General features: G+C 39.9%; 4 protein-coding genes, 1 non-coding gene and 1 pseudogene across 13 annotated transcripts; 4 read left to right on the plus strand and 2 right to left on the minus strand.

Annotated features, from left to right (window-relative positions):
* The first annotated feature begins 2,769 nt into the window (after positions 1 to 2,769).
* On the plus strand, positions 2,770 to 4,357 carry LOC145781587 (uncharacterized). The gene is made up of 2 exons (XM_082593257.1): positions 2,770 to 2,890; positions 3,441 to 4,357. The coding sequence occupies exons 1-2, from the start codon at positions 2,830 to 2,832 to the stop codon at positions 3,926 to 3,928; spliced, it is 549 nt and encodes a 182-aa protein (XP_082449383.1). The 5' UTR covers positions 2,770 to 2,829; the 3' UTR covers positions 3,929 to 4,357.
* A 1,974-nt stretch (positions 4,358 to 6,331) lies between these two features.
* On the plus strand, positions 6,332 to 28,019 carry LOC145781901 (uncharacterized). Its single transcript, XM_082593588.1, has 12 exons — positions 6,332 to 6,449; positions 7,562 to 7,684; positions 7,851 to 7,873; positions 7,983 to 8,061; positions 14,834 to 14,917; positions 17,108 to 17,367; positions 17,800 to 17,941; positions 18,246 to 18,375; positions 22,781 to 22,951; positions 24,555 to 24,609; positions 24,677 to 24,806; positions 26,629 to 28,019. Exons 1-12 carry the CDS (start codon positions 6,392 to 6,394, stop codon positions 26,703 to 26,705), a joined length of 1,332 nt encoding a protein of 443 aa, XP_082449714.1. The 5' UTR covers positions 6,332 to 6,391; the 3' UTR covers positions 26,706 to 28,019.
* An 83-nt stretch (positions 28,020 to 28,102) lies between these two features.
* On the plus strand, positions 28,103 to 29,744 carry LOC145782290 (RING-type E3 ubiquitin-protein ligase PPIL2 pseudogene; annotated as a pseudogene).
* A 1,777-nt stretch (positions 29,745 to 31,521) lies between these two features.
* Positions 31,522 to 45,216, plus strand: LOC145781899 (regulator of MON1-CCZ1 complex-like). Of its 5 annotated transcripts, none has more exons than XM_082593585.1 (19): positions 31,522 to 31,649; positions 35,984 to 36,145; positions 36,568 to 36,627; positions 37,445 to 37,531; positions 37,897 to 37,968; positions 39,880 to 39,945; positions 40,226 to 40,320; positions 40,538 to 40,624; positions 40,862 to 40,967; positions 41,256 to 41,367; positions 41,435 to 41,485; positions 41,626 to 41,738; positions 41,939 to 42,008; positions 42,086 to 42,192; positions 42,526 to 42,714; positions 42,864 to 43,037; positions 43,500 to 43,553; positions 43,821 to 43,986; positions 45,077 to 45,216. In XM_082593585.1, exons 1-19 carry the CDS (start codon positions 31,554 to 31,556, stop codon positions 45,139 to 45,141), a joined length of 1,932 nt encoding a protein of 643 aa, XP_082449711.1. In that variant the 5' UTR covers positions 31,522 to 31,553; the 3' UTR covers positions 45,142 to 45,216. The 5 variants fall into 5 exon arrangements, 4 of the variants coding, with proteins under 4 accessions (XP_082449711.1, XP_082449710.1, XP_082449712.1 ...); XM_082593584.1 differs by lacking the exon at positions 31,522 to 31,649 and adding an exon at positions 34,697 to 34,994; XM_082593586.1 differs by lacking the exons at positions 31,522 to 31,649; positions 41,256 to 41,367 and adding an exon at positions 34,697 to 34,994 and having other exon boundaries at positions 41,435 to 41,483.
* Positions 45,217 to 45,389: 173 nt separating this feature from the next.
* Positions 45,390 to 58,920, minus strand: LOC145781902 (phospholipid phosphatase 5-like). 5 transcript variants are annotated; one of them, XM_082593594.1, is made up of 7 exons: positions 58,783 to 58,920; positions 50,202 to 50,307; positions 49,793 to 49,901; positions 48,318 to 48,496; positions 47,515 to 47,633; positions 47,062 to 47,232; positions 45,390 to 46,628 (listed from the first exon to the last, which is right to left on the minus strand). In XM_082593594.1, the coding sequence occupies exons 3-7, from the start codon at positions 49,886 to 49,888 to the stop codon at positions 46,444 to 46,446; spliced, it is 750 nt and encodes a 249-aa protein (XP_082449720.1). In that variant the 5' UTR covers positions 49,889 to 49,901; positions 50,202 to 50,307; positions 58,783 to 58,920; the 3' UTR covers positions 45,390 to 46,443. The 5 variants fall into 5 exon arrangements, with proteins under 5 accessions (XP_082449720.1, XP_082449716.1, XP_082449717.1 ...); XM_082593590.1 differs by lacking the exon at positions 50,202 to 50,307 and adding an exon at positions 53,299 to 53,447 and having other exon boundaries at positions 58,783 to 58,871; XM_082593591.1 differs by lacking the exon at positions 50,202 to 50,307 and adding an exon at positions 53,299 to 53,444 and having other exon boundaries at positions 58,783 to 58,816.
* Positions 58,921 to 63,065: 4,145 nt separating this feature from the next.
* Trnai-aau (transfer RNA isoleucine (anticodon AAU)) lies at positions 63,066 to 63,139 on the minus strand. The gene has a single exon. It is a non-coding gene; the product is annotated as a tRNA-Ile (tRNA).
* Positions 63,140 to 63,654: the final 515 nt, after the last annotated feature.

Below are 63,654 nucleotides of genomic sequence, written 5' to 3' on the forward strand. Positions count from 1 at the left end.
GTCAAAATAGTGATTTTGAAAGGTTATTTCAGGAAAGTTATCTTGCCAGTAGCAATAATATCTGCGCTGTGAATTACTATAGATAGAGCACAGACAGCTCCAACTCGGTCGTGTGGTTTGAGCATTGAACATTCTAGTTCTTTGTTTTTAAGCTTCTTTCGTGGCGTTACTCGAAGAAACAGGCGAAAAAGACTATCTATTTTTCGCCATCCTTTTTTTAAAATGACCGGTCCAATTTAGTGGTATAATTTGTTTGGGGCTTTCAATGACCGGCCCTTCGACATATATCCTGTGGTCATTGTATGCAGTGAAGCAAACCCGACTCTGTTGTTTCACGCTTAATGCATTATCGTTCCCGTGAGTTGACCTAATCCGCAGTGTTACCGCGCCATCACCAATATTAACGGCTATTATTTGTTTGCAGGAATATGCCTCACATTGGAAAAGGTGACAAAGCTGTACCTGTTCCTACCGATTTCTTCAAGGTATGCGTGGACCTGATTGTGTTGGTCGATGATGATTGGTTGTGGAATTGATGAGTTAATCGCTAATTACTGTAGAATTGAATGACAAATCTGCAACAATAGCGCTCCACGTTATACGGGTTGACGGGTAGCACAACAATTTAAAGCAGACAATTCAAAGCCGAAAATTCAAAGCCGTTTATTCAAAGCCGTCAATTAAAAGCCGATAATTCAAAGCTGAGATTAACGACAAAAAACAAAACAGAGAAAAGCCGACAATTCAAACCTAAAATAGTTCATAAGAAAACAGTTTCAATTTAATTACATACCAAAAGCCGACAATTCTAACAGAAAATAGTTCGCAAGAAAACTACATGCCAAAGTTGTGAGCAATTCCACGCAGATACTGAGCCGTTGTTCGAGCATTATACTGTTGCACAATGCGAAGGATCCGTTCATTTAGTTGTTCATATTTCCTTTTTCGAGATGGAGGATTGTGGCCTGCCACAAGACGTTCCATTAGGACTTCGTTATGTTTTTGCTTTTTCTTAAGAGCGTTGATGCAGCGAAAGATGGACGGACGAAAGCAACCGACAGTTGATTGGAAACGTCTATGCCACCCTTCAATGCTATTGTTGGTACGATGCTCTCCACGCAAAGTGCGCTGATAAACATTCCAAAGTTCATTTGGGAACACAACAGGTCTTCGATGCCCGTGGCGAGTTGGTCGACCAATCCAAGTGTCCTCAAAGTAATCAGCTACAGGTTGAATTCGGTGATCAAATTCTTCATCTATCACTAGGGCTTGTAATGCGTTCTCAACGTCTTGTTCTGGTACAAAAGCTAGTGCTGCCAGGCTCCGCGCACTCATTGCAAACTTTCCATCATCTTCTTTATAAGCTGCTACCAATCCAAATTGCTGTATTTGACGCCAAACACATTGCTGTAAATGGAAAAAGCAGCCCGTCAGTGAAGTTGCAGGAAAATTGTCTTGAATGGCATTGATTGCAGCCTTCTCAAAGTCTGTCATCCAGGACATTGGATTTATTTGAGGTCGAAGGTTTTTTATAGCCTGCAAAAGTCGACAATAGGTTTGAGCAGCTTTGTTCGGAAGAAGAGCATAGACAAGAGGTACAATTGTGCCTAATTCAATAGCATGGATGGTATATAGCTGTTGAAAGAGATGGCTTGGAGCTGTGCTAAACGTTCCATCAGAGAAATAGCTTTGACTCTGAGAGAGAAGTTCAAGGTTACGCTGGGTACTGAAGATGCATATGCGATCATTTCCAGGCCCAGAATCATAAAGCAGAAACACAGTACCATCATCCAATTTCTTGAATTCTAATGGAATTACCAGTTCTTCAGCATTTGACGGCTCCACAGGAATATTTTGTACTTGCCTTCTGGCTCGCTGAATGCTGCGTTTCAAAACACGTTCCTCAGGAATTTGAGCTGCTGCATTTGGATGCAAATCTGCTGTTGCCGCTGTAATGATTTGCTGAGTTGTAGCGTAAGACGTTGCTGCTTGCAACTTAACCTGGGCACAAACGTCCAAAACCTGCTTACGCTGACCATTTGGAGCGTGGTTATGTTCTCCAACAAATTTCATTGCCTTTTCATTGCAGACATGCATTCTTGCTTTGCACTTATTTTCCTTCCAATACTCTTCACACAACCAGAAGCTTAACCCCTCACCAAGCTTACTATCCCTGTCGTGATTATAGCAGTAGCCGCCATGGCATGCTTTATTCCTTCCTCTTTCCGTTTTCGTGAAAGAAACATCCATACTACTCCTTGTTCGACTTCTGACTAACTTCAGCATTGCAAAACGATGGACTTTTGAGTACAGTACGAGCTCGCACTCTTATCACATCACAATAAGATTAATTAATTATCGTCAACTTTGAACTGCCGGCTTTCAATTGTCGGCTTTCAATCGACCGCTTGGAATTGTCGTCTTTGAATTATCGGCTTTCAATCGACCGCTTTGAATTGTTATCTTTGAATTATCGGCTTTGAATTTACCACTTTGAATTATCGGCTTTGAATAGACGCATAACCGGGTTGACGGTTCTTCGGCAACTTTTCGAAAAGAAATTTTGTGAAAACGTTTGATTTTATTTCAAAATTCAAGCTATTTCTCTCGCCATGCGCTCACCACTTGGTGTGTGGCTTGCTCGTGTGATTGAACATCTGCAAAAAGTGATATAAATGCGCTTGTCTGACTGTATGAAGTTTACAGGTGATATTGCTGGAAAGAGATGGGGAGCAGGAAATCCATGCTTTCATCTTTCCTAACAAAGAAGTTAGTGTCAAGAAGGATGGTAATGAAAGAGAGATTGATTTCGAAAAACTCAAATCGTACATGGTAGACGTGGAGGAGATAGAGAAGCATATGAAGTACGACTTGGAAGACGCGCGTGTTGGTGAGTTTTGACAGATGCGGAACATTTGGTATTTTAGTTTCCGTTAATTTTGTTACAGACTTCCTGTTATGAGTCGGATTTGTTTTGCGCTTACCAGACTCGTATTCGCGGTTGGAATAATATTCTTAAACTCATACGATTAGTTGGACGCAAAACACTTGGCTTCCACTTACGTGTGATGTGGATGTCTGCTCCTGTGCGGTTTTATTGATGCACCAAACGTTTGAAAGGACTTACGGTAATCTTGTACCTCAACACCGCATGAGATTTAAGACCATCATGGAACTACTTAGTAACATGGCGCACAAATCGTTCTTGGCATGTCATAAGGGTTTGTTTTAAATCGTGTCATTCAAACCTGCTGGAACTAAACAGGTGACTCCTTAAACAATCCAGAACCTTCAAGTGCATCCGTCATAGGAACAACTGGTTGTTATGGCGCATCACTGTGATTTATGGCATTAAACCGATTAACCTTAGAGATTAGCCTGTATTTCGTTATTATATTATGAGTACACAATACACATATTGTTGTTTTTCTATTCACAAGGATTCTCGATCTTCCCTGGGGTAGACAGAGACAAGTTGAACGAATGCGAAGATATCTGGCGAACAGAGCCTCAACTTGCACGTCATCAGCGACGATCTCACGATCGCGGAGTCTACAAGCCCGAAGAACCGAGGAGAGGAGGCAGGCGACAGCCATCTAGAGTTTTCTATCGGCACGATAGATGCGGACACTTCGCCAGGGAATGCGTTGCTGACGGCAAGCATTTGGAAAACAGGCGTTTCCGTGACATCCGTTGCTACCGCTGTGGGAAGATTGGACACATAGCCAGGAACTGCTCGTTTGATGAGAAGGCTTGCTACAACTGTCACAGAGAAGGTCATGTGGCCAAGAACTGTCCGGAGAGGAAGTGTTTTCGATGTAAGAAGATGGGTCATCTTGCTCGCCATTGCACTGAAGATATTGAGGACTGTGGAAACTATCGCAGTAAACGTGATAATCATTGTTTTGAGAAACACTGTCGTTGGTAGATGATGCAACGATGGACTAATGAGTCATTTGAGAATTGTTTTAATTAATTGTTTTTGCGGGCAAGAGCAACGTAGGCTGTTTTTCGCTTTCGGCATTCTTTAACTCCGTTTAAATGAGCTAAATCTCTTTCGCGAAGTATTTTATCTTTGAAACACAACTTGTAATAGCCATTTTTGTTGCCCCTCAACCATAAATTTACGGGGGGCGCCGCCCCCCTGAAGTCGTCGCGTATGTGTTTACGGGTAGTAAAACTTGACAGAACAATGAGCTCTTATGATGTAACATTGTCGTACCTTCGAGAAGTTACTGGTCAAAACAAACCTGCTATAAATAGTGGCGTAATATGCATAATCTATATAGCAGTAGATGTAGAGATTATAGTGAGATGATTGTTGATTGAGAGTTGAATTGAAGTTGAAGTAATTGAATACGAGTAGATGAGTGTTGGTGCTATTGGAAGTTGTGATCGAGATTAGAGTTGCATGAGAAGTTGTGAGTGAAGTACGTTAAAGTCGATTATAAGAGTTGGAATCTATTGCTATTCACTGTTACTTTGATTTAATTATTTGTTGGAAAGATTGAGCTATTCGTTAAAGTCCTTCAAGAATCTTCATTTATCATTTCACTAGTAGAACTATCCGACCATTTAATTGACTGTTTTACGTTGATATCTCATTAAACTACGTCATTAATCCTTTCCCAAGTCTCTTGGTGAGAGATAGAAAGAATCGTGGCACTGGCGAACAGAGCATCAATTTGTACGTCATCAATCATCACTGATGTTGAAGTTGAATTGATTAGTGGATTTCTAACGTTGCTTTTCAACATATTTTCTTCAAGTACTAAGAACAAAGTGAGCTCCACTTGTTGATGTTTCATATTCGCTTAACCCTGCCACGTATGATCTTCTGATGCTGTAACTGCCTGCAATCGCAACCTGCTTTGATTTCAGTTGAAGCTCGTTTTGCTGCCCCAAACTCGAAGCTATTGCCTCAAACTTTCTCAGCTGTCGGCTGTGCGCTGCTTTTATATTTTAGCTGGAACTGTTTGCTTCAATTCCAGTTCAACTCCATTTCACCGCCATGTTATTACCTGTACATTTTATTCCATTTTGTCAAAATAATAGTAATGAGCACTTTTCCTATGCAGGTGTTCAGTGATAACTTATTGGTGCTCTTACAGCTGTGATAATCACTTTTTCTATACACAAGTTCAGTGATAACTTATTGGTGCTCTTACAGCTGTAACAATCACTTTTTGAAGGTTTTGTGAATCATGTTTTTATAATAAACTGTTCAGGTTTGCACGCAGTTTTTTTACATGTTTATGTGCCTGAGATTGTCAAATTAGTGTTAATCGCGATTTAGGATATTGAGAGTTAATATTACGATGAAGGTTTATTACTGTGCATGCAAATATGTGTTTTGGTAAGGTTAACGTGTGCATGGCGTCACAGATCAACAATGGTGCCCAGTGCTTACCCTCGTCATTGTGATGTCATATTTGTCATATTTACAACTAGTTTTGATTGTGATGTATTGTGATACTTTTTACGCTTGTTTATTATGTTAATCTTAATTTCATGCTTTATAAACGCTACCGTTCACTTTGATGATCATTACGCCAGATGAGATCTTGACGCCGTTAGTTTATGTTGGAAATTATGTAATCGCTGCTTTTATAAGCCACCGTTGTGCATTGTACTGCCATTGTTATCATACCCAACATTGTTCCTTTGATTCTTAGTGCCTTGATTCTAAAACTATTGTAGGAAAATGTTGCCTCAAAATCTTTTTGGGAGCTATTGACGCAGCAGAACGAAAAAATCAAAACTTTGTGTGATACAAGAAGAGCTTCCAAGGTTTTTATCACATTCCTTGGATGGTAAAGTTGCACATTAAGCTATAATAAATAATTTCATTTCAATATGTTAGTTTATTGGTGGACTTGGCTTTTTGTAAATAATGTAATGTTTTCAATTGCTTCATTATCAACAATACGATACTTTTCTCTTCAGAAATCGATGCAGTATTGTGATACATATCACATCATTAATTTGATATCTCGCCACTCTTGGGCAACTGTTGTTGATTTTAAATGCTCATAAACTTTCCGAGGTTTAATTAACTTTATTTCTTTCACAAGTCCCTGAAGAAGTTAACTATTTAACTGGTTTTGGATTTGTGATTTTCAATGAAGAGCCTGAAACATGTTTTTCAACAGTAGTTTTGCTCTTTGACTAAAAATGTAAATGCAAACCTCTAATAACAATGCTTGGAGGCCGATGTAGATTTGATTTTCAACTTTGGGCCGAATGTATTTTATATCCCGTTGAAATGACATACTGGTCTTTATGGTCTTCGTTGTAAAACATAATTTTGTGTTTTTTTATTCACATTTAGGCGGATACTAGGTGTTATTGTTAATAAACTGACTGTAACCTTAGTTTCCCAAGTAGACTCATGGATGAGAAAAGATTCCTCGACCCTCCCGGCGCCTCTGAAGCAGCAGACAAGTTCGGTGAGTGAGGTGGTTTCATGATATTTCACTTGTTTACGTTTTCCACTGTTGCATGTTGTGGGTATGAAGAGTAAAAATATCGTGTTCAGCTTGTACCCCGGGTTGCGCAAATTTATCTTGAGATGAAAGCTATTCAAATAAATTGGGAGCTATGTTTGGTTGACCACTGGCAAGACTTGATATCAATAGTATGACCTCGGCACCTGGTGCTGAACCAACCAAAAATTGTACAACCTAATTATATGTAATTGATGCCTGCCTAGTCCTCGTGTCAGGGATTCGTAAACGTAAATGCTATTCAACCACCAGACGAGCGAAGGATGCGTTAAGGTGCAAAAGTGTTGCCAGATGTTTTTCAAACTTTGTAGAGGAATTATTATTTTGCACTAGCGGTAACGCAAAACTTGCCTGTAAAAATTATGTCAAAATTAATCTAAAGCAATTTTATATGCTCAGCTTCTCCGCATAGAACTTATAATCTGAAAAGACTACAAGGTTTACCACTTAAACATGAAGCTTTATATTCTTGAAGTATTTTTTGTTAAGTTTTTGTCTTTAAATGCATGGTAGTATGTTTTCTAAACCTGTAAGTTTTATTCAGTTTAAGATTTGTAAGCAAATTCACATTCGCAAGATAACATGATTACAAATCGCTTCAAATCAATTTTATACAACTTTAGACTTGTTTCAAGCGGACAAGCTTAGACCGACCAGTTAATGAATTAAAAAAATACCTTTTCTTAAATCTAAAAAAATATCTGGCAGCACTTACATTTAACACATCCTTCGTTTGTCAGATACCGTAGCCTAGCTGGTCATCCCGTACTTCTATGAACTTCTGTCCCTTCTCTTTGTACTTGCTGTGTTCATACAAACATTTCAAAGTTGATGGCGCAAAAGAAAAGAAGTTTACCGCTGATCAGAATTCATGTAATTGTTTAATCGTGGGCGTTGAGCTAAAAATAGTTGTAAAGTAAATTTGTAGCTCAACTATGAAGTCCCGCCAACCTACATAGAGGTCGTAATCTAACACCTTGTATGGATCATTGCTCCTCTCTTGGGCACACAGGGTTGAGCCCAAGAGCGAACAATAAACATTGTGATGTTGTCAGGGTCTCCCGCTCTTGAGGATGAGAAAACTGAAGCAGTACCAAAGGTCATGTCGACGCCAGAAAGCGATGAGTCTATTCGCAACAGTTCAGGCGCTTCCACCCCACAAAATATGTTTACTGAAGGTGCGCTGATTATTTGTCACCTGGTTGATAATAGTTGTGTCGGTTTCCTAGAGTAATATTTGCCAAATTTTGTAGCAGTTCATCATCATCATCCATTGGGCTCAAGGGAACAGTTTAGCAGTTTATGTGATTTTAAAACCATCTTAGACGCTTTCTTACATTTCAGATGATGACGTCACTGCTGATCAGGTACGTTCTTTCTCTCCGACGTTTTTAAGGTTGTTTAGTTGCAAATAACCGATAAAAGCAATTTGGTTAAAATGTTCATCTTTGTTTGATTGAGATTTTAACATTTTAGTTGAATGAGCCGAAGCTACCGCGGAAGAATCCATCAACAATCGCAAGTTCGTCTGAAGACGTTGCCTCAGAATTGGAAGGTAAGTTATCTCACTGTGTAGATGATTTGGTGGAAAGTGTGACGTGTTCTCCAACATACGTCAGGATATCGTCACACACGTCACCGTGTCGTCACACACGTCACGATGCCGTCACACACTCCACGATGTCGCGGTAATATTGTCGTGAAGAAAACTCTTCCATGGTGGCAGACATGCTTCTCATCACAGCAGCCGCTGAAACGCTGGTGTGACGTACAGTAGGTACGCGCGCTTTGTGCGCGACTATCGGATCACCTGATTGAGTTCGTCTACACGCTCAACCATATATCATGTTGGTCAACTCAAAACTGTGCGAAAGTTGTTGAAATTTTTTGTTGCGTCACGCATCAGTGAATAAGAAAACGAAAGAAATGATGTCAACATGACGTCATATGAGTGGTATCCGCCGAATAACGCTATCCGTATAATTGGATTCGAATCATTTTAAGATCCAAATTTATCGATCAACGTAAGCAAGGTTGTCAAACAAACATCAGACCCACAACTACTCCGTGCATGGAAACACGGCCAGGGAGCCACTGTAACAGTAAAAGAGAGCATCGGCTCCAATCTCGGAGCTGCAAATTTTTAAAAAGTAGCCCCATCTTAATGTTGAAATTAATTCCGCAGGCCTCGAAATTTACGGCGGACACGGCGGTCATGTCCGCCGTCACAACATGTGATGTCCGCGGGAAGTGCCATCTAGATCGGTCATACTTGTCCGCCGAGAAATAACACAGGAACGGGCGATACAAATCGTCATTGCATAGCACGAACAATTGTTGCAAATAAATATTTTCCCGCGCATTCTAGCGCGTATCTAGAAAATGTGAATACTGTATCCCTTAGCTTTCATTCAAGCATGAAAACTTTCGATTTTTACGTTGCTTCAACGATAGGTGACATTGAATCAGCGTAACAAAGGTGAATTCTTCGTTAAGAATCGATGGGAGTACCGGTACTTCTACACTAATCACGCACAACTTAGTTCAAGTCTTACGTCACAATGTCTGGTTTTGATCTCCGAGTAATATTGATAAGGCAAAGTTGGTTACAAAATTAAATTAAATGAGTAGGCTATATTACAGCAAGATGCAGCAAAATTTGTTTAGTTTTGGTATTACAGTAAGAAAGAAAAGGCCCAGAGAAAATTCACTTTCGCTCACATGACACGCAAAAATAAACCTATAGAAAAAAGCGTAGCGAAACTTTGCCCAACAGAAAATAGTAGCGTTGGTGTAGAAGTTTTCCGACTCGTGCCCAGAGCATTGTAACTCAAGAAGCCACACGACCTCGTTCGATGGAAGTTAATCAGATATGCGGCGTATTGAGCAGCTACACGGCGCTTTTAGTCTTCGAGCGGACGTCGTTGGTCTGATGAAAGCCTTTCAGAGTGACTTCGCTGACATTTTAAAAAGCCTTCTAAACTGTAGCTATAGTTCTTAAATGGCGAAGAATTATCAAGATAAAGTGATGAAGCACGACGATCGACGTTAAAACTAGTGTGTCCGCCGTGAGACTTAATTTGTCCGCCGAGATAGCTGCTCAGACCGGACACGTTTTTCCGCCGTCAACAAAAACGAATTTCGAGGCCTGAGTTGTGAAATATTTTGTGACATGATAATTCTTGAAATTAGTCAGTTAGAAATTCTCCCATATTCTTTTTGCCATTAGGGCGGTGTAAACTGAAAAAGTTTCAACTTGATGGGGTACATCCGATTTATGTTTTTTGGTTTAAAATATTCTTGCTTTCATTTTTTTGTTGTTTGGCTGTCTAGCTAATTAGCTTGTTTGTCTGTGTTTCATAAAACTTTTGCTTCCGCGTAGTGAACAATTTCAAGATCTTTTCAAAAGAGTTGATTGTTGGTACAAAACTTTTACTCGCCCCGTTTCAAATATATATAACTTGTTGGGGTTGTAACAACATTTTGCTTGATTTGGACTTATGTATCCGGCCCGCACTACCAAAAAGTGTAGCTAGAATGCTAGCATTAGTATTGTCGCCTTAAAATAAACCACTTTCTGTGGTCGACTAGGCTGGGACATTTTATCTGTTTCTACGTAAATAATAGAAAATATTTCCATTATTGGTTTGTACTACAAGCAGGTAAAAACTAAGGGTTGAATGTAGAAACTAAACTTAACTAAAGAAGTGCTTAACGCTAAGAAGAACTTAGCTAAGCATTGTTTAAGTCCTGGTCGATTTCCTGTTGCAGAAAGTATTCTTAATCTCTTCTTAGTTAAGTTCTGTTTAAGTTTTCAGTCAATAACTTAAGTCTACGTACGTGACGCATTGCGTAAGAATTTCTTACGTCATCGCTGATACATCACCGACACTAGACTTGCAAAGCAGCACCTGCGCATACGAAACTTCTAATTCTGGTCATTTGTATGCTGTAATAACCCTTTCTAATAACAAGAATTAAAAATAATGTATAAAGCGATCCAGTTTTGACATAGTACTGCAAATTACATACTGGTCACTGGGTGCGACAGCCGTTTGCAGTGGTGGATATAAGAATGGGCAAATTGGGAAGTTGCTCAGGGCCCCCCCACTTTGATTTGTGCGCTTTCGAGGCCCCTCCAATTTGATTAGCGCGCTAAAATTTACTGCGGTGAAGTATTTTCCTCTTGTATTTACATAACTGAAGTCTACAATACTTGTGCATTTTTGCAAATTGTAGTTACCCCCTGCAGTGAATTTACATGCCTCATTATTAAATGTGGTCAACTTTGCTGAACCATCATTGTAACCTCTAAAGGTAACGATGATAATAAACCACTTCAATCCCCTGATACCAGTTTTTTATTACCATGAATCTGAGTTTTTTCAAGCATGCATAGTCGCATAAACTCTTGCCAAAGGGTCTATTAACTGAAAGTATTGGTTTATTGGAAGTATTGGTTTATTAACTGCAAGCGAACCGCACGTCCTTGTAAGCTTGTTGCTGAGGAAGATAAAGGAGCAGCATCATCTACTTCTGCTTCTTGATTGTGGTCATCTTGTTCAACAACATGTTCTGGAAGTGGTTGTCCACGTTTAACTGCATAATTGTGCAGACAGAATACTGCTATTATTATTATTACCAAGGAGTTGCTGAAATGTGTCCGCAGTGGAACGCGAAGACACCTGAAGCGTTGCTTCAGGACACCAAATGACTGTTCGATTCGAACACGTGTGTTAATGTGACTCCTGTTGTATCTTCGTTCCCTATCGTTAGCTGGGTTCAGCACTGGCGTCATTATGTAATGCTTACATGCATACCCACTGTCTCCTAACAAGAGACCGTTTATTTCATTGGTTTCGAGTCTGTCCCGTATGACGCTGTTTTCAAAAATTCTGGAGTCATGAGTTGACCCAGGCCATCGCGCAACAACATTCGTAAAAATGCGATCTGCTGTGCAGATTGCCTGCACATTTACAGAAAAGTAACCTTTGCGGTTTCTGAAAACTTCGGCGGTGTCTCCACCTGGTAACTTTATGGGTATGTGCGTGCAATCGCTTGCACCCACAACTAAAGGAAACCCAGCAATAGCAAAAAAAGCTTGCTTGACTTCCGCCAAGTTGGTAGGAAACTTCATAAAATTAGATTTTCTTTTAGCAATACACTTTGAAATCCTGTGAACTGCTCTGCAAACTGTGCTTTGGTGCAATCCCATGAGGTCGCCGTCGGTAGTTTGGAAATTTCCTGTAGTTTTCTCAAAACCATAAAAATTCCAAAGAAAATCAACCAAAAGCGAACGGAGCAACTCTACCAGTATAACAGCAATCCCCCCCATCCCCTCGTATCAGCCTAACGTGTACCATAACTTTAGGCATTGCCAGAAATAATCACAACTTAAGACTGGTCAGTAGCAGTCTTAACTTTTGAACATTTTGATAAGAACTTAAGTATTGCTTAGTCAAAAGTTTAGTTTCTGCATACAGTTTTAAGACATGATTAGTACTTAAGTAGTTCTTATGGCTAAGGACAGCTTAAGTTTAGTTTCTACATTCAACCCTAAGTGAACCAAGTTTAACTCAATAAGACATAAAACTAGAGATGTACCGATGCCAGTATTTTGGCCGAAACTGATATCACTTTTTTAGGCCGATACCGATATTTTGGCCGATACTTTAGTGTTACAAAAAGAAGCAATTTTGGTATTTGCAAGTAATTATATCAAATGCTAAGTTTTACCTTATTTGCATAAAACTATTAAAAAAAGCTTTGAATTGGCATAATTTGTTAAAGATTCAAGAACGCATCAAGCTTAAACCATGTCATGGCAGATTACGACTATGAGCAAAAGAATAAATTTTAAACTTCAATTTGTATTGAAAATACTTGACGTAATGTCTTCCAACCTTATAACATATTTCTTCATTACGTCATGTCTTATAAGAATGAATTGAAAACGAGTCTATCCACTAAAAATGAGAGCAACAGGGCCACGAATCCTCAACCAATCAGTAAAAGGTCTTGTTGTGCCTACTGATCTCTGGAACTGACGTAAACCTTTAAAAATATGGACTTATACTTGATATGGGATTTGACTACATATATTACATAACGATTAATGGATATTTTGTTCACTGAACTTCAAAGTCAAAACGTATTTGTTTACCACAACCAAACCACTTGTGACGATTGAATTTGTTAATTCATTATTCGATAAAATGTTTAGATGATGTCACATCATTACGCCGATTTGAGATATTTCATTCATGACGTCATATGGCAGGCACTTTAACCTACCACTCTGTCCGAATTCATAACGCAATCATGCGTAACGCATATGACATCACTGGTGTTTTTGTCACAATTTTCCTTATAAACTCAACTGATTGCAGTCATTAAGATCCTTCTTGCACTCAGATCAGTTGCAGAAGAAAAAATAGTATTAGCAGAGGGTGGAAATCGAACCCACGCAATCGAAATTACTACTCCTTTTCCCTAACCCATTAGGCCACGCTGGTTGTGGCGATGCATTGTTAACTTTCTTTGTATCAAAATCTTTCGATAAAGACGATCAGAATATCACGTGTTAAGTCACGTGACTGAAATCAGCTGATTTGCGTGTACGTTTTTTTGAAGAGTGTGTTACGTTAAAGTGCCTACCACATCGCATGGATGAAAAACTTTTACAAGTTTTATACTCTGCTGAAAGTAAAAAAGAAACACAAATGATAAATATTGGAGAAATTGAGTCTCCTTCACAACTTAAGAATCGAACAACGCAAAACTGCTGAAACAAAACGTTTTGTTTGAGTGAAAGAATCACTGTAAGCAACCATTGCCAAAAGGTGCGCGCAAGAAGTCATGGGAGTGTGACGTATCAAAAATTTGAACGTGTTGTTATTTTTCTACATCAATGTGACGTTAGGTACTACTTTCAAAAATCTATATCTTTGCTTGTGTAGAAAATCCGCAGCAAACGTCTTTTTTACATGTTTAGTATCGGCCAAATTTTGCCGATACCGATACTCAAAAAATGGCCGATACCAATATATCGGTACATCTCTACATAAAACAAAATGAACTTAAATCGAACATGTTCGCCGCAACACTGACGTAGTCAGAAAAAAACAACTCAACTACACCTGATAAAAAAATGAGGAATTAAAATGTTGAAAAATCAAAAAAAGTGTGAATAATTATTGTCAAAAAACTTTTTAAAAAGTTTTGTGATAGTTAAATTGTTAAAGCGTTGTTTCGGCAACCCCTACTTTGTTCTAACATTTTTTATGCACATGATTAGAAAATACTTAAAACTCGAGTATAGGTCGAGATGTTCGTAAGTGATTTTCACCTCAAAAAGCAGAGGTCGACCTATACGCAGAACGTGTATTTGTAATCTGCAGGTCGCTGCGGAGGCAAGATTTAAATCAGCTGATTGCAGTCACGTGGCTCATGCACGTGATATTGTGTTCAAGTCGAAATAATTCTGATAGAAAGTAAATTAAATCAACGTTTCTCCGTCGGCAGCGAGGCCGGGCGGTTTGAGGGGTTAATGAGGTAGTTATTTCGATGACGGGGGTTCGATTCCCACTCTTGCCATTACTCTTTTTTCTTATGCAATTACCAACCAAAGTTCAAAGCAAGAATCAACTCTCTGGCTGAGTGCTAGAAGAATCATAATGCTGCAGTCAGCTGGTTTGTAGAAAAAATTGTCCTATGTTTAAAGTGTCTACCGTTCAAAACACTGTATCTGCTGGAGCAACCTACAGATTACAAATCGCACACGGGACAAGATTTTGTCTCGGTCCCTCTACATGACTTTTTACTGCTCGCTTTCGATTTCATTTAGCACACAGCGAGAAGTTGGAGAGGTCACATGCTAATTTTGTTGTGATAATTGGCATAATATAAATATTGCCGCTTAGCCGTTTTCAACATTTATGTACATCGGCTGTTAGTGACACCGCGTTGGTTGGGACAGCTTAAGTTGCTCCACTTTGAAATTTTATTCCTGTATGTCAATTGTCAATGCTAATACTTAGATTAGATGAATCACTGGATTGCAGTGCCGTAAATAATCCAGTCGACTTATACACGAGGGAATAAAAATGTCCCCGCTTTTCAGCGAAAAAGTAAGGATCGACCTATACTCGAGTATACGAGTATATACGGTACTTATCCAGATTTTCGATATCTAGGGATTCCAATTGTGCTCAAAAATGCAACTGAACTGTTCAGGGCTTTGTAGCAACAGAATGTTGCTCTTCGCAAATGAAGCAGCATTCCAATGTCGGATGTGCGAGATTGTTGACATGAAATGTAAACTTTAGATGTTCGAGTGGAACAAGTAAGCACTGAAGCAAAGTTATCTGCACTCCAAAGGGACTTGGATAAACTTAGGAAGAAGCTTGATGGTAATTATTTTCGTAATAGTATTGTTTGAACTTTAGGAATGTGGGATGCGAACTCATCCAGCGAGGCAGTATGGAAGATCCATCATTGCTCTCTCCATTTTTCTTCAAAGAAGCCTGGTCTTCCTCCCGAAACATCTGTGTCGACCAGTTGTTTGCAGTGGCTCCTCCACTTCTCCCTATCGTTGGCATTTTCAATATTTAAATTTCTTTTTGTTACGTCATTCTTTATTGTGTCTTCCGATGTTTTTTTTTCTTCTTTCTTTTCTCATTTTTTCCGTCACTACCTCATTCCAAATTCGCTTTTGTTCTTATCCATTCGTTCAACATGCCCAACCATCTCAGACCTTGTCCATGATTTCCAACTTCTGATCAACGAAGCTGATGAACAAGACATCTCTGCGGCTACTTGGGTGGACAATAAATGGAACTCTCAATGGAAGTCAAACACCACCAGACTATCAAGAAGTGTCTTGCCACACATCATACCAACCATCCTCATTTCTGTCGTCTGCGTTCTCCTACTGTCTATCCTCTTCATCGCCCAGCATTCACTTCCATAACACATCACGCTTCTTACACACGCTTTGTGCAACCTTCCTTTTAATCTGCGAGAAAGTATTCTGCAACAAAGTGTGCCATACAGTTCTTTGAACTTTTTTCAACCTGCACGTATCCTTGCTGTCACTGCTCTACTGTGCAATTATCTTTTCCCAGCATATCACTAAGATAGCGGAACTCCGTAACAACTTCTATCTCATCGCATCCCAATGCCACATGCTTCTGGTACGTTTCATCAGCTACAATACCCTCACATCTTCTACATTCAAAACGCATCCCACTCATCAATATTCCATGAATGCCTGAACATCTCTTGTGCACTCAATACTTGCATTTCGAGGGATAAATAACAGAACGAGCCAAGTCACTCAAAAGTAGTTTTGAGAAAATGGCATTTTAAAACTTTAAAATTTTAATTTCAAATTTGGAGTCAAACCACTCTTTTTTACTGTGTGACTATATTTTGGACCTGTGACGGCAAGTCGGCAATGATGACAAAATGAGCTATGTCACATTAGCTCATTTTGTCAATAGAGATGGTATAGATGCAGAAGCGGCACAATGAGCTATGTAGCAATAGCTCGTTGTGTCGTATAGCCCTCTGGACTTAGTTTAAAATGAGCAGTCAGTTCTGAGAAACCTGTTCAGGCTAGAACTTAGCTCTTTCTGTCAGTAAAAATACGGGGCTTGAGAAACACTTTTCAGTATCTAACCACAAAAACTGCAAAAATGGGCTTAGCTCGTTCTGTTATTTAGCCCTCGATTTAATACACTGAATAGAATTGCTCATTACTCTCTTGCCACATATTGCACATGGATCCATTACATTGACTGCATATACCTGTGTTAATAGCTGTGAGATTTTCTCAGTCTACGTAGAATCATAAATAAGCTAGGCTGCGTTGGTCATTGTAAAAGACTCCTATTGTGGCAGCATTGAGGATTTCTCAGCCTGCATAGAATAGATAGGCTGGGCTGTATTTATGGTTGCGAAAGGCTCTAGAGCAGGTAGAATTTGTTATAGGTTAAATGTAATATGCTAAGGTTATGCTTGAGGCCTTACCTTTAAAAAAAACTCATATCTATCAATTCAATTGTATAAGGTTTGCAACATTAAAGACGTCCCCTACGTGCTTATGCGGTTTATAGTGTTCATTTTACAGCAAATATACAGTATCTACAGTAAAAACATAAATTTAATCATTGTGTGAGCATTTTTCTTATTGCCCTAAGTGTTTTTAGTATTCTAAATATTCTAAACTTCCGACTCGCCGCTTTCCAAATGTTCTGGAAGCTACAGCTCAACTCGCTTCAATGCAAGTTGGCGTTTACGAAACTACAATATTTTTATTATAAATGATAAAAGTATTTCATGCTTTAATATAATAGTACATTTGATTAAGGAAGTACTTTTATATAATAAACCAACTAGTTATATTGTTCCTCACTCACTTATCGCAAGATAATGTTACACATTTCTTTTTCTGATTATGTACATTGTCAGATGTTAAAGCGTTGTTTGGTTTCAAGCCGCTTCACAACGGGCTTGTCCGTGATGTAATGTGATTGGAAGTATTGTTGCAGAAAGCACAGTTTTGACTTTGCTAACATGATGTGTTTATTTTTGAAAAGAAATAAACAGCTGGCTGAACGAAGAAAAACGAAAAAATATCAAGCTTGAAAACGAAAATAAAGATCTCCAGCTACAGAATCGTTCAAAAATTGAAAAACTTGAATTAGAAAAATCCGCCATAGAGAAAAGATTACAAACGGCACTCGTCACAATTAAAAATTTGGAACAGGAACTGGAGGATTACCTCATTGATTATTCAAGTCGAGGCAACAGACATCGCGTGGAGGAACCTGGAAAGCCTCGGATCAACGTTGATGTGGTTGGTTCAACTTTGTGTTTCCTGCTTTGTTGTACAAATTTTCTTGAAATAGTTTGGAAGCTGTTGTGTTATATCCTATGCATTAGAATCATAAACCCGGTCATCTTTGCAGCAACTACACTAGGCCAACCGAACAGTGAAGTTGTTTAATAAACAGATGACGCAACATAAAGCACATAAAACGCTGAGTAAGTGTTAATCATACCAAAGGCAAACAAGTGGGAATGCGGCAAAATTCCTAAAACGAATGATAAAACTTAAAAAAACGATGGATACGATAATTGAACTGATGCCAAATTGAGAGAAGAACGCAACTACGTAAAATAAACGTTACTGAACCGAAAATGCACAACAGCAGCTTTTGCTAAAGAGAAAGGTAAGGGTACAAACAAAACTGAAACAAAACCAACTCATGATGACGTTGTATTTCAGCGCGGTGACGTGTTATCTTGTGGTTTCCATTTTGGTCGTTTGATGCCGTTGTGGGTGCAGGAGTACATCGGGAAAGATGAAGAGAACCTTAACCAAGATAAACCTCAACCAAGATTGACCTCGACGACGGAACAATTCAAATGTTTGTAATATTAATACAATGCGGCCTTGACAATATGCGGCAGTGGTAAATTCTTTTTAGCATCTAATCTCGATCCCAAGCACTTTTTCACGTTCGCGTTTTGTTGCTTTTACCATGAGTAAATTAGCCTGAAGTAAACTATTGTGTACTGATGCCACATATGAACTTATGACGAATTACATTGATATTGGATTTCTACAGACTGAAGAAAATCAATGTAAATTGACTATGCATGTACAGCATTAGTCACTAACTGTGCATTCAAATCGAGAACCACCCACGATTCCAGTTTATAAACTTACAGATGATCCTACGTGGCACAACAACTGCTTGACTGATAATGACTACAAAGATTTGAATGCACGAATGTACGAAATCCACCAAATAAAAAATATGTACGAAAAAGGCCATATGGCGCGAAAAGGAAATTACAGGTACAATATTCTCATCATGTTTCGTTTGACATTTCGTAATCTGTTTTTTCCACTAGCGGGTAATTGGCCGTACTAGCTTCACCAGAGCCTCGTTAGCCCACTGAAAACGTGTTCCAGCGTTTCCACATCTGCACCGCGTTGAGGTGAGGTTGGCTTGCCCACAGAGCACAGCCCGGAAGAACTGCGACACTTTTAATTGACGCTATTTTGCACCGAACTGGTTTGAAATAAATTATTATTATTATCCTCATTATCATCCAAATTTGATTTTGTCCCCACTGGTGGGGTTGGCCGATTCTTTTCTTGCAGCGATTGCCTTCATTCCTATTCATCTCATTCTGTTTATCGCACCGTCTTCCTGCAGTCCGACTTCGTATGCCTCATTCTTCACCTGTTCTTTTTGGACTTCTCGTTTCCTCATCCCATCCACTTTTAAAATCAATGTCATTTGAAGAAAACTCCCTTCCTCCCTCCTTAGTACATGTCCATACCATTTACTTCGTTTACTTCTTACTCTGGTTTCCCTGACAAGTTGTTCATTGTTCAATAGTCTCTCTCATCTCAAACATATCCATCAGTTCTTCGATCTTTTTTTCCCTTCTAGTTTTTAATCCACACATTGCTCTCACCTTTGTCCTTTCCATTCTTCTCAGAATAGCCAGTTCAATCTCTCTTATATTCATGTTTCGTCGCCGTACAATATTGTAGACCGCACACAACTCCGATAGACTTTCCCTTTTATTTTTGATGAAAACTTTTTCCCGTATAACATTACCCCACATTCCCTGATCTTTGCCCAACTCAGCCTTGCCGTTCTTGACAGCTTCCATTCATTTGATCACTCTAATCACAGAAGTTGGTCACTGTTTCAATTCCATAACAGAAACTTTATTTGCAATCTGCAACTAAATCTTTTCCTTTGTCACATTTCCCACAAATAAAACAATTTGCCAGTCTTGCTGTTGCTCTCTTCGTATTGACACATCTTGCATGTACCCACTTACTACACACCTTGCATTGCATCGAATTTCTCATCACTCTCTTTCCACATATTGCACATGGATCGACTTTGCTTGTTACAACCTTCTGTCTCACTCACTATCACTTTTGTTTTTTCTAAATTTACCTTCAAAGCCTTTGTCTCAAATGCTTTCCATTTCGCAAACTTTTTTTTCTAGTCCCTCCATACTATCACTGGTCAAAACCAGGTCATTCGCATACAAAATTTCACTCAGCAAGCTCTCACTCATCCCTTCAGTCACAACAATCACAATAGCAAATATAAGAGGTGACAACACTGATCCTTGATTCACCACGACTTTCACAAAATATTCATCTGAGTCAGGGATTCATAGTATAGGGATGACCAACTCGGCTGGATATCTGACAACCGGAGTGTAAAAATGTTGCCAGATATTTTTTAATTTTTAGAAAAAATCTCACTTTGGCATTTATAAAGTAGTAGTTGCCCAAAACTTGTTCGTAAATAAACAGACAAGCTTTAGGCAAGCACTACTCTTAAAAAATGCCAAAAAATTAGTTTTTCCAAATAAAAAATAAATTTGGCAACACTTTTACACTCCGCTTGTCAGATATCCAGCCGAGTTGGTCATCCCTATACTATGAATCCCTGATCTGAGTACTAACTTGAACCAATTTTTGCTTTTGTTCTCGCACCTTCATACATCGACATCACTGACTTTACTAGCACCTCCGGTATCCATCTTTTTTTCATTGCATTTATTATGTAACTTGTGACCAACGTCACTGCATAATCACCTTCAGCGTTTTCTGGTACAAACGTTGGAATTGATTACCACCGCACTGCGCGTCGTAAGCAATTAGCGGCCGTTCTGTATCACGTTTCTCAGTTGCATGCCTTGCATTTCTTTCTTGCTATATATTGCGTTGTTTCTGTACACTCAGTTAAGTAAGTATCAAGAGTTCAATGGATTTTCACTTGCTTGGTTGGCTATAATTATTATCACTACGTTTTGTATGTCGACAGTCTATTTGTCAGTGCGACCTTACTTACTTCATTTTTACTATACTGTATGTCTAAAAATACAACACATCTGATGGACCAACCGCTTTATGCTGTTTTGTTTTCTCCATTGCTTCCACCATTTCGTTTTGAATAACCTTTTCCACAGGCCCCTTCACTGAATAAACCTCTGTGATATTACCCCATACATTTTCCTCATTTGTAATATTTTCGTATGCGCTTTTCATGCCTCTCCTCTGTTTTCCAGACTAAAGTGAAACTTTGCGTCATTTTTCATTAGTTTTATGAACTTGAACACATTGTTTTCGCTTTTCTCCAATTTGTTATGTTTTTCATTGCTCTTGCCACCACCCTTTTTGGATTCTTTTTCAAGCTCTTGTAAGTCTTCCGGTTCTCTTTTGACCTGCTTTTGCATCACTATTTGCATGCTTCACCTCTTCATTCCATCAGCACGTATCTCCACGATTTCTCCTTGCTTTCTTTTATCTTTTTTCTTATTCTTTTATCTTTATCTTTTATCTTTCTTTTTTCTCCTTGCTTTCTTTCTGTACAACAACAGGAAGGACCGGAAAAAATTCAGAAAGTTTTGAATAATTTAACATCGTTTGGTGGCTTTCTGTGCACTTTTAGGCTCAATAATGATAATGTAATGTCATTATTGTAATGTCGAGGTCGGAAAAAGAAAGTGGTTTAGCAGTATGTCTAAAAGAATTGCTCTTCCCAGAAATTGCTGACTAATTTAACGTTTTGATCGCTTTTTGTGCACTTTTAAGCCCAATAACGGTTTTTTTAACCAAGACGCACACCTTATATTTGACCAATATCATCAAATTAAAACTGGATTTTTTTCAGAAATTTTATTGACAATTTTTGATTTAAATCGAGGTTACTTTTTTAATTTATGTTCTTTCACGACTACAAAAGGATTTCAATAATTGATTTGTTGAAGGTTTGTATAGGATAGTGTGGGCTCAAACTAGAATTGCGAAAATCTATCTGAGGTGCATCCACCTTTCCTATACAGTTTATAAGCTACAAATCATACTTGAAATAAGTTAATTTAATTGTTCAGTAGTTAGCAAGCAAGGTGTCACGATTTCTTTCTATCCCTTACCAGGAAAGAGACTTGAAAAGGATTAATGACATAGTTTAATGGGATATAACCGAAAAGCAGTCAATTAAATGGTCGAATAGTTCTACTAGTGAAATGATAATGAAAATTCTTGAAAGACTTTAACGAATGATTCAGCACTTCCAGCAACTAATCAAAGTAATAGTAACAGTGAACAGCAATAGATTCCAACGCTTGCGACTATTAATCGAGTTTAACGTAATCCACTCACAGCTTCTCATACGATTCTAATTTCAATCAGAAATTATATTAGCATCAGCTTTGGTTTACTCATATTCAATAACTTCAACTCTCGATCAACGATAATCTTTGCGTCTATTACCAACTACCACTACTACAATAATAATCATCTCTCATAATAATGTTTACGCAAATTACGCTACTATTTATAGTAGGTTTGATGGTCTAGTAACTTCGAGAAGGTACAATAACGTTACATCATAAGAACTCATTGTTCTGTCAAATTTTACTACTAGAAAACATCTTTATGATGTCACAATACCCAAACCTGGCAAGTCAAGCAAAGAACATTCCCGACTTGCACGTCAACAAAAATGTTGTGGAAATACGTCACATAATAAAGATTTCGCAATTAAAGATCTACTGGTAAACATCCTTATGACGTCATGACAAACAACATTTGGCAATTGTGAAAAACAAAAGAATATTCCAGGTTTGCGTGTTTACAGAATATTCTGGAAATACGTTACATAATAAAGATTTCGCAATCAGAGGTTATTACAAGACAGTAATAGATAATAACACATCGCTCAAGAATTCCACAATCAAAACAGCACGTTCGTCAAGACACAAAGCAGCCCATCGCGAGGCCTTGCACAATGATTGTGATACAAGGTGTTTTTGAAATATTTCATTAGTATCTTGGTTTTTGAGAGGACCTTTAAAATTTTAGTACCAGTTATTTCATTTGCCAAAATACCACAAAGTCTTCAAGATTTGTTTTAACTTTTTGCTCGCAACCAATTCAAACTTAATCAAATTAAGTCCAAACAGAAACTTTGCGGCATGTATAATGAAACTGTTTGGATCAACGCCTGGTGTAAAAAAAGTTATTTTAAAAGTGTAAAATAAATTTAATTTTTTTAAATTCTCCTAGCCACTCTCACAAATAAGCATGAGTGCTTGGGGTGTAGCTTGGTGGAAAAGGGGTATTGCGCTTTTTCATGAAACTCAGCTAAAATCTTGCCAAAAAGTGTCAGATATAGTCATTTCAACATTAAAACAGTTCTATTGATTTGTTGGAGCAGTTTATCAAATCACCGGGAGGAGACATGTTGCAATTTCAACATTTGTCCTCAACACCGTGGATTGAACCACGGAGCATGGTTGACGTTGGAAAACTTAGTTCTTGAATGGGCAAAGGAATGCGACCATGGTCTGTGGATATGCTGCGGCCCCATGTGGATAGGCAATTGCACGTGAGTACAACTACTCGTCACTTGGTGTTGCGTTGTTTGGTAATATTCTGTTATTGTAGTTCCGCTTTGAGCGGTGAGTCTCCTCGTATGTTGCAGTTTTTGCTTGTTGGTTCGCCGCGACAGGAAGATTGGATTGAGCCAGCGTTGGTCGACAAACAATGCGGACATAAAGTACCAGCCATGATAATGTTTGTTCTGTGTTGCCTTCTCTTTTTATACTACAACTAAACTTCATATCCTCAATGCTGAGTACTCGCTACAACAAGTGTAGCGATGTTTTTAGCTTAAAATCTCTTGGAGTGAAATTCAAGTTTACCAATTTAGAGTCAGTGCCTGCTGAACTTGCCAATCACTGAGATAGCTCAGGGCATGGTGGCTAGTCTTATTACGCTATTGCGCACAAAATTACCATCGTGATTTTCATTGAGAATGGGAATTGCTAGGGGAATGTCATGTTCATCCACCGGCGCCGAGTCCCGGGCGGGCGGGCAGGCCGCGCCCGCCGGACATTTCAAGAATTAAAAAAAAAATTTAATGCAATTTTAAGTCCCAAAATATCTGTAACCATCTGCCACCTTCTGATACTAGCCTACTTACCTTATTCACAGAGTTTTGTCGCCATATGATAGGCCCTACTAGACCTACTAATTAAGCGATTAATTTTCGTCAATTATTGCCATTGTTACATTCATGCAACGTCAAACAACGTTGATTCGCCGTTAAACGAGCAAAAGTGGCCCGCCGCGCCGTTTGTCAGTGCTATAAATCAAGTAAATTGCGCAAACCTACGAGGAACTTCATTTGCGGCAAAAGTCTGACCGCAATTTCCACTGCTTTTACATCGTTTTAACATCGTCAGATGTTAAATCGTTGTAAAAACTGTAGCATTGTTCTTCAAAGGAGTAGTTTTCTCTCAAACGACGTTATCAATTAACTCTGTTGCCAAAATGCTCTATTTTGTCGTCTCAATCATGACAGTTGCGTCTGTTACGTCACTGATATTAAACTGTGCACACCTGTTGGTTTGGCCGGATGAAACCGTTGATTGTCATAAGTTGCAATTCAGCTCCTTCGTTATATAACTGTTCTAATTGTAGATTCAATGTAAGCTCGGTTCAATAGCGCAGTTTATCGCTAGATGGCTTCTCGGGAGCTGAACTGCCGTAAAATCGCTTCTGCGTTGCATTACAGCATCTCTTGTGTCTTATCTGTGCGCCCGCTAGGAGCGACTTATCGTATGAACCCACCGATGTATTGTGTGTGTGTTATCGTGTTGTATCAACAATAGTAATGTAATTATGGAACTAGTACAGTATTGCAGTTTTCGTCCCGCAACCCGCACGTGCCAATTACAAAAAAACATGCGGAACTGAATTACCAGGACCAGACGTTGTTGCGTACCAATTATATTTATTACTTGTTTCCAAATCGTGTTAGAGGAGACATAGACTTAAATGTAAAACTAGGCTAGCCCAACAACCCAGCAAAATCGCCCTTTTGAAAAACGCACAAAATAACCTTTATGACGTGGCAGTATGTGTTCGCCCGCCCAGCTATTTTGAAAACTCGGCGCCTATGTTTCATCACAGTAATTTGTTTGCAGGCTCACCATCGGGAAAGGCGCAAATGCTGTTCCTGTTCCTTCACATTATTACAAAGTAAGTGTTGAGCTGATTGTATTCACTGATGATGATTTTGCATCTGTCTGATGGTTGAAGTTTTCAGGTGGTTCTGTTAGAGAAAGACGGCAAGAAGGAAATTCGCGCCTTTCAGTTTCCTAACGAAAAAGTTGAGGTTTCCGAACCTGATTTGAAAGCTTATATGGTCTTTGTCGAGGAAGTGGAGCATTATTTGGGTGAGCACCAAAAATACAGTTCATGTTCAAAGTATTAATTACTAATCTTAAATCATAATATGAGTAAAAATGTGAAATTTTTTTCACGTTATTATTGGTGTCTCTGCTATTTACAACCATTTTATACATTTTTTAACCTACAAAGGTTTACAGTAATCATTATTATAAAGAGCTGTGAAAGTGGAAAAACAGAGTTGTAATGTCATGGTTGCTGGTTACAATACCAACAACATGCTGTTACAACCGCCAATATGGCAACCCTGTTTGCCGTGCAAGATGAGGCCTAGCGTTTGACTTAGTCCAGATGCCATTATAGCGACGTCCACGGTTACAGTGTTAGATCTTAACAGAGACTTAACTAATACAGTACAATATTTTTAACAGAGTTAGGTTCTTGTTTTGTCTACTTGTACTACAGTACTTACATTTGATTCAGTTTCTATTAACGTGACATCATCTAGGCGTCAATGCAGCAACAAGTATTTTGAAATAGCATTATCATTTGTCAGTCGATGATTTCAGTTTTAGCAGTTTTTATCGACTTCTCCTACATGTGCGCTTAAACATGCGACGATATCTCAACATAACTTTTCATGGTGTAGAAGTAACAGTGCAAGAATGAAGCAAAATTGCAGCAAATGGCCTTTTAAGTTTATACATCACGTCAAAAAAGCACATACACAAAACATTAATTTTTATCTTTTTTTAACCTAAGATTTGAAAATATCTCAAAAACTAAAGCGATTCGATAAAAACAGCATCATTTTCGAGTTCAGCGCTCCAGAGATACCTCAAAATCATTACTGCCTCGGGGATATTAGTGTCGGACTCGGTCAAACAATTACGAACAATCTGGAAAGACTCCAATGAAGTTTTATTATTTGAACACGATCGGCTGTTCCGAATATGGTTTTTAAAAGCACTATTTGACTGAAATTAGCCTGGAAACAAATATATTTTTATGCAAGTCAGTTCAATCACAAACAGCCAAAAATCGATTTTGATCAGCTAGCAGCGAGATCATCTTCAGATAATTATTAAGCTTATTTAAATAGAAGATTCTATTATCTGGTTGTTCTTTATTATTCAAATATTCTTTTGGCTGCATCTGCAAATATAATAAAATCTCAGTTTCGCTTAACCAGCGACCACTTGACAGAACTGGTTCGGGTTGCGGTGACCTCCCTGATATTAACCAACTTACAGTTGGCATGGAAACACATATATCGTCTGTGTGACGCGTACTTGCTGCGCCTGGTTGGTTGGGTTCAAGTTCATCTGCGTATTCACACTTCAGCACGTTTTGCGGCATACGAATAGTTTGCTGTTTCCGGCTCAAGCTTGTGCAACTTTGGCTGTTCCTACTATATCGCATTGATATGCAATTATTTTATAGATTTAATCATTATGACGTCATTCTTGTCATTTGTTTGCGCATGACAACTTGACTTCCCTCTGTGTCATTTTTTTCGTTGTCTGCTTTAAATCGAGAGTGGTTATGTTAATCAATCTCTATGGTTCATAATACAGTAGTTCCCGCTTAACCCCATCTCCGGACCGGACGATTTTGGGCTTATTAAGTGGGTGGTCTTAGTAAGCGGGAGATGATTTTCTGCCACTCCCATACCTTCAGTAATTCTAGGCCTGGTAAAACTACAACCACATTTAGCCCCCCCCCCCCCCCCCCCTTGTTACTGAAGGTAATTTATTGGCCAAGCGTTTTCTTTTTCAATGGATCGTTGTTGAAAGGTGAAGTGGTTTTAAAGGACGATGATCCTTTTAATGAAGTTGTTTTAGTACTTATGGTATTTTTATTTTTAAGGGTGTGAAATCTTCCCCAAGGTGGAGCGAGATACACTCTTGATGTCCGACTGGCAACCGACGTTTCATCAAGTTTAACTGTATATTGGATGATATATGTTCATATATTTCTTAAATTTTGTACCATTCCAGTATACTGTATTGGACCCAGAAGTTAATTTAGACTTTCTTGTCTTAGATTCAGTTTTTAAAGTTTTTAAGTAATTAAAGGTTGAATTTCTCAAATTTATAATTGCATTGAAAGAAGGGAAATTAACATTTGAATATTGCGTTTTCAGCAAGTAGGCAGAAAATTTTCGTGGGATGGTAGAAACAGGCAAAATGGCAACATCTTTGTCTGAAAAAGCCAGTATTTTAAAACCATGATTTAAAGCAAGAAAATCTAAACTTTTGAATCGCCATCTGTTAACACTTGTTGAATATTCGATCCAGTGACATCACAAAGTCCTGTCTTGTTTTATTCCCCCGCGACTTTCCATCCTTAGAATGGAATTAGAATTGCTCCTGCAGCGCTCATGCACAGATTGTGTATCGGCCACTACTCTGCGTGTCAAAATTATTTCACCGATTGTTCAACTGATTTTTAAAAAGGCAAAATATTTTCAGCAATCATCTTCAACTACTTTGCTCTTGTGCTTACGCTGTAACAATAAAAGAGGTGGCAGTTTGCAAATGACACCTCATACCTACTGTGATGCAATAATTTTCGCTTTGAAGACAAATATTATTAATAGAGTGAGGAGTTTCACTCTAAGAAGAAACAGCTAATTTTTTAATCATGTTGTGTTCTACAAAACTTTTATTTCCTCTGGACGAAAGCTGGCCGCCCCTGATCTGATGAAACTTTTACAGTAAAATGATGCTTGTGATGTTATGTATAGTTCATCCCCATCAGAACATTATGTTTGTTTATCACACATTAGTTTTCATCCTGGTAATGCAATTAATATACAGAACGTTACTTCAAGATAGATTCAACGTATTGCAAAGCAAAGTGGGTCCATCTGTTTAAAATATTCTCTATTTCAATTTTAATTTAACTTGAAAAAATCCAAAGAGTAAAACAATAAAGCTATTCTTAAAATAACAAGTTGACTTTTTTTGAAGTCATCATGTTTTGTCTTTATTTTCATTCCATACCCCGCCTCCAAGTTATTGCTGTAACAAATTCTGCTTTTCGAAAACTTTGATATGATTTCTTGCTTCACTTGTTACAACGCAATAATGTGATGTATTGTTACGTATGCTGCATTGTCGTCATGCAATTACCTTGGATTTGCACGAATTTATCTTTTAAATCTTTTATACAAAGTGATGATATGCAAGTTAGCTGCGTATTGAAGCTGTGTTCATATATGTGTTTGCCTTAGAATTAGCTTCATTGGAAATGTATTAATCACTTTGCTTTAATTTTTAGGTGAATTTTAAGATTTTGTTTAGTTGATGATTATTTGTTTGATTTGAAATCTTCCAAGATGGGAAAGCGCCAGCATCAGAGCGACAAGATGTACATGACCGGGAAGGAGTGGGCTTCCTTCTATGGAGGACACAAGAAGACTGTGGAAAACTCTGACTTCCGTCGACTCCCATTCTTCTGCTGCAGCATCTCACTGCAGCCTGTGGAGGATCCAATGTGCACGAAGGAAGGACACGTCTTCGATCTCCTCAACATCGTTCCGTGGATGAAGAAGTTTGGAACGAATCCAATCACTGGGAAAAAGATGGATGCGAAGTCCTTGATCAAACTGACCTTCCATAAGAACGCCGATGGGAAGTATCACTGCCCGGTGCTCTTCAAGGTGTTCAATGAGAACACCCACATCGTTGCTATAGCGACCACCGGCAACGTGTTTTCCTTCGACGCGGTTGAACAATTGAACTTCAAAGCGAAGAACTGGAAGGAGCTGCTTACCGACGCGCCGTTCGCGCGCTCTGACGTCATCACGATCCAGGATCCGACCCATCTGGAGAAGTTCAACCTCCAAACCTTCTACCACCTGAAGCATGACCAGAAGCTCCCGGATGCTGACCTCAAAGCGCGCGCCGATCCGCGGTACTTTATCAAAACGTTGAACGCCGAGACCTCGCAGACGCTGGACGAGTTGAAGAAGGAGTACAAAGGCGACGAGATGCTGCGCGCGAAGACGAAGACCGCGGTTAAAGTCGATAAGTTCAACGCATCGAATCACTCGACCGGGATGGTGTCCGCGTCGTTCACGTCCACCGCAAGAACGCCTCAAGTGGAGCACGAGGTCGAGGCCAAAGACGACGACCTGGTCCGCTACGAGCACGTCAAGAAGAAGGGCTACGTCCGCCTCGCCACCAACCTCGGCGACCTGAATCTCGAGCTCCATTGTGACATCGTGCCCAAGACGTGCGAGAATTATATTCAGTTGTGCAAGAAAGGTTATTATGACAGAACAATATTTCACCGCTCGATGCGAAACTTCATGATCCAAGGCGGCGATCCTACCGGAACCGGAAAAGGCGGAGAATCGTTTTGGGGAGCTCCGTTTCAGGATGAATTCCGTTTTAATTTATCCCATTCGGAGAGAGGAATCCTGAGCATGGCCAACTCCGGGAAGGATTCCAACAAATCCCAGTTCTTCATCACCTTCCGCTCGTGCAAGCATCTGGACAGGAAGCACACGGTGTTCGGGAGGTTGGTGGGTGGGATGCCGGTCCTAGGGAGGATGGAGGCCATCGAGACGGATCGAAAGACGGATGCTCCGAAGCAAAGCATAGAGATCGAGAAGGCGACCGTGTTTGTTGATCCTTATGAGGAGGCTGATGAGAAGCTAGCTCAGCTCCGAAGAGAAGAGGAAGAAGTTCAAGAGAAGGAGAAGGTTGAGAAACGGGCCTCCGAAAGAGCCGCCGCAAAGCCGAAGATTTATCGAAGCGGCGTCGGGAAGTATGTCAACAAAAACTCCAGCAAAGATAATTCAGATGGAAGTTCCTCCTCCAAGAAGAGGAAAGTGAAGTCCGGATTTACGTTTGGTAACTTCAGCTCTTGGTAGCAATCTTGATCCTCATCTCCCACCAGCCAGCTCGAAATGCGCTCATTTATGCGACCGCTTGTCCATCACAGGCGGAGGTTTATGACGTCACACGGAGAAACGTTCATCGCAAAATATCATAGACACTGAGCCCAAGATGTCGCTGGCAAGCATTCCGATGACTTTTCCCACGAAATGAACCCAGCGCGTGCAACTTTATTGTGGCGACAATACGTTTGGTTCGTTATAATCCAAATTCTGTGTTGTTCCCATTAGTGGCTTATTATTTTTGAACTTGCCTATACTTTTCGAACCAGCCTTCCAACCAGGGCGGCCTCATTGTGTTGTGTGTCCGGTCGTTTGTGTTGTGTGTGACGTGGCGTTGCAGACGTCACTGATATTGAGACCGAGCCTGCGCATTGTGACGTCTGTAGCAGGGGTTTGTAGAAGTAGGCGATCGCCAACTTGGCTGCGATATCTGACAAGTGATGCCAAAAGTGTTGCCAGATATTTTTTAAGCTTTGAAAAAATATTATTTACATTTTTAAAGTAGTAGTCGCCCAAGTCTTGCCCGTAAACAACTATTCTAAAGCAAGTTTATTATTTTCTTATCAAACTATCATTTTTTTTTGCAAATTTAACCTTATTCTGCGCATAAAATATATTACCTGAATAATAATTACCAACTTCAACACTTACCAGACGAAACTTATACTATTTTAAGTTTCTCAAGGTTTTTTTTTGTCTTAGATGCTTAATAACATACTTTTTAAACCTGTAAGTTTTACTCAATGTAGGTTTTGTAGATGAATTCACATTTTCATTGCAAAGTGACAAAACTACAAATTACTTTAACTCAATCTTGTGTAACTTTAAACTTCAGGTAAGTTTTAAACAGACAAGCTTTAGGCGACCACTACTCTAAAAAAGCCAAAAAAATATTTCTTCCAAAAATTTAAATAATATCTGGCAGTACTTTCGCTTCCACTTGTCCGATATCGCAGCCGAGTTGATCATCCCGTTATTATGAATCATTGTAGGCCTAATGATGCTTTCGCTATCATGGAATCGTGCAATTTGACGTCTTGTATGGAATGTCGGTGCTGCTGATGTAACTGATTGTTGGAGGGGTCGGATACGAGGGGTCGGATATCGTCTTGGCAAGCGGATGTGATGTCATCGATGGTGACGTCATGACGTGGTTATCAGGTGTGTCTCGCGTTTGATTTCGTCTCCACCAATGCCATGACCCGACGCGTATATATCCAGCTTTCCAACGACATCTTCGTTTGCGCGAGATGTCTGAAGCTTTTCAAACGTAAAGCTTTGGTAGAGAGATTGTTTTTGAACCATAGACAAGCAAAACAAAGTAACCTTAGCTGGTTTAACATAATGGATTACACAAACAAAGTATACAACATAATAACTCAAACGTTTTCTACACGTACGTGTGTCCTCGTGTGTCGATCGACCAATTTAAAATGATCTCTCGAGGCAGATCTGATTTTCAGACTAAGATCATGGAAGCCTTAAGAATCAAACGTAACAATCCATCTCTCAACAGGCAGTTATTCGCTTGTGGCTCATCGTTCCTTTTGTGTGTGTTCTAATTGTTTGTCACATGCCTGTAGTTTACACATCATGTAATCTGTTTCCCACCGCATAATTTACTCGTGATCATTCTTGCATCATTTGTTCAGTTTGTGCTTTTCAGTCCGGAGTGTCGTTACAGTTATAGTGCGAAGTCAAATTAATCTTACAATTTTTCATTTATGTATATTGCAGATTTAATTTCTTATGAGGACACACGTACGTGTCGAAAACGTTGGAGTCATTATATATGTTAGGTATTTTGTTTTGCTTTTCAAACATACTCCCTTATTTTAACTCGTCGTATGTTTGCGCCCATTCAGACGTAATTAGTTAAACAATGAGCTCCCACTTTTTGGAACTTGGCAAGAGTCCAGTCCTGTTCGACCCCGTCAGTGGCGTCACAAACGTCTTCTATGACGAAGCGAACATGCAGGTGGGTCATTGTGGAGGCAACGCTGTTGCTTCGAATATTTCATCTTCTTATTCATTGACGTCGATGGGCGTGGAGGGGGTGTGTCGCGACGGCAAACAATCGTCATTCTGTCACTAAATACAACGGTAGCCAGTTGTAAGAGCTTGTAAGACACCGCCAACCAGTCAGAACATGTTTCAGTGACTACCGTCCAATTGTGACCCCTCTAACATTCAGCCAGAGAGTTGATCCTACTTTGAACTTTGTTTGGTAATTACAGAAGGAGAAACAGGGGTGGAAATCGAACCCACGTCATCGAAATGTATTCCCTTGCCTTAGCCCACTAGACCACGCTGGTTACGGCGGAACATTCACTGATTTTACTTTCTATCAGAAATGTTTGCGTTTTTTCTCTGTTTTACTTGTAACTTTCTGATTGGTTGAATCGCTGTTCCTGTGACTTTTGATTGGTCCAATGATTTATTTGTCTTACCAAAAGTTTTTATGTTTAATTACCCACCGAACACAGCGACTTCAATCCATTGTGTTAGTTTTGCGAGGATTATTCAAATAGAATTATTAGGGCTTCGTCATTGTCACAATCAAGGTGCAAATGCCTCGCGATGGCTTGCTTTGTATCTTCAACAAGCGTGTTGTTTTCATTATGGAATTCTGGTGCGATGTGTTATTGTCGGTTATGACCTGAAGTAACCTCTGATGACGAAATCTGTATTATGTAACGTGTTTTCTGGAATCATTTTCCCTACGTGACCTTCTATAGACTTCGGTTGTTTACATTTAAATGCTACGTGACCGAACGATGGTTCTTTATGATGTAATCTTCTCGAAGTTATTGGACTGAACAGCCAACTATAAATAGTGGTGTAGTTTGTGTAATGATTATTCTGAGATTCTGAGATTATTATTATGGGAGTTGTATTATGATGAGTTGGTGATGAGAGTTCATTATTGTAGTAGTAGCAGTTGTTAATAGACGCAAAGATTATTGTTGATCGAGAGTGGAAATATTGAATACGAGTACTGTAAAGCAAAGTTGATGCTAATATAATTTCTGATTGAAATTAGAATCGTATGAGAAGCTGTGAGTGGATCACGTTAAACTCGATCAATAGTCGCAAGCATTGGAATCTATTGCTGTTTACTATTACTTTGATTAATTGTTGGAAGTGGTGAACCATTCGTTGGAGTCCTTCAAGCGTTTTTATATATCATTTCACCAGTAGAACTATCCGTGAATTTAATTGACTGCTTTTCGGTTTGACCCATAAAACTACGTCATTGAATCTTTCCAAGTCTTTTTCCTGGTAAGAGATAGAAAGAAATCGTGACATTCTGGGGGCTCGTCCGGGAAACCGAAAAAGAAAAACCGAAGAACACCGAAAGATTTATTGAAAGAATAATAAATTAATGTCAAGATGGCGGATACTGTCAAACATGAGATGATTGAAGACTTAGGGAGCATGGCTGAACGAATGGGGCTGACTGGTAATGAGAAGTCTCAGTTTGTGATGGAAGAGTATCACAAGATAATGGACCAAAAAGCTCAGCGAGAAGCTGACGAAAGAGAAGATAGAAGAGCTGCTCGTGAAATAAGGAAAGCAGAACTTGAAGCTGAAGAGAAACAAGCGCAGCGCGAAGCAGAAGCTGAAGAAAGAAGAGCGCAATATGAATTGGAAAAGTTAAAACTTGAATTAGAAAGACAAAAGCTGGACATTGGTGAGCGATCTAATTCTACTAATGATAATGCTCGAGATGTTATTGTGGCGCAAGTTAGACGTCCAGATTTGCCATCATTTGTTGAAGAAAAAGATGAGTTGGATAGTTATCTGTTAAGATTTGAAAGATATGCTACAATAGCCAAATTGGAGAAGTCGGCGTGGGCTACCCAGCTAAGCATGTTATTATCGGGACAAGCTCTTGATGTATATTCAAGACTTTCGCAAGAAGAAGCCATGAACTACGACAGATTGAAGTTAGCTCTGTTAAAGCGATACAATTTTACCGAGCATGGATACCGTCAAAGATTCCGTGAGGCAAAGCCTGAAAAACACGAAAGTCCAGGTCAATTTATTGAACGGTTGAGAAACCTTTTATTAAAATGGTTTGAACTTTCGGGGGCCGAACAATCATTGGACGGATTGGCAAACCTTATAGTTAAGGAACAATTTACAGATTCATGTTCAAAAGACCTGTCTGTTTATTTAATGGAGAGAAGTCCAAAGACTCTAGAAGACATAGCCAGTGTGGCAGAACAGTACTTAGTTGCTCATGATGAAAAGTTGTCGACTGAAGAAACGTTGTCATGCGATAACGACGAGGAGCAAACAAATAATTCTAAAGGAGGTGCTGTTCCAAGAGAAGTACGTTGTTTTAATTGTAATGGCTTAGGTCACAAGTCTGTTAACTGCCGGAAGAAGACTAACAGAAATCATCAGGAATCGAGGAAGTGGTGCAATCGTTGCAATAGGCAAGGACACGAAGCGAAGGAATGCAAGGACAAGTCGTTGTCCCGATCCAATCAGTCTAGAAAAGATGAAGACACGGACGTTTATCGATGCGGTTGTGCGTTAATGATTCCTAAACCAACGCTTGACGAGGAGAATCCGGATGAAGATGTTTGCGGAAAAATAATACCTGAAGATCACCTGCCAGTAGTGGATGGAAAAGTTGGAGACAAAAAGGTAAAAGTTTTACGTGATTCTGGTTCTACTGGTATAATAGTGAGGAGAGATTTGGTTAAAGACAGTCAATTAACGGGAAAAACTGGCCATGTGACAAAAATAGATACCACTTCAATCCAAGGACCGTTAGCGATGATATCTATCGAAACTCCGTATTGTAGTGGGACTGTGAAAGCGTTATGTTTACAAAACTCTTTAGTTGATCTGATAATCGGAAATGTTTTTGAGAGAGATTCTGAACTTACTTGTTATTCTTGTGGCAAGAATGGTCACTTTGCTCGAGATTGTTCTGCAGATAATCAGCAACGATCTCACGATGACGGATATTACGAGCGCGATGAACCAAGGAGAAGAGGCAGGCGACGACCATTTGGAGTTTGCTATAAATGCGGTAGACGCGGACATTTCGCCAGGGAGTGCGTTGCTGACGGCGGACATTCGGAAAACAGACGTTGCCGTGACAACCATTGCTACCGATGTGGAGAGATTGGACACATAGCCAGGAGCTGCCCTTTTGATGAAAAGACTTGCTACAACTGTCATAAAGAAGGTCATCTCGCCAAGGACTGTCCGGAGAGGAGGTGTTTCCGATGTAGGAAGATGGGTCATCTCGCTCGCCGATGCACTGAAGATGTTGAGGACGTTGGAGACTTTCGCAGAAAACGTGACTATTGTTTTAAGAAAAGCTATCGTTGGTAGATCATGCAACGATAGACTTATGAGAACTGATTATTGAGTAATTAATTGTTTTATGGTGTGTTTTGTATTGATTGTGTTGTTATATTGTTTGCAACAATATTCTAAGGGGGGGCGTATGTCACAATCAAGGTGCAAATGCCTCGCGATGGCTTGCTTTGTATCTTCAACAAGCGTGTTGTTTTCATTATGGAATTCTGGTGCGATGTGTTATTGTCGGTTATGACCTGAAGTAACCTCTGATGACGAAATCTGTATTATGTAACGTGTTTTCTGGAATCATTTTCCCTACGTGACCTTCTATAGACTTCGGTTGTTTACATTTAAATGCTACGTGACCGAACGATGGTTCTTTATGATGTAATCTTCTCGAAGTTATTGGACTGAACAGCCAACTATAAATAGTGGTGTAGTTTGTGTAATGATTATTCTGAGATTCTGAGATTATTATTATGGGAGTTGTATTATGATGAGTTGGTGATGAGAGTTCATTATTGTAGTAGTAGCAGTTGTTAATAGACGCAAAGATTATTGTTGATCGAGAGTGGAAATATTGAATACGAGTACTGTAAAGCAAAGTTGATGCTAATATAATTTCTGATTGAAATTAGAATCGTATGAGAAGCTGTGAGTGGATCACGTTAAACTCGATCAATAGTCGCAAGCATTGGAATCTATTGCTGTTTACTATTACTTTGATTAATTGTTGGAAGTGGTGAACCATTCGTTGGAGTCCTTCAAGCGTTTTTATATATCATTTCACCAGTAGAACTATCCGTGAATTTAATTGACTGCTTTTCGGTTTGACCCATAAAACTACGTCATTGAATCTTTCCAAGTCTTTTTCCTGGTAAGAGATAGAAAGAAATCGTGACAGTCATCTTCGCAATAAGGTCACGTGGTGGCTTTGTAGCTCATCCCATCATTCCAATGTCATCATGGATCCCATGTTTCTAGGTGTTTGCGGTGAGGTCTGGGGGCGAGACAGGGGTCGTAGTGAAGGGACCAACCGACAGGTGCGAGTTCACTTTTCTTCTCAAGGACCGTGGTCCTCTTGTCTCCGTCAAGTTTTCCCACCAACACAAAGTCCTGGCTCTGCAAAGGAGCGACCGATCCGTGGTAAGGACGTTTCTGAGTCGCTGTACTTGCAAGGAAACGTCGGAAGATCTTAGTTCTTTGTAAGAAAAATTCTTTAAAAAAAAATGTCGCGAAGAAAAAGATACAACTCGGAATCCTATTCATTGAATTTTCCTTCGCCGCTTCCGTTAAACTTTGGAAAGCTTTTGTTGCCATAGTTACATATCACGTGATGGACAGCGCTTGTTCCACCTTAATTCTCAAACAAATGATAGAACCGGCGCCATGTTACTCCCAGGCCGGAACCACGATGATGCGCATTCGCGATGCTCCATTGTAACGCGCTTTATAGGAAGTGCAATATTGTGTCGATCTTTAATTAAAGTGGAAGGTATTGTGACGTCAGTAATGACGTTACCCTGGTCAAGCTTTTTTTACAAACGACTGACGATGATTTTGTTCAGGAATTCTCCAACTTCGAGCACGGAGCAACCGACCCCATCGAATACTCGCAAACCTGCAAGGTACGTTTATTTTGCGTTGTGTAACGTCGAATTATTGCAAGAACGACGTCATCGGTTACCCACAATGCTCAACAATTCGGTTGTCCCCCTGAAGTACTGCTCAAGGTCAACGTTTGCTAAATATTTACAATATTTTGTTGGTTGGGAAGCGCTGCTGCTCTACCCTCCATCCCCACATAACCCCCATTGTACTCCATCCCCGGATAACCCCCATTGTACTCCATCCCCTTATAACCCCAATTGTACTCCGTCCCCATATAACCCCCATTGTACTCCATCCCCGTATAACCCCCATTGTACTCCGTCCCCATATAACCCCCATTGTACTCCATCCCCATATAACCCCCATTGTACTCCATCCTCTTATAACCCCCATAGTACTCCGTCCCTATATAACCCCATTGTACTCCGTCTCCATATAACCCCCATTGTTCTCCGTCACCATATAACCCCCATTGTACTCCATCCTTTTATAACCCCCATTGTACTCCGTCCCCATATAACCCCCATTGTACTTCATTCTCTTATAACCCCCATTGTACTCCGTCCCCATATAACCCCCATTGTACTCCGTCCCCATAAAACCCCCATTGTACTCCGTCCCCATATAACCCCCATTGTACTCCGTCCCCATATAATCCCCATTGTACTCCGTCCCCTTATAACCCCCACTGTACTTTGTCCCCTTATAACCTCCATTGTACTCCGTCCCCATATAACCCCCATTGTACTCCGTCCCCTTATAACCCCCATTGGACTCCGTCCCCTTATAACCCCCATTGTACTCCTTCCCCATATAACCCCCATTGTACTCCAGGGCCGCAACAACAAGATCCGAACCTTCCACTGGGTGTCCCCCGACGAGCTCATCTTCGCCACCGAGCGCGGCGTCGAATTCTATCAGGTCAGTCGCTTCTCTGTGTCGCGATCTTGTGTCGTGCAAGTCTGTGCCATACGTTTTGTCAACGTAAACAAATGGAGGAGCCACTGCAGGCAACTGATCGACCCTGATGTTTCGGGATGAAGACCAGGCTTCTTTGAAGCAAAATAGAAAGATGACCGCTAGTTGGAGCCTCCAGTGGCAATAATATGAGCTAGGCTGGCGATGAGTAGCGAGGTGCAGTTTTGTTGTTTGCAAATGTGAAATAAACATTTTAATGAATTGACGACCTTTCAAAGTCGGCTCGATGCTGCGACAATGGAACAATGCGTGAGGATAATAATTTTATTCTGTTTATTTTCATCAACACATCACGTGATCACCTCCAGCTGAACACCGAGCGTCGCTACCTCAAACTGATCAAAAGCGTCACAATGACACTGCACTGGTCCGTCTTCTCGGTGAGTACCCGAGTGATGTCACTAGGCTAGGGTTGCCATACCGTCCGGAAAATTCCGGACATGTCCGGAATTTAGGGTTAAATTTTGCGTCCGGGAGGAATTTTAAAAAATGCTCAAATGTCCGGAATTTTATGATGGGCGTTTTGGGGAATTAAAATTGCGGGAATAATCCTGTAAATTAGGAGTGTCCTAGAAAATTCGCTCAGCCAGCTCATTTTACTGCATCTGCAATCGTACTGTGCACACTGCCAATCCAGAACATTGTTATTTCGTACCGTGTGCATTTTTTTTACTACGAGGTTGTACGGAATTATGATGCAACAGAGCGTTTTCCTTATCAATGATGTTTACCACTTAGAAGTCAGTGTTACCATTTTAGTCTTTTTAAAACCAAATCTGGTTTATTTTGCAACCGTTTGGTTTATTTTTTTTTCGATTTGGTTTATTATTTTTTTTATTTTTCTGTTTTTTTTTGGTTTATAATTTGTTTTTTTAACATACATTACGTCAGGTATTCGGTTCGTTGCAGTGATTATTTCACTCGAACAAATTTTTTAGGTTATTTCTGCTATGTCCGTGTTTCATGGACGTATTCAAGTAGTTGAGAGAGAAAACAATTCCGTTGCAGAAGTGCTAGAAAATTTGGAGCTGGTTCGTAAAGTGCTTGTGGAAAGGAAGAATGAAAACTTTATGTCCTTGAAAGTTGAAAGGCTTTTAGTTGAAAAAAGAGAAGAGGGATATGAAGATGAATGTAACAATTTTCTTTCCGAAGTTGCAAACCTCTATGAGAGATGCTTGGAGTACCTGTGCTGTACAAATGGATGAAACCAATGGAAGAGTTTGCTTGTTTCAAATGGATGACCTTGAACGAGATACCAAGTTAGAAGGATGTGGAGCCTTGCCTGGAATATCTGATTGGTAAGGGGGTTGATGTGGACGATGCAAAGTACTTTGACCAAATCTGTAACTTGAAGCAGTTTGTGGAAAGTTACCTACAAGACGAAGAATTTATTAAATCGCCAACGCATAAGAAATGGTGCAAATATTTCGATCAGTCTACGAACATCACATGCCACTCAGAAATTTTAAGGATTGTATAGTTTTTCTTTGCTGTTACATCCCACAATGCCAATGTAGAGAGACTCTTTTCACTGATACAAAGTCAGTGGACTAAAGAAAGAAACAAGTTGAGCGTTGCGACTATGAAAGGCATATTGACTTTTCAATATAATTTCAAAGATATGTGCTGTAGTGAATTTTTCTCATTTTTGAAATCACACAAGGCCTTATTGAAGAGAATTAGATCTTCAGAAAAATATGCATGGTCAGAAGAGTAAATTTGTAGTGACTTGACTTACAAGCGTGTCTTTAATTTGTTTGAAGCATGTAATTGCTGTTCTTCCTTTTTCGGCACAAACTAATTCTCATTATTATTTTTCACTCTGAAGTTGAGATTTTTTTCAGTGACGGTCCGTAGCTATATTTAGAGAGTGCTTACCCTGCCTGGTGTGAGATTCTGCTCGTGACAGAAGACAATACTTTTCATTTCGGTAGCTGGCGCTTTAGCATGAGCATCGTACAACGTTTGCAGCTTTAGCATTTCGGTAGCGCATATATATGGTCTCATGAAAATAGTCATGCACTGTCCGGAATTTTGCTTTTTCAAATATGGTAACCCTACACTAGGCTCGATTATCTGGTGTCCGCCATGTTGGTTGCTTATTGCGACTTCAACCTGCCACGAGGGGACGGCATCGATCTGTGTTTTGTAATAATCGTTGGGGAACATTTTGTATACAGACATTGGAATCCTACAAGGTAGTTGGTAGTAACAATCTTGCCTACAAGGTCGCCCCTTGACCTTCATTGAAGATCTTGATACTTGTTTGAACTGAATCTTGTTCTTTGCAGCCTGAGGCATCGGTGTTGCTTGCGTCATCAGGGGACGGGGGGTTGCTCGTGCCCTTCCATGTGAAGGTGAGTCAAGCGACTTTATGTTTTTGTGCAGAAAGTTGGTGTCTCATTGTTACCCGGTCCTGGGTTCGCTTCCAGGCCAGGCCATTTGGTTAATTCCATGTTGGGCACCCAGACATTCAAACTTAATGTGTTGGAGATTGGGTTTGGTTTTGGACCCCCACCTCATTTAACTTGCCACAAGTCAGGGGTGAAACGACTGGCAAATCCAAGAAAGTCGATCCCTCCTTGTGATAGATTGACGTCAGGTTTCAGTCAATCAAAGTCTGTTCTACATCTTCAGGACGGCAAGTTGATTCAGCTGAAGGGATTCGAGATTGAAACATCCGGGACACCCAACGCGCGTCTCCAAGAACGTGACGTCATACTGTGCAACTTGTGAGCATCAAATTGTCGTTGATATCTTGAATAACAATGTCTCGCTCTGTTAGAGTCTCAAGCGTTTGTAGTCATTGTGAACATATAGTGGTGGCAGTAGTTTGGACTATTTTGTTGTAAAGAATGTGATAAAAACACGTTTGATTGACGCGAAGTATAGAATAATCACGTTGCCAGTAGCTACGTTGTGACGTCAACCGATATGACGTACTTGCAGGTACCACACCTTGTACGCTGGTGTCCTACGTCATCCCGTTCCCAACAGCAGCGAGAAGTGTCATCTGGATCTTTATCTCCTCAACAAGTTGGTTCCAATTGAGCTCCGTGTGTTGAGTGGTTGGTTGTGTCGCACAATATGGCGTCTCAGACCCAGACAACAAATCAACCAATTTTTACGTTGATTTAACGTCTCCAGACGTTGAATTGATATCAAAAACGGTTGATTTGCTATCCGGGGAGCGACTCCCTCTCAAATCGACTGAGTAGTTGTTGTTAACTTGTTCTTATGCAATTGATGGTGACCGAATGTGTACCCCATTAGGGACAGCGCTGTGCGGAAGTCGTTCATCCTCCAGCTCGGATTGGTTGGAAGATTTGCCTTCAGCATCGTCGACAACCTCGTCGTGGCGCACCACCAAGTGTCCAAGGTAGGGACGAAAAGGAGGGGGCGTTGTCTTTGAGCCCCACCTAACCCCCAGGATCTAATTCAATCAAATGAAAAGTTTACTCTAGAATACGTGGCTGTCTTCCCGCTGTCCTCATTGGTCCATGCGTCTATGTGTTCACATCATTTTTGGTTGTTTTTTATGCAGAGTTTCTATTTGAAACTTTATCAACATTTTCCTGCAAGATCAAAACCACTTTCCTCGTGTGCTTCACAGTGGCCTGCTGTGGCGGATATCTTTGTTGTTTCTATGATATTTAACGTTGTTTAGACATCAATGATATTCGACATCAAGCTACCAGGTGTGTCACGGTCGAACGTTGTCTACTTGGACCCCCTGGTGCACCCCCTCCCAATCCGCCCCTACCAGATGAAGACCCAAGGTGGGGGTTGCTATTTTTGTTTGAAAATACCAGGGTTTCCAATTCTTTTAACGTTTTATTATTTCAGAGTTCAGCATCAATTCTGGCAACACTGTCGTCGAGAAAGAAGTTGAACTGTGTGAGTGATGTTTGTGAGATAACCAATTGTGATTGTTACTGACTTCCGGGTAAATGACGTCATCGCTAGCTAGCCTGTCTCGTGTTATCGTGCGATGCTTTGACGAATATTCGAACCGATGCCCATCGCTCTCGTTCCAGACGCACAGACGTGGATTGTCTTCCGTCCGAACCTCGTGATCGATGCCGCTCTTGGATGCATGTGGAACCTGAAGATCAACCTCCCGGACATTGTTGATATGTTCCAGGACCAGGTTGGTTCAACGCAATTTAACGTTAAAACGACGTAAGTTTTCGATGTGTTCGTCGTACACAGCTTAACACAAGTGACCTCGTGTACTTCCGTTCAAGTGAGATCGATATTGTTCGCATGATTTTTTGAGAAGTTATCTTCCTTCAAACATCTCTTCCCTACAACGGACGACTTCATCAGTGTTTCCCTATGTTTTTACAGTGTTTACTTTTGGATTTTCTGCTTTTAAGGAAAGGCAGCAAGGGAACCATTATTGAGGTTTTCAAGTCAGGTTTGTTGATAGAATTTGTGGTTTAACTTTATGTAACTTTAGCAACTACATCTGCTGACTCTGCTCCTAACTTCCAGCTTTGCATCCGAAGAGTCAGGCTCCTCTTGCACAAGTATCTTCCTTCTTCTCCAAGCTCAACCAGGTCTACAAGGACTACATAGACGCTGAGCAGCACTTCCATAAGGTGACCCCATAAACATTGGCTCGTAAAAACACGAGAAATACACGTGTATTACACGAGTTTCCTCAGAATTTCACGTGTTTTTCACGTGTTTTTCACGACCAATGTTTATGGGGGAGTGATCGTCATTCCGCCGCGGGATATTGTGGATTGTGATTAGATGATGCTGCCATTTTACATGCTTTGTCAGAAGGTGGTAGTGGAAAACTGTGTCGGAAGATAAGTTTGCTCAAGTTGTTCAGTGATATGTCGCAGGTTTTTTATGTTTCAGTGAATCCCTGGTTAGATTTATATAGACGTCACACATTCGTCACCGTATCGTCACATTTCTTGTAGAAGTTGCAGTTCCAACCGGATGTGACGCACACGCCCTACCACCGCGCCTGGGTGACGTTGGACCAAAGTGACGTATTCACCCATCTCCTGGAGCCGTTCGTCGACGATTGTGACGTGGCCTACCAGTTCAAGGTGGCGGTTATGACGGAGTACATGAAGTCGCTCGACAGCTTCAAGATCAAACCGATGGTGAGGATCGCGATGTGTCGGGCGCCGCTGAGAGTTCAACTCGCAACTTACTGGATGTGTGTTTGTGCCGAGGAGGGCGTTTGATGTCACTAAGATGTCGCCCGCTGTAATTGCGGCACTCTTTCACGTCTTTTCAACGTCAATTTCAGCATTGCATCAGCAAGCTGCTTATAAGCACACTGGTTCATGGGGGCGGCCACTTCCTCCTGCAGCAACTGCTACGACACAATGTCATCGAAGATTCCCATCCGGCCGCATGCCTCTTGTTGTCGCTAGAGAGCACCCACCCCCTTTGCTTTCAACTGGCCCTGGACATGTTGAAGGTAGGCTCTTTTTTTATTACGTCATAAACACTGCGGGCCTCAATCACCGACTCGTGCTCTTGCAGTTTGTATTTCAAGTTATTGATTGTTCGAAGGAAAGTTGAGTCTCCGATAACATGACGTCAATTGTTTCATAATATCTCAGCCCGAGCTCGTATTGTTGGTAGCGGATTGTGAAGGGCTGGTTGTTATGGACAAGACCTTGCGTGTGCTGGATAAAGTCTTTTTGGCGGCTTGTTTTTAATTGATTCCATTTTGTAGAGTTGTTCCGTGATTAAGACATTTGTTCAAATATCATGCGACGCTGGGGAAGTCCCTCACGCAAGTTGGCAAACGTGACGTAGAACAGCGTCATGTGACGTTTGAAGGCAAAGTTTTCTTCGCATGAAGTTTCTTCAAACTGATTGTCTGACGCTGCAACTTGTTTCCATGCCAACCATTGTAATCGATCTTCCTCCGCAGCGCCTGGCAACATCTGACGAGCAAGTCATCGAAGTCATGCTCTCCAAACAGATGGTGAGACTTATTGCGTCATAATCGTAACGTTTTTTGCGTCAAACTACAATGTGATGACGTGAATGCGATAATAATGTGGGATTTTAATTCGGAAACTTCTCAGTCAATCTCGGTAGCCGAGCTTGCTACAGTGGTTCAAAAGCCTCTACTACACTCTACAAGTTTGTGAAACTGCCAGGATTCTCAAGAGGAATTCGTATTTGGGGGATAAAGATTTTTTTCATTAGCGACCATCCCTCGCATCCTCATGATGTCCCTCCTCCCCAGATACTTCCCGCTCTCCGATTCATTCGTCATGTTGGAATGACTGATCTGGTTCCCGCCAAGAAGTTCCTGAGTGCATCCATGCATGACGACATGCTTTTCTACTCGGTCTACAAGTTCTTCGAGTCGCGCAACCTTCGATTGAACGGGAAAGCGCAGTTTGCTGATGGTGAGTTCACTATTGACGTCTGTTAACGTTGTATTTGCGTCAATTGTATGAAACACATTGCACCGTCCAGTTCGGTGATCACCGTAACATCGATTTGGATATTGGAACTAAAATTGCCATATTTGTTTGCGTGAAGGATGATTTATCAGAACATGGCTTTGTTGACTCATAGTATCAGGTTGGTGACACTGTTGTTTGTTATTTGAGCTTCAAGTCTCGGTCCGCTTCAAATGTGTGTAGTGCCCATGCGCGGTGTTGAAAGAGCAAGTAAGCCCTCATCCTTCTTCAAATATAATTGTTTGATCTGTGCCTAGCCTACAATCGCGTGCTCTCGACGAACCCTTGTAGGCCGATCACCACGCATGCCGTAGAAGGTTATTTTTGGGGGCGCGAAAGAAATGCTGCCCAAATATAATTGTGCCCGAAAAAGATTTGCAACAAAACATGTCACCATTTTTCATCTAGGCCTACTGGCAATTAGGTTGCAACAAATATGCATTCCACACTGTTCTGACTATGCCCAATTTTTTTTCGCAACAATTTTGGCCATTTTTCTTTGCTAGTTAAAAATTGAATTATGTCGTCACTCAAAGATATGAAACATGCAAATTATCCAAATTGTTAAATCTTTTGCCAATCTGTTAAAATATAAAATGCAGTTTCAATTAAACAAATTTCTGTCCGAATTATCCACACATCAAAAGTTTTGTGGGTGCGACCCCTGCTCCTATGACGCATGCGACGGTGTTGTGGACGATCCATCCATTGTTAATCGTCCGGTCGAACACGCGTTCGAAAGGACGGTGTTCGACCCTTACACCTTTTGTGAACCCTTTTGTGGGTGCGACCCCTACACCTATGACGCATGCGACGGTGACGCATGAAACGCCCCCGTTCCACCCATTGTTGATCGTCTTGTCGTACACGTGTTTGAAAGGACAGTGGTTCGATACCGCTCAAGAGCATGCACCTTGACAAGACACTTCTTGAAGATTGGCTTTCAAAGCTAACCACCGTACATAGCTCCAGGTAGGACAATCTTTCATCGCACCCAGGCTGTCTCTTTCAACATTGTTCCAATTCATTTCAGCCGATCGCTGTAGCGAATACACGAAACACTACATCAAACTCTTCGGGAACAAGACCGCCGCGTGAACCCTGCGATTGTGATGTCAGCAGTGTGCAATCATGTGTGACGGGGGTTTGGAACCTTCGAAGGCGACGTTCAAGATCGGACGAGACAAGATGATGACGTAATTTGTAATCAGCAAGTTCTTGCATTGAACTAACTGGTCGCTTCCGCGCAGTGAGATGGGACGGTCTGGAGTGGCACGTGCTCCTCGCATCGCCATCTACCAAGCGGACCAGAAATCACCAAGTTACATTCACAATTTCAGAAATAAATCAACATCAAACATCTTGTGGTCTTCATAATCTCTATTGCACGCAGCGTGTTACAGAATGAAAGTTAGAGTACTCCACGTAAGTTTTTCTAAGCATGCCTTTGAGGAATTGAGGTGGCAACCCTGCGTCTGCAGTAACTTTTGGGAGTGGCATCGTCAGGCAAACTTCAAAGTAACATTTGAAATGACCAGATCTGAATACTTTGGTCAAGAAGGAGCCACTTTCCAGTAAGATCCCAATTGCTGCAAGGACACCGCCAGCCAATCAGAATATGTTAGCGGCTACCCTTCTAGCAGTCAGCCAGAAAATTGATTGTTCTTTGAATTTTGGTAATTACAGAAGAAAAAAAAGAGCAATGGCAGTGGTGGGAATCGAACCAACGTCAACGAAATGACTATCATCGCCTTAACCCTCTGCGCTAACTCAGATGGCAAAAGGGTGACTTGCGTTTTGGAGTTGACCGGTGACTCGAGTTACGATTTGCGTTTTTCCCTGTTCTTGTCAGAAACCCAACCTTGATGACGTCACGAAAAGCGTAGTTTCTGATTGGTTGGCGATGTCCTTGCAGCAATTGGGATCTCACTGGAAACCAGTTATATGTTTAAGTGGCTCCCTTCTTGACCAAAGTATTCAGATCTGGTCATTTCAAATGTTACTTTTTGCCTGACGTCGACCGGTCAGGGTATTCTAACTACAGTAGAATTGGCCTATATCGACACCTCCTTCTGGATGAAGTGGCGAATCGACATAATTTGTTACTAGCCTTGTCATTAAATCGTAATTGGGATCATGTCTCAAAGTCAAAACAACTGCAGCTGTCACAATAAACGAACAAAATGTGTCACAACGGAGGCGAATCGAATGTACGTAGAGGAGAGCAATTTGGAGAAATGATCGTTCCTTCTATGCCACCGGACAGAACGTTACAAGATTTGGAGGGCGAAACATGGAATGGAACTTAGATCTCACCATGCTATCAAACGCCAACAACACAAATGCACCGTTGAATGGAGGTTAAGTTACGTTGAATTCGCGTAAAAGTAACGCTTAGTTCTACATATGCTTCACTGGGTCTGTAACGAGTAGGTTGCCGGATGAACCCATCGTGTACATTTCCTTCTGGTCCTTGTCTGCCCCCATATGGGGCAGGTGGGGGGCCTCGGACGACAGTGGAGGGTAGTACTGGTAGTAGGAGAGGCAGGCTATCGACGAGCCAAGGATGGAGCCAATTGCGACGTCTGAACACAAACAACGTCATGACACGGCATCATGAGATACGAGTTCAAATCCCACCGGGGACCTTACCTCGATGTATTTACAACCGGAATCAGATAAAATCAGTCGCGAAAATTGACTAGAAAACGCCACATCTACATAGAATCCCCGTCTTGGAATGACATTTTTTGCAACAAATAGGGATAAAACTATAATTAATTCTGCGCTAGTTCGGCCGGAAGTATGGAGTCCAGCAGTTGCTGCAAATGTCTCTGTCAGTGACGATTATTTTTTAACACATCAGCAGAGACAAAACCATCCCAACAACACCCAGCAATTTAAAGTTACCGTATGGAAGATGTTCATTTCACAATAACAATTGAAAAACGGAACGAAAAAGTTGATAAAATAATAAAGGAATAGAAATTCCTCCAATGGGGAATCCGCGCCACCCACCTTGCCAATGGTGCCGATAATCCATTGTTCTGCTGAGGGCGATCATGACTGCCCCCAAGAGGGGTGCGAGCCCCAGACAGAGCCTCCAAGTCCTCCCCCTCCCGGCATGAGTGAAGCATTGCAACTTCCCGCAAATAAAGAGAGTGCAGAATCCAAGGGTAGCAAACGCGTCTGCACAAGAGGTTCGAATGGCAGGTTAATACCTAACAAGTCACTGAAGCGAGTCATGTCAAGCAACTACAAATAACTCGCTGCAAATTTCCGTGCATCTCGAGGCAGTTGCCACATCGGGCAGCCATTAACACCTTTGCAGCACTTTTGAATCGTGTCATGACGCTTCGGGTTTGGCTCCTTTGGAAACGCGTTATCGCTGCGCGGCCGGTTCTACAGTGGGGATGGGTAGGGGCATACCGAGCTCATTGAATATGACAACATAATCTCCGCAAAGCTCACATGACGAGTGTCCACTTGGAAAGCTTTTTCTCCCTTCGATTATGTCGTCATGATCGCCGGTGCAGACGAGGTCAAAGGTCGAGGGCTGACCTTGTGGGGGTTTCCCGTCGGGGTAACACCTGTAATTGTGGATGGTTAGATAACGCTACTTGACCCATGTGTGCAATGGGACAAACCATGATTACACAAAGCCCCAGGTTTTTATTTTGATCATTAAAAACGATTTGAGCGAAACTTCGTTACCTTGCTTGAAACGAAACAATATTTTTCCAAAAACGAAACGAAATTTCCAGACCAAGCAAAATATTTTTGTGTAGAATATTCACAACTAGAATCATAATCATCGTCGCGTTCCGGATTCATAATAAAACTAAACTGTTTTTATTGCAAAACAAAGCGAAACAAAGAACAAGAATTTTACGTGAAATGGTTTTGAAATCTGTTTGTTTCGAGCAGCCCGAGATTCCACCAATCAATCCTGTTGTCGTATGAGCTGTGGAGTTGATGACATCTAGCTGCCATCACTAACTGGTTGATTCAGTCGAGAGGAACATTAAGTGTTGATGACGCTGAGAAGCAACCATCATGACAACACGAAACTTCTTTACTAATACTTGAAGAGACCTTTGTCGTCATAAGCAATAATAAGTTCGCATACACAAGCGGCCGTGACGTCAAACTACCTCGCGTCGAATAGTTTCAGCTAAGATGTCGTCAGACGGATGAGTGGCGGTGGCAGGCAATCCCATGTTAAGCACAAGCAAGCTTCCACGTGCAATCGCTTGGTTTACATTGGGTCGCACCTGAAGAAGAAGTCCGGTCTCGGCCGTCCCACGCACAACTTGATGCAGTTCGTCACTAGTCCGTTCAGTGTGAAGGCGAGTGATGCGGACAGGAATGCAGGGAGGAAGTCGTGATGGGGAGTCCGGAAGACTCCACTGAATATCAGGATGGTAAGGAGGGGAGCGGAGATGCCGATCAGCTGGAGGAATTGTGCACATTTGAAACTTTACTCGAAACATGGCAGCTTCAACAGTTTGTAAGTGCAAACGTAAAGCCTTCACTAACATGACGAGTGAGCTTCAAATAATTAATTTGTGTTTTAGCCACATCAAGGTTCGAGCAAACGCTCCCAAATTTATGTCAGCCACGACTGACAACAAATCTAAGGGGCTTGGCCAGTTCAGGTTGTTTTGTTTCTGGCCATCACAGCAAAAACAACACATAGCCTACCATGCAAAAAGCCGAGGCAAAATCTATTTATCTAAAAAAAAAAAAAAACTTTCTGCTTTAACAGATCGATCAGCTGTGAACTCCCTCCATTTTGTTATATCTATTGTTTTGCTATCAATTCAAGCATGCTTTAATGTTGCGAAAATAGTTCTTCGTTCGATTGTTCAAGCACTCAGCAAATTATTGCTGCGGTGTAAGGGACAGGTGTGTCTCGTATCTTAGCATCTACCTTAACCTCTGCTTCTACTTATGTGTGCCTGCTGCTCTCTCTTATCCTCAAAGATTTGCTACTCGTTAAGGCCCGAAGATTAAAAGAGCACTCTATTAGAACATTATCATTCATTTCAACACAATGACCATTCTCCTCAGTCCTAGGGGCTGCTTAGATATCACGGATAACACCCTCAACGTAGCTGAAAATTGAATGAAGCTGTTCACCAGGCGTTTAGTTGAATAACATGATGCGTTCTACTGGTGAAAATTAAGCTGAACTATCACAAGATGTATAAAGTGACAATCTGCGTTTATTTCCGACGTTTCGTCTTCTCTGCCGTTAATTATTTATTTAACTTTCTTGTTGATCGTTAACACTTAAACCCCCTTTTTTCTAGTTCAAAATTTGCGAGCGATAATTTTTTGTCTAGAAGTTGATTTTTCATTATGTTTAGTTGATTTCAGCAATATTTACATGGTCCTGTGTTTTGCCATGCTAGACAGGTAGTCACTACCTGGTCTATCTCCCTGAAGAAGTCAGTGGTGTTTGATTGACGAAATTAATGGATATAAATAAAAGCAGATTGTCACTTTATACATCTTGTGATAGTTTAGCTTAATTTGTACCAGTAGAACGCATCATGTTATTTAACCCTTAAGCAGCGTTAGGCAAATTGCATTGTATCATTTAACGAAAATGTCCTGTTTTCCATAAAACACAGGGTAGGTGTAGAAAAGGTTGGAGAACTTTTCCAAACCAACTATTTTATAGGCGTAAAGTTAGAATTGCAGTGCAATCTTAAATCAATAGAAAAGAATAAACTTAGCTCACATAAAGGATTGCAGTGCTGATGTGCTGGTCGGTAACCGTCGGGTTCTTATACAGGTACCATTCTTCGGGTTGAATGATACGTATGAATGGTTCCATCGCTTCTGTGGATCTGCAATCACAACAAAAAAATATAAAGTCCATGTGGTTGTGAAGTTCTCAGTTGCATAGTTCATAAAATAAAAAGTTTAAACTTTTCTTGATCAAAAATGTTAAAAACTTTAAACATTGCCTCTTTGCATTCAAGGCTTAAATGCATAAAAGGATTAAATATATATTGCTCATATTGGAACTATTTTATTCATTGGAATATTCAAAAGTGCTACTTGGTTTTGACAAGTACATCCCATGAGAATGACACATTTAAAATCTGTAAGCCCAGGGCTGTTGAGAGGATATTTTGGCGCGTTACCAATGAGATCGACGGGTTCAAATCAAGAAAAATGTTCCATTTCCAAACAACACGCAGTAGTCTTCTTTAAGTTTTCAGGTCCCTCAAATAATGCCAAGCTGTACCCCTGTCAACATTACTGTGTAAGTGTAAGCCCACAAAACAGGGTTGCCAGATCAAAATGTCAAATGGAAGAAATGTTACCTTTTATTAACAATCACACTATTAAATAAAAAAAAGTTTAAATTTAAAAATAAACAAAGACATTAGTACAATAGGCCTATTCATTTGAGAAGACATTTACAAAACCGAATTGGATTTATTATTGGCTTGCAGGTTAACACAAAGCAGTGGCATGCACTGATTATTTCATTGGGTGTTTACTTGTGTCTAGAAAACTGCAAATGCTTATTTGGTTTGCAGTTTGAACAATAGTTTTTGTTGATCTATCATTGCAACAACAGAGGAAAGTGACTTCATATGAAAATCCCATAAGTGCATAAGTGTGATTCTTGATAAAAAAAAGTCTGCCATTGCTACAAAAACAATAAACCTGAAAATTACAAAAAGAATTAACGGGTTAAAAATAAGGGTTAAATTGCTGACTTTTGGTCTGTTTGGATGCCCATTGCCCATATTAATAGAAACAATATATATGCCGGTAGTCCGGTAGGCTACTCTACTTTGGTATCTGAAAAACTACCTGATCAGAAAAAACTATGTGAAAACAGTTAACTATTCTATGAAAAGAAAAATATACAAAAAATTTAGAGCTTGTAACCAGTAGTTAACCACCAACCATTATATCAATGGAAATTACAAGCAATAACTTCACCACTTGGCCCCACATCTGCAAAACCATGTACAAACATTTCCTAAATGACGCTACATAGTGAACAAACCAAAAATAATAACCAATAAAGTGTTACACCTTGCACTCTAATTGGTTGAGGAATGAGATGATGACTAACCCTCAACTAATTAATTCATCTACTTGTTTGAACTTTTAGGTTTGGTAGCCATGCCCAATTGCCCATTGCCTAATTATATTCACCGATACAGAAAGCCAATGTGCAAATTTGCGACCATTTTTTTAAGGACCTCTGAAAATCGTATTTGTTAACTTGAACAGTTACTCTTTTTTTATTAGAAAGATATTTTTATACTCTCAAGCGTATAATAATTTGGTGGTATTGTTGTGTGTATTAAAATTACAATAGCATTTCATGATTGCTGTTTTAATTCTAAAATGTATCCCAACACCACTGTCATTCTGACGAAAGAAGTCTATGCGATCTGCTTAATAACGATCTGCAAACAACCTAAGGTAAATAATGTGATGACAGCAACAACAGTGGGACCCTGATAACTTTTCATTGACATATTTATATTTATGCTGCTTAAAAGTCAGGATTTTTCGTTTTATATATAAAAAAAATGGAGTTTTTCTAAAAATGTAATTTCAAAGCCAAAAAACAAGTCACATACCGGTACAGTGGGCAACACTAAAATGCGGAACGCGGAAATAAGCTGGGCGTGAAATGGCGTATTGTCTGCAGAAGTAGCGATTTAATGCCGATGTAGAAAACGCGGAAATACGATCTTGGCGTCCATATTGTTTAACATAGCGATAACTTCATCATGAAAGAATGAAATGTTGCAACATGGAAAAAGGTGGAAATGCGATTTTTAACAACAACTTACCATCGAACCTACTTTTATGTTGAAATATCATTGAAAGATATTGTTTAGAAGCAATTGTGAGGTCATTAAATACTTTGACTGTTTTAATTCCACAGTTATTGGAGTAAATTTCGAAATTTAATGGAATTTATTGAAATAGGAAAAAGGCGGAAATGCGATTTTTAGCCACAACTCAATACCGAACATGTTCTTATGTTGAAATATCATTGAAAGATATTATTTAGAAGCAATTGTGAGATCATTAAATACTATGACTGTTTTAATTCTAAAGTTATTTCGGCTTATTTCCGTGTTTCCGCCTTTTAGTGTTGCCCCGGTACAGTTGGTGTAAAAATATAAAACTTACACAAGTTGTGATAACATTAATTGTTAAATAAACTGATAAATTTTTTTCGGTCAAATTAATTTTTTTGCAAAATGCAAATTTGTGAAGCGGACACAATTATGTCGATGGTCACAAATTTGCACATTCATTCATTTATATTATTTTTCGTCATTAACGCATTCGAGACAAAAAAGACACTAATAACTCCAATACTCAATATAGGCCTACCAGCACGTTAATGAACGGGAAAAGGTGGAAAAACCTTGAAAGGTTTAAAACGTGCCTGAATAGTAAATCATGTAGCCAAGTAGGTATGCAACTTAATTCGTACCATGAACAATTCGTACCATCAGTTCGTACCTTGAAAAGGTCAAGAGAAAAAAATAAAAAAGCCGAAGTCGCTGATCGCAGTTTCCGCAAACATTTTAAAATTTTCCGCAAACAAACAAAAACTCTTAGGATCATTACCAGAAATTTTAAAATGTTTGCGGAAACTTCGATCAACCCCAACCCTTTTAAAATGTTTGCGGAAACTGCAATCAGCCACTTCGCCAACTTCGGCAAACTCTTAGGATCATTACTGGAAATTTTAAAATGTTTGCAGAAACTGCGGAAAAACGGAAACTGCGATCAGCAACTTCGGCTTTGTTTTATTTTTTTCTCTCGATCTTTTCAGTTTGTTTGTTAGCGGAGACACCCTAACTCTTTTAAAATGTTTGCGGAAACTCCGATCAACCCTAACCCTTTTAAAATGTTTGCGGAAACTGCGATCAGCGACTTCGGCAAACTCTTAGGATCATTACCAGAATTTTTTAAATGTTTGCGGAAAAACAGAAACTGCGATCAGCGATGCTCTATTTTTTCTCTTGATCTTTTCAGTTTGTTTGCGGATATCGATACCTAACCGATACTCCGATACCCTAACTACCGATACCTAACCTATACCCTAACCTTGCGGAAACTGCAATCAGCATCTTCGGCTTTTTTTATTTTTTCTCTCGATCTTTTCAAGGTACCGTAAGAACTGACAGTACGAATTGTTCATGGTACGAATTAGGTCGCACCCGCCTAGTAGGCCTTATATCTTACATGTTCTTTACATGCACGTAGTAAACCAGTACAACTTTGCTTTTTCTCTTGTTGGTTTTACTTTTACATTTGATTTCCACAACATCGTTTCTTTGCATTCCAAAGATAAAATTGACTTGTCTTCTTCTATAAAATTGACTTGTCTTCTGCTACAGGCCATTGCAAAGGTAAATAGAAAGCAAAACTAAGCATATGAACACAGATACCCGGGACTACAGAGAAGGGGACTTCCGACTGAACAAATTTTGTTTCTGTGATTGGGCTTTAAGAGGGTCGTTGTGCGCATGCGCGAACTTCTTAATGGCGTGTTCAGTATTGGTTTGTCAGTTGAAGACTGGAGGTAAACTCATTAAGTGATGTAGTAGTCTAAGTTTGCTTTGCTTTAAAGTTAAGACAAGTGTGCAGAGTAATGGTGAGAAAAGCAACGTTATAAAATATTGATTTAGGCTAGGCTTTTTGAGTTTTTTTTAGACAGTTCAGCTTCAGCTGCAATTGCTATGAGGCTATTGACAGGACATGTTTTTAACAATTTTGGCTGATGTATTCTAGGCTAAAATTACCTGCAAACATATGCTTTTCAGTGCTTATTGTATATTTGTACATTTTTTGTCACAATTATCAGCAATATGGTTAATACATGTTGTGTACCTCAATGCTAGTCAGGCTACAAATCTAACCGGAAAACCGAAAAAGAAGACTGAAGAATGTGTAGTAACTCTAATGATTGATGAAGTGTACTCTGCACAAAGAATAGATAGAGTATTCGAATGGTTCATTCATTGGCCTCACTGAAGATGGCATACCTGCAAAGACAGTGTTAGCATTCATGGTTCAGTCTGCACATGGCCATTATAAGGATGTTGTTTGTCTCGTTCCTGTTAACAGACTGGATATAGGAATTTTACACAAGTGGTTTAAACAGGTTATGCTGTCTTTACATGACTTGCTTGTAGTTGTGGCGGTATCGGTTGACAACCATGTATGCAACAGGTAGGCTTCCTTACTTATCCACCTAAGAACCATTATAGTGAAATGATTTCATAAATAGGTTGTGGCTATATTTACACTATATAGTGTAATAATAGCCTCAATAGCATTGCCAGATAAGGAGTTCTTCCCTAATTTGAGAAAAGTTTAAAGCTGTTGAAAACAAAAACTTGTATTTTGGAATTTTTTTTAGTTCTGGGCATAGATCAAAACCCTAACCTTAATCCTAACTCTAACCCTTCCTAACTTCAATCCTAACTCTGGCAACAACTGAGCTGATTATAACCATGGCAACAAGTGTGTAAAAATAGCCACTTCGTTATAAATAAATTTTGCAGTATCCAAAGCAGCTTTTTTAACACAATGTGTGGTTTTTTGCAAACTGCAGATTACAATGCGCAATTGGTGATAGCACAGATTACCATTACTTAAGGGTTTAAGGATAGGTTTCCTAAAGCTGCCAAGTGTGCGTATCTTCAGCTCCATGCATTCTTTACAATAATAATAGCTGCAAAACAAGGTCATAGGTAGGTGTATAATTGATATAATTGAATAGCCTTGGGCTACAAAGGAGAATGTTTTAACATATTGTACTTTTTTACAGAAAAATGTTTACTGACTTGTGTGGAGGAAAGCTGCAGCACAGCATTGTTCATCCAACCAGGCCTGGGGAGAGATTGTTTCTGATATTTGACTTCACACACAATTTTTAAAATATTTTCAACAATTTTATTAATAAGGATCGCATGTGTATTCCTACATCTGGATATCAGGATTTACTTGGAGATTCATGTACTGGAATTTTTTTGCACATTAAACACCTGTATGCTCTTGAAGAGCACAAAACACTGAAAGTGGCATTTTCATTGAAGAAAGCTTCACTCAATCCCAGCATCATAGCAAGAACTTATCCTCAACATGCACTCAGTAAGTATATATTGTTTTTACTTAACAAAAGTTAGTATCTTAGTATTAATGGCCATATGTGTAACACTAAATTTACAGTTTTACATGTCAATGAATTGTTCGTGTTATATTTTTTAATATTGCCAAATTATTAGCAACGTTTGCTTTGATTAACCTTTGAAATAACACGTTAATCTCTTCCAATCATTTAGCACGCTTGCATGCGCTGAGTTATTTTCTTGAAAGCTTTAGGTTTTGTTTAAATTGATGTTGCAGGTGTCTTCAGTGAGTCAACTGTCTGTGGTTTGGAAGTTTATGGGCCATCAAACCCTGCATTTATTGAAACATCACGATTTGATCTGATGTTGATGCTAATGTTACGTACTTTGTTAGTGGATACATTGGACGTAGTGTATCTCGCCGAAGAAAGTCGTCGTCGTCTGAGCATCTGGGGCCGAGGGTCTATCCTTTTACCACCCCAGATTCACGATGTTCCCGGACTACACTGGAAGGCTGCTAAAGAGCAACCAGTCTAAAGAGCAACCAGAGCAATCAGCAACCAGCCGAAGAAAGTGCTCTGCTTGCAAAGAATTGCTTGTGAAAGATGTAAATGTACATAAAATCCAAGACTGTGTACCAGAGAAATATGCCCAGCTGTTTGAGTTAGCTGATCGTGGAGGTTTGTCTGCTCCTACAGAGAGCTCTTTGCTTCAATGAACAGCCAAAGCAGTGACAGCAAAGCTATACAGCTCTTGTAGCCGATGAAGCCGTGAAACACAAGCTGTTCACTTTGTGAAACCAGCGTTTGCTTTCACTTCTGCCCTAATGACATCAGTCGAAGCAAGAGGAAGTTTTGGAACGGCTTTAAAACAAAGATGTTCATCTGGACACTGCAATTTTGAATGGATTATTCGTTCTGCATTTAATAGCTTTGTCCAAAATGAGTTAAAACGTTTCAATTCTTCAAAAGATGCTCCTTCAAGTTTAGTTCCAAGCCGCAAAATTCGAAAACTTCAAGGTGGAGGAAGCAACAAAAAGTAAATGCAGGTGAATAGTTAAACTGATAGGTAATAAATTTATATTGTCTTATTTAAATTCGTGCCTGCTTTAACGATTACTGCAGTTGAAAACTCCAGAATTTAGCAAATGCTACTGTTGACTGCTGAGGTCATAAATACGATGCAAATTAGTATATTTTGTATGTATCACTGCTCGACTGCACTACATTATTTTCTATCTGTTTGTGTAGAGATCCTACCCCAATCAAAGAACTTCAAACATCCTCCGAAACCAGGCAACAATGAGCGACTTGGCAGTCGTGAAACCCCCCTTTCAAGGGTTAATATGCTTGCCCATGGCAGCAGGGGACCTGGAGCCACTGGAAACACATAGGCCTAACAAAGTCGGCGTTGCAGCAGTATTCATCATCTTTGTTTAATTTTCCAAAAAATGAATATATACGGTCTTATAGTATTGGCGATTCCATGTAGCCTTATGATTTTAAAAGTTATAGTGAAATGTTTACGTTACGTTTTATCAGTGTTTGCATATTTTTTCTCACCATATACTCAATTGGAAGGGACTATTTTTCCACACTTAATGCCATGGTTACAATCAGGTGTTGCCAGAGTTAGGATTAAAGTTAGGAACGGTTAAGGTAAGGGTTAGAGTTAGGAATAAGATGAGCGTTTTCATCTTTGCACAGGACTAAAAAATTTTACAAAACTCAAGTTTTTATTTTCAACAGCTTTAAACTTTTCTTAAATTAGGGCAGAATTCCTTATCTGGCAACACTATTGAGGTAATGATTACACTATATCAGGGTTCGATCTTAGCAGTAGTCCGCTAGCCAATGGCTAGTGAAAATTTGCGCGGACTAGTAGAAATGTTGCAGTACTAGTCCGATTGGCTATTGAAAATATTCCCTGGTGAAAAGTGTTGGTTTACAAAATGGCGATTGGCGACGTCACTGAGGTCACTCTCACTCTGAAATACTGCAGAAATTTGCTTGCCAGAGGCGAAATTGCACGAAGAAGGCTGCAAAGTAGGTCACCTGAGACCGTGACTACTTTTTTCTCGCATTTTCGCTAGACACGCCCACGACACGTGGTAGTAATGAGCACGCCAGGTCGGCGGTCGCCACATTACAACTGATACTTCCTACAACTGTTTACAATTCTGGTTAAACTTTAAAGAGTTTACTAGTTCTGTGTTACATAGCACTATGCTGTATTTTCCAACCAGCAAAACTGGTCACTTTTACATTGATTTATCATCTGCAGACGTTGAAACAATGTAAAAAAGACCAGCTTTGCTGACTGGGAGAGCATTTACGATCAAAGCATTTTTCTGCAAACTGTGGCAATCGGACTTCTTTTAATCTCACCGATACCTGTGATGTCACAACGCGAACTTTGACGTTGATGTTTTTGATTCAATCTTGCTATTTTTAGCTCCGTACCAGCTGTGTAGTTTTGAGTATGGAACGTGGCCTACGAAAATAGTGGTATGGTAGAAAAACACGGCTCACACTCATTGTTTGTTTTGAAATCGCAATGTTTTTTTTTCAAGTCTTTTGCGCTGTCTGGTAAAATAATTATATGCTTTGCAATGTTCTTCAACTGAACGAAACTGCACAAATGAAATTATGCACTGCATTTCACAACAGCAGCCTGTTTTTTTTTCAGCAATTAAAAAAAAAATTCTCCAACGTTTTCTGGTTTAAACTTTTGGACATGCTTTCCAACACTTCCCTCTCAAGCCGAAATAATTTGTCCGTGTCCCATTTCTTGGAAAGCCAGTCGCCCACGGATGACATCAAAAGCATTTAAACTTCTTTATTGGGAAGTGTGATTATTCCTTTTGTGTGCTCTTCTGTTTTAATGAAGCCCAGCTGTGCGAAAATTGTTTTTTTTGTAGTGCGATGTCTATTAGCTTATGGCCTGGGATTACAGACACTTGTCTTTGTTTTGATCGCATGCGTATGTCTCCCTCTGCTTCATTTCGCCTTTGAACATTGAAGACAATTATGCGAAGCAAAAAAGAGACATTCTCTTTTCGCTAACAGGCACAATTATACGATTAAATGAATGAAGTATGCAAACTAGAAGCAAATCCTGGTGCTTTTATCCAATTCAAATAAACGATTGATATGTTAAAGCAGTATACTATTAACCGATTTCGTCTGTATAATATATCGTGATCAAATGCTGATTCAACGTTACTACAAAGTGACTAACGCTGAGTGTTAACTGGGTAGTTATCGCTATTTTTAATACGTCATCAGACAAGTGAAAAGTCAGTGAACTGGTCGGACTAGTGAAAAATCGTGCGGGCTAGTGAAAACGGGGAGCAACTAGTCCGGTGGGCTAGTGAAAAAAAAAGTTAAGATCGACCCCTGTATATGGTGTAAATATAACTACAGCTTACTCAATTTTGTGCTTAGTCCCCGTAAAAGTTGTTACATGAAACAGAAAGACGTTTAGATGTTATCTTTTGTCGATTTTCGTTTCAGCGGTAGTAACCCTCTTAAGGCCCATGCCGTTTTTCAGTCGGAAGTCCCCTTCTCTGTAGTCCCGGACAGATACTTACAGAAAAACAGCAATGATAATCAACCTTAATAAGATTTCCGACAATACATAATACCCTCTTCTTCCCATGAAGCCCATCCCAGCTGGGCGAAGAGAGTTTTCCAGAGGTAATAAATCGCGGGGAATAGAAATCTTTAGCACCATGAATGAGATCAACCAACTGGAACTGAACTGATGACTGGAATCCGGTTCAATCAACCATGACGATTTAAAAATTTCGATCAAACTTTAAATAAGAAATTTTGTTTGGGAATCAAGTCAAGTTATTTTGTTTCAAGATTTATTTTGGAACCACAGAGGAAAGACTGGAATCTGGAAGACATACCGATTCTTGTTTATTGAGAGTGTCCAATACCAAATCACAGCACTGATGCGCAAAATAATGAAAGAAAATATAAATAAAAAGGTTCCGAGTTACTACATGTGTGCTTTTCTCTGTTTTTGTTTTATTTTTTGCTATTTGTTTTTTGGGTTTTGTGGCCGTGCAAACTACTGATATATAGCCTACTACATGATTTTCCATTCAGGCACGTTTTAAACCTTTCAAGGTTTTGCCACCTTTTCCCGTTCATTAACGTGCTGGCAGGCCTATATCGAGTTTGTAGTTAGTATCTTTTTCGTCCCGGACGCGTTAATAACGAAAAATAAAATGATTAAATGATTGAAGTATTGAGTCAAAACGGAGACTCTGTCTACAGTTAAAGTTTGCGCTATGTCGCTTCTACCGTGTTCTGAAACTCTGTTATGTTCACAATTATTACCACTACCGTATCTCGGTAATGGCTAAAGTTGGTGAAGTGCTCAACTTTTTCACAAAAGATGCTTCAAGATCAAGCGGCGCTGGTTCGACTCTCGCAGTGTGAGCTCGAGTAACGTATTTCAAGGGTAGCCACTTTAACAAGTCGAAATTCTGCCACTGAAATTGATTAGAATGAAACCGCCAACCAATCATAAGCTACGGTTTAAGTGACGTAAAAAATAGCGAAAAGAAGATGATAGAAAGCAAATTAAGTGATGGATTTTTTGTCAGCTGGTTGGCTTAGAGGTTAGGGTTAGGGCTAGAAAGTAGCCATTTAATTGACGCGGGTTCGATTCCCACCACTGTTATTGCTCTTTTTCTTCTTTAATTACCAAATAAAGTCCAAAACAAGCATTAACTCTCTGGCTGAGTGCTAGAAGGGTCACAATTGGACGGTAGCCTCTTATAACCTGTTCTGATTGGTTGGCGGTTGCATTGTAGTCATTCGCAGTGGCAGAATTTCGACTTGTTAAAGTGGCTACCTATTTCAAGCACTGCTCTCCATTCAACGTCACCTAGTGGATAGAATAATTCACAAACAACAATCGAAAACTTCACGCTGTCCATCGCGGGAACTGGCCTTGCGTTATTGATTCAAAGCCTCTACAAGTATGCGAAACTAACAGGAATAACCCATCAGAAGCATTTCAGTCTGAGATTAAAGATTCAAAACCAACCAACCAATTGTTTTCTCTGTGACGGTTAGAAATAGATAAACTGAACTGAACACACCTTTTGACATTTAACAATGTTCTAGCTCTCTTGACTAGCAAGTGTGGGTCTACTGTTTCATCTGAGCAAGTTTGCAGTCACTTTGGATGTTGAGAAGGAAGACAATGCCTACCGAGTGGACACCTTGCTACTTTGTATTGACGTCACAAAACCACTTCGGCAGCAGTGGCCGAGTGGTTAGCGCGTTGGGCTCGCAGTCGAGAGCCTGTATGTTCGACTCCAGCCACCCGCACTTGCTGTTGTTTCTCTGGGCAAGAAACTTTACGATAATTGCCTCTACCCAGTGATTGATTTCGAGTAATGGGTAGTACCAAATTTAAGTCACAAGTAGAGTAGACAACTGGAAACAGACATTGCCGTCGGCTGCAGCGTGGGTCAGGTGTACGTCGGAACTTCGGAAGACGTACACCGATGCATAGCGCTCAAGTCCGCTTTCCCGCAATGCAGGATAAAGATAAACAAACAAACAAACTTGAAGATATTTTCCATTTCAGTTTTCAACTTTCTCTTGTGTTTATTACAAAATCAAGAAACTAATTTTCTTCTATTTATCAGGTCAGGTGACCATCTGCGTTGTCACTACCCAGACAGCAACATTCGTCCTTTTTACAATGATTCTACGGCCACAGACAGGCGCGGATTTATGGGGGGGCCCAGGGGGCCCGGGCCCCCCCCCGAAATATTGTGAGGAATTATTGTTGAAATTCTATGTATCCGCATCAAATCGTTTGATGTACGTCTAAACAGCTGATATTAGTCCCAAGGCGGGCGGACTTAACTTATCTGGGGGGGGGGGGGGTGGGGGTAATTTTTTGTTATTATTATGGTTAAAATCATGCATCGATCAGACTCCTTTATTCCGTTATACAACTGCAAATACATTTTAATAGCAACATTTGTTGGTGCTGACTCAGCTGAAACCAATGCTGAACCAAATGACGTCAGTTGAAACAATCTGAAACCTTGAATGGCTGTTTTATAGTTTTTAGCCTTCATTATAATTTCAATCAATTGCCGTCTATGCTTGCAAACATACAAACATCCAATTGGTCATGGACACTGCATACAGGGTTTTAAACCAGATTTCAAGTTTACTTTGCATGCTTAGCAGTTTTTATTCAAGCAAAATGTATTTTTCAAACATTCACAATTGATGAAATGGCTGTTTCTTTTAATGTCTATTTTATTTTATGGCATATCGTATATGTCGTAATATAGTGGTATAGTGGCTTAGCCAAGGGGAGGGGGGGTTACAACCCCCCCCCCCCCTTGGCACGCGTGTGAGTAGTTAATCATGTTGACTTATTGCCCCGTGTATCACCGGATGTGGTATCACCACAGGTAGGGTATAGGTAGGGTATCACCGGAAGTGGTATCACCGGAAGTGGTATTGACGGAAGTGGTATTGACAAGTGCCGTCGCCTTACGGGTATTGACATCTTGTGGGTATTGACATTTTGTGGGTATTGACATTTTGTGGGTATTGACATATTATATAGGTATATTCGGTGTGTTACGTCACTCTATGAAAGTTTATTTTATTAAATACGATAAACGATGATAGTTTTTGAAATATGTTTTCTGCAACAAGGACATGTAGTAATTTTTTGTTCACAAGTTCGGCAACAACATAAATGCCCGCACGGTAAAAGTATAATATTGGTTCGTTTAGTGTTTGATCAATTGTTGTTACTGTAGCATCAATTATATTTTGCACAAGTAGGTTAGAGAGTAGAATATATATTTGGTAACAAGGTTCTTTAAATATAAATTTCATTTTGTCAAAAGTAATGAAGTCGTTTGGCTTTACACAGCTGGTGTAATGAATGTTGGTTGTTCGATACGAACGTTAAATTAATGCAAAAGGATGTTGATTCAGTGGGTAGGTTTATAACTCTCTTGTGGATGTGCGAGCTCAGCCTGCTTCCTGTTTTGAGCGTGTTGAGACCTGTTCACTCACCAGAGGCTTGCCTATCCTAAGCAGTATATGTGTCAGGATATGATATAGCTTGGATTGCTTCCTGCAGCAGGTCTGTAATTAAGCCGTTGTAAGGTCTAAAGTCTATAGTAAGCAGAGTGTTTGAATATGAATTCACAACCAGTTCACATTTTCCAGATTTTCCTTGTGTTGATAGATTGTCAGATTATATCAGTTAAGTTTAGATGTAATAATTTGTACTGAAATATGTAAGCAAAGTTTAAGATTGAGTTGGTTATGGAATAATTAAAGCAGAAACAGGTCCCCAGGTTGATTTTGATTAGACGTTGAATCAGTGTAGAAAGAAGGTTAGAAAGAAAAACAGTTTTGGTTTAACGGATTACATTCAAATTACGTATGAGCGTTTGTAAATGACCTGATTTTAATTATTTTTCATCTTTGCAGGAAATAATCTATTGTTAAGTTGCGGGAAATGTAGGGCCTATTAATAATCCTTATATTTGATTTTAACACGAAAAATTAACATCAACACTCCAAAGCGAAATGCGAAATGTTATATATGGACTACGCTACTCTACAATGCAGAAACATGGACACTGTCATCACAAATGGTTAAACAAGGAGGATTCTCCGCCAGACCGACACTGATTGCAATAGCGAACAGCTCATCTTAAATTGGATACAAAATATAGCCTAATTCGAGGAAATTCTGAAGTTCGTTCAAACGCCAATGAAACTAGATTTGTTTTTTCTTTTAGCTACTTCTTCTACTGAAAGAAATATACAAAGACTTTTTAAATCAAAATGAAATACATGGTCAGTGCGGGGATCGAACCCGCGACATTCGCGTTATTAGCACGACGCTCTAACCAACTGAGCTAACCGACCAGTTTTTTACTGGAAATCTTGTTGTTTAATAAAACCTATGTGCTGACGGACAAAAGAAACAAGACACTGCAGTTCCAATCATATTTTATTGACAAATGGTGCAAAACAATCACAGAATAAAATCAAATTTAATACGCTTTTGAGGTCGTAACGCGCTTGGTGATTGATCCTTTAGGACTTTTAAATATTTGAGGATTTCTTGTAATTGGTGTTGATCTTCTGGAGTTGGCATGGGGCACGCTTCGAATGTTTAGATTGATTGAAGATTTCGTTATACTTTGATGAGTCTTTTGATCTGCGGATCGGTTTTAGTTTATTGTAAGGCAAATGACCAAAGGGTTGGTTATAATTATTATAATCTATGACGTGTCCAAAAAGCTTAATAAATACTGTATTTAATCATCTTCAACAGTAATAAATACTGCATTTTATCATCTTTTTGGTTAATCTTCGTTTCGGTTTATGTTGGTTTCGGTAAACTTTTATTTTACCAGGTCTCCGTTTCGCTGTAACAG

This window comes from Aplidium turbinatum, chromosome 13, assembly GCF_918807975.1.
Source record: "Aplidium turbinatum chromosome 13, kaAplTurb1.1, whole genome shotgun sequence".
Lineage (NCBI taxonomy): Eukaryota > Metazoa > Chordata > Ascidiacea > Aplousobranchia > Polyclinidae > Aplidium > Aplidium turbinatum.

Excerpts from the sequence above, each read along its gene's own strand:
- LOC145781587 (XM_082593257.1), top strand. The coding sequence starts at position 2,830 with ATGGTAGACGTGGAGGAGATAGAGAAGCATATGAAGTACGACTTGGAA. Across the intron at positions 2,891-3,440 it reads CTTGGAAGACGCGCGTGTTG|GATTCTCGATCTTCCCTGGG; the intron begins GTGAGTTTTGAC and ends TCTATTCACAAG.
- LOC145781901 (XM_082593588.1), top strand. The coding sequence starts at position 6,392 with ATGGATGAGAAAAGATTCCTCGACCCTCCCGGCGCCTCTGAAGCAGCA. Across the intron at positions 17,368-17,799 it reads CTCGGATCAACGTTGATGTG|CGCGGTGACGTGTTATCTTG; the intron begins GTTGGTTCAACT and ends GTTGTATTTCAG. Across the intron at positions 17,942-18,245 it reads GACGACGGAACAATTCAAAT|ATGATCCTACGTGGCACAAC; the intron begins GTTTGTAATATT and ends ATAAACTTACAG.
- LOC145781899 (XM_082593584.1), top strand. The coding sequence starts at position 34,848 with ATGAAAAGACTTGCTACAACTGTCATAAAGAAGGTCATCTCGCCAAGG. Across the intron at positions 36,628-37,444 it reads AATACTCGCAAACCTGCAAG|GGCCGCAACAACAAGATCCG; the intron begins GTACGTTTATTT and ends ATTGTACTCCAG. Across the intron at positions 41,486-41,625 it reads CGAGAAAGAAGTTGAACTGT|ACGCACAGACGTGGATTGTC; the intron begins GTGAGTGATGTT and ends CTCTCGTTCCAG.
- LOC145781902 (XM_082593590.1), bottom strand. The coding sequence starts at position 53,396 with ATGCAAAGAAACGATGTTGTGGAAATCAAATGTAAAAGTAAAACCAAC. Across the intron at positions 48,497-49,792 it reads TCAGCACTGCAATCCTTTAT|CTGATCGGCATCTCCGCTCC; the intron begins GTGAGCTAAGTT and ends CAATTCCTCCAG. Across the intron at positions 47,233-47,514 it reads TCCAAGTGGACACTCGTCAT|ACGCGTTTGCTACCCTTGGA; the intron begins GTGAGCTTTGCG and ends CCTCTTGTGCAG.